The following is a 62461-nucleotide window of genomic DNA, read 5'->3' as shown; positions in this document are numbered from 1 at the left end:
AAGAATTCAATGAGAGGTCATAACTTAACTGAGCCATTGGAGTGGTGGCTCTGGTGTTTATGCTAAAAAAAGTAGCTACTGACAAGAACAGTGAGCGCTATTGTGTGGTTGGTCACCAATCCTATGGGTCCTTCCACTTCCCCCAGAGACCCCGCTCGTGCCCCACTGTGCCCCTGACCCAGCACTGACACCATGCTGATACGCCTGGTGCAAGAGGCATAGACGTCAAGGGATAAGGACCCTCCAAGAGTGAAACTAAGGAGGAAGTGATGCTTCATTTTCTCAAAACTGAAACCACACAGGCATGGTAAGAAGCTCGGGGCAAACTGGACAGTCAGGCAGTGGTCGTTTTCAGGGTCAGGCTCAGGGACTGAAAAGGCAAGTGCTTCGGTTACTTGGGGGAAGGACAGACAGCCTCAGGTGCTGACCGCCAGCTGCAGAAAGTAGAGGTAGAAAGCCCGAAGCTCTGAAACGCGAGGGGAATGGATCAGACACCCCCACACCTGCCCCAGTTTTCTTATGTCCTCCATTAGAAAGCACACCTCCCTGACCTTCCAATTGACCCCTTTAGAACCTCTGACACCCCCCTCCAGCCCACACTCTGTGAGCTGCCTCTGCTGGTCTCCAGTCTGACACTTGGCCATCCCCAGGTGGGGACCAAAGGTAGCATCTCCCCTGCTCTAAAGCCCGGCCACCTTTCTAAGGATCCCTCAGTAGCCTTCTGTGCTGTCTCAATCCTGCCTTCAGCTCAGATTGTCTTTTAACTAGCTACCCCTCCCCTCCCCGCTAGCTGTCATTTAAGGTTGGACCCTTAATTGAGGGGTACGCTGCTAAAAGAAGTGTTCCCTAAGCTCCCTCCTAGGGGTTCTAGAAAGTTGGATTAGTTCACTTTTTTAGGGGAGGTCTGGCTGAGGCCAGAGAGCTACCTTCAGCATGCCCAGGAGGCCAGAGCTCCGCGGGGGAGCTCTGACGGGGTGGGGCAGCCTGGGGTTAGCCAGGTGCTCCCCACCTCTGCTGCCGCAGGAGGCTCAAGTGCTGGGGGCCAGTGCGCTGCAGCTCCACCAGGGCTGGCCTCGTTTATTCCCGAAGATGCGGACACAAATCACCATCTAATCATCGTTTAGGATTGTTTACAGTGGTGTAATTAAAAACCCGAGTTCACTGAAGTCCACACAAGGGACACCGTGGAGGCGTCGGGGGGTGTCGATGGCCATCCAGCTCCTCTTTGCAAAAACCAAGTCCTGAACCTTAAGCCCCTTCTCCCCCGACCCGCCCACCTAAGTACAGGCTGCTTAGGGCTCCTGCTTCCTCGGGCACCCAAGAAACGACACTGGGCACTCTCAGAGCAAGGTCAGGGGACCCTCCTTGTCGGTGGCCTTCTGAGGACAGTGAAATCGAGCAGGTGTGTGGGAATCTGAGCGGAAAGGAAGCAGATGTGTGAAAAGGGCAGGAGGGGGAAACGGGGGCAACTAAGCCCCGCCCCGCTCCAGTGCAGAAACCATTAAATACAACAAACCAAAACCGCCATTGTCTCCCCTTCCTGGGCCACTAGGGTTTCGGATACCAGGTGAAGGCGGCAGCTCTGGTGTTTTCTAGCGAAGCCAGCGCTCTTTAAAGCAGGGTCGGGGGCGGGGCGCCCAGCATGCTCAAGACCACGCGGGGAGATGTCCAGAAACTGCTCTGCCACTGGGACGCCTGGCAGCCTCGGGACTCGGGACTCGTCCTTCACCGGCTCCCAAGCAGCCGCAGCAGCTTCCTTGCAATCGCTCCACCAGCAACAGGGAACAGGCATTTAACGACCTCATCTACCAGGAGCTAGCGGGGCGGGGCACGGGGGCGGGTCGCGCCGCCGCTCCCATTCATCACTCATAAAGCAAACCACCAAGGCACCCCGGGGGGTAGGCTGCTAGGCTTAACACCGTGTCACGTCCTCTGCGCGCACACACATGTATCCGAGGCCCCTGCCAAGTGCCATGTGGGCCTCACACATCTAAAGCCACCCTTCCCCACTGCCTTGACTCAGCTCAGCCTTAGTTCAGACAGTCCCATGTGCTCTATGCGCGATATTTTTAAAAATCAGCAAAAGAGGCTTAAGCACGTGCTTCTGGGGCCTATTTACAGTTCACAGGCTTGTGAGTTCACGCGTTACAGTAGTAGTAGCTCCATCAAAAACAGGCTCAGCTAAACATTCAAGTAACAAAAGCGCTGCGGGGCCAAGAGCCCCGGCTAGGTCAGGTCTGCCCACTGCCTGCAATGGGCAGTCCCACCAGGACGCCAAGGGGTTGCCCAGGGCCAGCGAGCCCCGGATCGGGACCGCTGGGGCCCCGGGAGTCAGTGCATGCGATGATGAAGCCTGGCGAGGCCATGCCAGCAAGTATCAACCCTTCCTCTTAGGCGGAGGCATGTCTGTGGTTTCGCCCCTCCCACGCCTCTCCCGGCTGGCTACACATGGGCCCAGGAGCCTCCGCATCCTGGCTCAGCCGTGGACTTCAGGGCCGTTGGGGGTCAGCTTGGCCTTCCTCTCCACGCATGGTCCCTTGGCCGAATACTGCACCAGCAGGAAGGGCTCCTTGGTCTCGCCATCCCCTACGATGCTCTCCTCGTCCTCCGACTGGCTGATGCGCTGGAGTCGCAGGTAGCACCAGCAGCCCAAGATCAGGGCCCCCAGGGCCGCGATGGCGATGAGGATGACGATGACCGTGACCACTCCCGTGGTGGGGCTGTGGTCCATAATAGACATGGTCAGTGCTTGTGGGGGCAGGGGCTGGCTCCGCAGGAAGGTCTCGCGTGGGGACGGCTCAGCAAGGCTGGACCCGAAAGCCCTGAAAGACAAAGCAAGACCATGGGACACTCTGCTGGGGACCCTGATGGTTCACAGGCTCTCGCTGGGTCTTCCACTGGGTCTATTTTTAATCAGTTCCTAAGCCTGACCGGGCCCGCCCTCATCTTAGTGAAAAACAGGCCGGTTGGCGTTTGCTGGTTTTTTTGGCTCATGATGCCATCGGCGTTGTTTGCTCACCCCAGCTGCTTCCACTTAATACCTTCAGTGCCTCTGCTACCAGCCAGCCAGTCCCTCAAGCAGGGAACCTGAGAGGCAGGAGAGGCGGCGCCCGAGACCTGTGACCCCACCATGGTGGAGGCTGAAAGAGCGTCTGTTCCAGGTGAATGACTGTTCTAGAAACCCAGCACCACTGGGTGTTTAGTAAGTGCACACAGATGAAAGGAGCCAGTGCTTTGAGACAGCCAGAGACGAGGGATTCGAAAGCAGGGAAATGACATCAGCCCCGACCGGGGAAGTATACAGCTCAGCAAGCCTTCCGGTACACCTGTGAGAGGGTGCAGCCGGTGACAGCCTTTGCTCCCAAAGGGGCTGTCACTGCCCTGGCTCGGGAATACTCTGAGGAGGGCACAGGGGAAGCAGGACAGACTGGCCTCTGCCCTCACCGGGCTCAGCGTCTAGTGCAAGAGCCAGACAGGTCAATATGCCACACACCTGTTGCTACAAATGCAGGAAAGTCACGCTGAGAACATAGGGGTCCAGGTGCCACCAGGCTAAACTGGGCAGGGCAGGCGACAGACACCTGGGAGGTGATGCTGGGACATGCAGGAAGGTCAACCCTTGGAGAAAAGCGTTCCTGGCAGCGGGACACCATCTGCTAAGGCTCTGAAGGCAGGAGGGTCCGCTAGCAAGTGTGAGGAGCTGAGGGGGTTTGATCCCTGAACTGGGAAGATTCCACATGCAGCCAGTGGAGATCAGCTGGCTTGGGTGGGGGAGAGGAGGGGGGAGACAAGGACAGCCCCCTGAGGTTGGAGGTGGTGGCTCCCCTGGGTCCCAGACCGAGCCCTTTTTAACGTCTGACCACACATGGAGCAAATAATAGTAACAGCCAGGTGGTCATGAGGGTGCAGGAGAGCCCAGGGCGCCTTGGGCACAGGGCCGGCGCAGTCGGTGCTCAGCTGTCTGAAGCTGCTGTTTTTGGAGAAGACTGACATCAGTGCAGGTAAACAGCGCTGGAAGGGGAAGGTGTCCCCTCCAAACAGGATGGAGTGCCGTCCTTGAGCAATGACAGCCTTAATTAGCAATGATTCTCCTCCACACCAAGGAGTTCCCCCCAATCCCACCCCAGGACCACGTTCTGGGCAGCAAAGTCAATGTCCCTGAGTCTGTCCAGGGACCAGGCCCTGAGAAAATTCCTGCCCTGCTCCCACCCCTACACTGGCAGAGGGGTCTGGGGATGGAGGGGGCGACACACCTGGAGTCTGTGCCCTTCTTACCACCTCCAGGGCCAGGCTGCTGTCATCACTCTCAACGGGCTCCCTGGTCCACCTGGACCACTGCAGCCAGTGCCCCGTCACTCAGCAGAAAGGCCCCAGGTCCTTACAGTGACCTTCAGGATCCGATACAAAGCAGCCCCAGTCCCTCCTCATCTCCCACTGACCCCACCTCCCTTCTACCTCCAGGCCTTTGCCCAGCCGGGTCCCTCTGCCCAAATGCTCTGCTCCCCTGGCTCAGTGGTTCTCAAGTGGGGACAGTCGTGCCCCCCAGGGGATATCTGGCAATGTCTGGAGACATTTTGGGTTATAACTGGTATGGGGGGGGTTGCTATTGGTACGAAGTGGGTAGAGACCAGGTGTGCTGCTAAACCTCCCCCACTGCTGGGGACGGCTCCCCAAACAAAGGTCCCAAACAAACATCATGTGGAGGCTGAGAATGCTGCCCTGGTTAGGTCCAGCCCAGGCAGGGAGCCTTCCTGACCCCTCAGTCCAGGAAGACCCCTTGGTCCTGCGGCTTGCACTCCCTCCCTCCCTCCCTTCAGGGCACCCATCTCAGTCTGCCACCCTGGCTTCAGTGTCAGCACCAGGCTGGCATTACCTGTTCCAGGGGTGACCCTACACACTTCTGTGCCACCATGAGGCCTGCCATCAGCTTCCACAGCTCTGCTCAGCCCGTTCTCCTCTCAGGCCTCCAGGTAGGACAGGTGACCCCTCCCCCCACCCCACCCCCACTAGAGCCTGCTGGCAGCACCAGGAAAACCCGTCCCAAGCCCCACGCTCTCTTCCCGCTTGGGAGCACACAGAGCTGCCAGTCCCTCTCCACCCGCCCTCCTGGGTGTCCAGCGCCTGCTGGGGTGCCTGCCCCCACCTTGGGTTCTTGGACGGGAAGGGAAGTCAGTATCAATTCGGAAGGGGAAGTCTGTGTGTTTGGAGACTGGGGGGTAGGGAGCGGGTTCGGGGACAGGAAGTCAGAAATCAAACAGTGGCAGCAAGAACTTGGGGATGGGGCCCCCCGGGGGCCAAACCAGCTGGGGAGCCCCGAAGTGCCCCCAGAGTCCTGGGGGAGAACCAGCGGCCCCAGGACGGATGAAAAAACGGACGCAGAGGCAGCCCCAGTTCCAAGGGACCCTCCGAGAGGGGCAGTGACCTCTAAACCCTGTCTGCTCCCCCCCCACCGGCCCCGGCACCCCAGGCCAGGAGGAGGGGGCGGAGCCAGGCCTGGGCATCTCCCTGAGAGAGAGCACAGAGCACGGTGACCAGGCCACAGTCACACCTGGCCGCAGTTCCCACCCCCACCCCCAAAGTGTGTGTTTATTACTTCACTCCCTCCCCAAGTACTTCCTGAGAACCCATCTTTTACAAAATTTGGTCACGTCATCTCCTGCTCAGAACCCTCCCCGGTACTGGCAGAGAATCCGAATTCCCCTGCCTCCCCAGCTTCTTCACACCCTCCTGCCTCCCACCTCCCTCCCCAAGGCCTCTGCACTTGCTGTTCCTTCTGCCTGCGGTGCTCTTCCCTGCACGTCCCATGACTGGCTGTTTCCCATCAGAGGGAACTTTTCTCAGGAGCCTCTCAGGGGGGTGGCCTCCCCAGACCTCCCAGGCTCCAGACGCACCCCACCCCCCCCCCACGGACCACTGGCCCCAATCTTGTCTTACTTCCTCTTATTTCCCGGTGCTCTTTGCCACCTGACATTCTCTTGGGTCAGGAAAGGTGCTTTCCTGGCTGCCTACTCCTTCCCACAGTGGACTCTGGGCCTGGAGGAGGGTGACATTCATCCTGCCCATTGCTGGAGCCCCAGCCCTGTTACCAGCACACAGACACAGCAGGTGCTCAATACTTGTCTGCTGGCCGACCACTCCAAGTTCCGGGGGGAGCAGCAGTCCTAGGCAGCTGGCCTAGGCAGCCCCTACCCCTAACACCCCAGAATCTCAAAGCTACCACGGAGGAAGGACAGGCTGCAGCCTGAGCGTGGAGGTGGGAGTCACGTGTGCAAGTGGGTCCCAGGCAGGCCTGACCTGAGCCCCCAGAAGGGCAGCTGTCCCCACAGGGGCTGTGGGGAAGGGAAGATGTCACCGAGATGCAGATCCCAGAGCAACCTGAGGCCAGCTGGTTTCCCTCCACAACCCTCATGGCCTGGGCTGGACCCTACCGATGGCTCCATCTCTTCTGGGCTTCCCTCCTGCTAAGCTGTGTCCTGCAAGTCAGTTGACCCCTCACCTTGAGCTACGAAAGGACACAGGGCAGGACAGGGAGGATAAACGCCCAGGCTGGGTAAATGCCCAGAATGGTACACGGGAAACCCGGACCCCTTCAGAACACTCATCCAAGTGGTTAATACTTTATTCCACACCACCGTCTGATCCTCCTAACAAGCTGGCAGCTAGCGCTGCTTAGGGTTCCCATCTGAGTTTCCCAGGTCGGGAAACTAAGGTGCGGGAAGCTTGAGCGGATTATCCAAGAGTGAACCTGGGCAGAAACATGGGGGATGGGACCCAAAAGTGGGGCCCAGAAGAACAAAGGGCAGAGGCTTCCAAGTGCAGGAGGAGAGGGGCAGGCCAGCCCGGGAGCCAGCGCACAGCTGAGGCACTCTAGGGGTGGGCGGCAGGCCATGCTCCCCCCAACCTCCGCAGCAGCTCCTTGCCAGCTCCCTTAGTCAGGAGGGAGGCTGGCGCTGGAAGCCCAAGGCCATTTGGATCCCCAAACACAGAGTGCCAATCCTCCGCCCTCCCTCCGCCCTCCCCTCCGCCTCCCTGGGATCTCACTCACTGCTCCTGGAAAAACAAGATGTAAATGCCCAATGCCTGCAGACACCACCCCTCTGAGCTTGCCACCCCGGCCCCCCATCGTCCCTGCCTCAGCCACCAGCAAGCCAGGCATCTCCCACTATCCTGCTGTCCTCAGAGGCCTACCGCTTAGGTCTTCCTCAATGTAAGGTTGGCTGTGTCACCTCTGCCTCTTTAGGGGACCCCAAAATGAGGCCTTAACCCCACTCTGCAGGTCCCTTCACACACCACAGGCCCAGTGGAGCCTCAACCTCCAACAGCAGATTCAATTCGAGTCCCCTTCTTCATCCCATTCCACCCCTCCACTCAATATCATGAGTTACTGTGACTCAGCCAAGCAAACTGCCCCGAATGGCCTCAGCTTCTCCGCCTGCAAAATGGGAACGAGACCCTGGCCTCCCCAGCCAGGCTGTGGGGAGGCTGAAATGATCAGAAATGTGACAAAAGGACTATGGAACCACCAGGTTTGTAGTCACCAGGCCCCACACCTTCCTGGGTGTCACAGGGAGGACAGCGAGACCCCAGGGTGGCCCCTCACAGCACCCCCTCTCGAAAGGACCTGCTCCCAGGAGGGTACAAAACCGGGTCCAGGCCCAGTGCCATAAATAGCACCTTCCTCAGGGGACATGCTGCCACCTTCTTCTCGCTTAACTGGGCACATCACGAGTGTCATCCGGCCCAGCTGGACACCAGTTAGCTACCCCCGCCCTGCGGCTGCTACCTTCTGGGACTGTCCTGCTTACAGGGGACCAACCACCTCCACACAGTTAAGCCATGCCCCTTCCCCCAGCAGAGCCGTCTGTCAGGTGTCCCAACAAACCCCGCTTGGTCTCTTCGGGGGACCCTGAAACTGGGGTCATTTCCTGCCCAGTTTCTGATGAGGAACACAGGACTGTTGGGGAGGGTGGGGCCCGTCAAGGGGGCAAGTGAAATATCTGCTCTGTGCCAGGCCTGGGCCGGAGTCCGGACCCAAGGGAGCATCACATAGGCCACTGCCCTCGACGAGTCAGGGCGAGAACAGTGGCGATGCGGATGAGAGATCAACTGCGCTGTGCCCAGCTCTGCGTCCAGTGTCACCTCACCTTCCACCACCCACCCATTACACCACGGTCCTCCCGAAGAGGAAATTCGCACCAGAACCCTCTAGGTTCCCCTGTGCAGAAGAGGAAGCTGGCCCAGGCAGAGCCCCAGGGACTGCCCCAAGGTCAGTCTCAGTCTGCTATGCCCGCGCCCTGTGAATCAGCCACTGGTCTTTCTCACAGGCTGCCCCGGGGTAGGCCCACTTGCCGGACAACTTTGGTAATAACAGTAGATGCCTGACAGAAGTTGGCAGTGATTACTCTGTGCCTGACACTGGGCTAAACACTTCACACAGATCATCACCTCTCAGCCTCAAGAGTCTGTGGCTCAGAGAAGTTAAGTCAATTGTCCAAGGTCACACAGCTGGAAAGTAACTGCGCAGGGATTCAAACCCACGCAGCCCTGGATCCAGAATCTGGGATTTCAACTCTGACACTCAAATGGCATATTATTTGACCCCCACCTCCCCCGCTCCCATGCCTGAGGGGCCAAGGGGTACAAGTGAAGCCCAGTCTGCCCCCATCAGAGCAGTCTGGGTGACTGGGGCCAAGAGCTCTATACTGGGGACACGGGGATGACAAGCGCCCGGGCAGCTCCCGCGTGCCAAGCGCGGGCGACGTGCAGGCGCTATGCCAGGCGCGCTCCACGCACCCTCTCATTTAACCCTGCCAGGCAACTCCGTCGTCTCCCCGCCTCTACCAAAGAGCTAAGAAGAGGCTGGAGAGAGGAAAGGACGTGGCCCGGGATGGGGGGACAGCTGGAGGGGGAACGACAGCTGGAGAGGCAATTCCAGTTGGCTTGACTGGGGGAGGAAGCTTGGGGGGGGGGGGGGGCGCGACCACGAGACCCAGTCATGCCCACGCCGCGTAGTCACCGCCGACGGAACCGGGCACCAAACCTCGCAGCCCGTCCTCAGTTTCCCCACCTGCGAAGTGGGCGCCAGACGTCGCCAGGACCTCCTCTCCTACCCCCCGGATTCCTCCTAACCACCCCGAAGGCTGCCAGGATCCCCGCCTCCTGTTAATTTTTGAAAATCTCTAAGTGTCCCGAGGAGCCCCGCGGCCGGCCTGGGGCGCCGAACTGCGGGCCGCGGTGAGGGGCACGCACTGCGTTGGTGGGGGGGGGGTACACTCGCTCCCTGCAAAGCAGCCGCCGCCGCCCCCCGCCGCCTCCTTTGTCCCGATCTCTCCGCAGCGCAGCGGACAAAGAACCCCCGCCCGCGGGCGCGGCCCCCCGGAACAGACCCTCCCCCCGAAACCGCGCCCCCCACCCAGGTGGCCCCTCCCCCGCCGCAGCGACCCCCAGCCCTCCACCGAGCCTCCCAGAGCGCGCCCCAACCCCAAGCGGGGCCGCCCCTTCCCCTTCTGCAGGGCCCCGCCGGGCCCAAGCACCCGGCACCCACACCCCCACGACCCTTCCCGTCTCCGCTCACCATGGCGCCGTCCGCAGCCCAGCCCGATCACCCCGCAGTAGCCCCGGGGGCCCGGCTCCGCCCGCCCGCCAGCCCGGTCCGGCCGCCGCGCACCGTCCGGACGCAGGAGCCCCGCTCTGCGGCGGGCGGGGCGTCTCCGGCTCCGCCCCCGGACGGGGGCGGGGGTCCTCCCTGAGTAGCCAATGGGAACCCGCGTTTGGACGACTGGGCGGGGCGGGCCGGGGCGGGGTCACGTGGGCGCGAGGCGGGCCGCCCAGGCGGGGCGGGGGCTGCGCGCTGCTGGCAGGACTGGGGGCGGGGGGCAGGCTCGGCCTCGGCGCACGGCGATTGGGCGCGGGTGGGTGCGGGGCCCCCGTGCCCGGAACCCCCGCCTCCAGCCCCCAGAGGCTTCCCTTACTCCCGCCAGCGAACAGAGGGGAGAACTGAGGCGCATAGCAGGTAAGCGTGTGGCAAGCTGCCCGGGCAGGACAAAAGACAGGCAGGACCCCTGAGTTACCTGTCCTCCCTTGGAGCGGGAGCTGGTCATTCACTCGTTTATTAATTAGTTCATTACTGCATCATCCATCCACTCATTCGACGTTTGTGGAACGCCAACCATGTACTCTGGGTGTACCAGCGGTCGCCGGAATAACCACGAACAGCACAAGCAAGGACCCTGACCTTAACAGAGCTCCCATTCTGCTGCGGGCTGAAACAGGATTTTTGCAGCCTTTTTGGCCTCTTTTAATCATGGTTATTGAACGTAATAGCCCCCGCGATTAGGCCTCACCCAGCGCTAGGCCCTGTGCTCGCCTCTTAACACACTTCATGGAGAAAACTGGGAAAGGAGGAGCTGCTCATTTTGCAGTTGATGTTCCAGAGAACTGAAGTACCACAGCCCACATATAATAAAGACAGAATTGGAGGCCAGGCCTGTTTGCCCTGGGAATGACTGCCAGTCAGTCCAGTTGTCCACCCAGGAAGGCGGTCAAAGAAGAGGACACTCCAACCCCCTGTGGCCAGCTGGCTGTAAGAGGGGCAAGGATGGGTCCTTCAAGGCCTCTGTGGCCCAAGTTCCCTGGACCACTGCCTCTGGCTTGCAAGGTAGGAGGGGGCAGGTGGAGCACCTCATCCTGGGAACTGGTAATCTTGTCTGGAGATGTCTTTTCCAGTCTCAAGTAGAGTCCTTGGAACTTCCCTGGTGGTCCAGAGGTTAAGAATCCACCAGCCAATGCAGGGGACAGTTCAATCCTGGTCCCGGAAGATTCCACATGCTGTGGGGCAATTAAGCCCCCTCACCACAAGTCCTGAGCCGATGGGTTGCAATTGCTGAGCCTGTGCGCCCTTGAGCCCATGTTCCACAACAAGAGAACCCACTGCATTGAGAAGCCCAAGCACAACTAGAGAGTCTCCCCCACTCCTTGCAACTAGAGAAAACCCTTGGGCAGCAACCATGACCCAGCACAGACAAAAATAAATTAAAAAAAAAAAAAAAAAGCAGAGCCCTCTGGGAGAAGATGGAGGGCCCCACTCTCAAGGCCATAGTCACCACACTCTTTCTGCTCCATCCACTCGGGGTTGGTGTCTTCCTGCTTCCAATGCACCGTGCTGTTTCCCATCTCTGGGCCTTTGCCTGTGCTGTTTCCTTGAGCTGAAATGTTCTTACACTCCATCTTTCAGAGGGCACTCCCTGATTTCCACCCAGTGCTGTGTGTTATGTTCTAGCTCGTGCACTGCAAAATTGTACATTTACGAGAGTATATGATACGTGCTTGTCTGAAGGAAGGAAGGAATGGGCAGACTGCAGACCTCCGGGTCTGACCCTGCTGCACCCTAGCCGAGAGGCTAGGCCCAAGAGGTGAGCTGGGGGTTCAGTGAGAGTGGGCGAAGAGGCAGGGGGCATTCAGCTCCAGGCCAGCTCCCCAGAGGCCAGAGCCAGACAGCTCAACACAGCTCCTACTTCTGAGTTGGCCCAGTGCCACCCTCAAAGGCTCCTGCCGGGTCAGACACACCTGGGAGCCCCGGTGAAAGGAATCAAGTTCTTCCCGCAGAGTCAGTTTCAGCGGCCTCTGTGGTCCCAGCCTCAAGTGGCCAAAGACCTCATTAGTGGTGAGCAGGTGGGAGGGGCAGGCCCAGAACCCCAGAGCCAGGGTTGGCAAAAAAGTGACAAGGACTCAGGGACACTTTGAGGGGAAAGATTCTGGGAGGAAAAATTAGTGATGGGGGTTTACAGCATAGCATGTATGATGAGCCTCAGACTGGGTGCAGCCTTTCCTGCAGGGTAGCTTGAGAAAAGCAGCCTGACCTCTCTGAACCTCAGTTTCATTGCCTGAAAAATGGGGTTGACAGCAAGGGCAGTTGTGAGCACCGCAAGGGTTTAGTACAGAGGAAACAATTCCATTCACTCTCTCTCTCTCTCTTTTTTAATACTTATTTTTTTGGCCATGCCACACAGCATGTGGGGTCTTAGTTCCCCAACCAGGGATCGAATTTGTGCCCCTTGCATTGGAAGCATGGGGTCTTAACCACTGAACTGCCAGGGAAGTCCTCCATTCACTCTTAACATTAGTAGTGGGGTTGGATGGGTGTGGGAGTGAACCTGGGCTTCCTCATTTGGATCTTGGGCAAATCACTGCCCAATCACATTTCTGTGAGTCTCAGGCTCTTGGTCTTCACAAGGACAACCCACCTCTGGGGTGCTGAAAGGTGGGGGGGACTGGGAATAGCCCAGCTATCTGTCTTGCTCAGAGTGAGTTGCTTCAACAATAGCAATAACAACGAATAAATAATAAGAGCAGCAAACCGTGTTCTAAGCACTACTGCATATACATGAACCCATTTTAATCCCCATTTTACAGATGGGACAATTGAGGCACAGAGCAGCGCATATGCATAGAAATTACCTGGGGGGAGGGGTCTTGTTAAATTGTAGATTCTGACTCAATAGGTTGGGACCAAAGTTTCTGCATTTCTCACAAGCCCCCAGGTGGTAGTGATGGTTTGGGTACCACGCTTTGAGCCGCAAGGGACTAGTGCATTTGCTAAAGGTCACAGGTGGTGCACACCAAGCCTTGATTCAAGCCCTCCCAGTAGACTGCCAAGTCGTGAACTTAACCGCCACCCTAACTGTCTGCCCCAACCCTAGCTTTCTCCCCTGCAAAGAGACAGGAAGTATAGCTCCCCTCCCCAAGCCCATTTCTTCTCTCCGGGAAGTGGGGGTGCTAATACCTCCTGCCGTTGGTGACATCTGGTCCATAGAACTGCCCTGCCCCCAGCATCCCAGGGGTCCTCCTGACGATGACAGGGAGGTTTTTAGATGCTCATTAGCCAGGAAGATAATTAAGGGCGAGGGCTGAGCTCTCACTGACTCCCTGGGGCTTGCTGGGGCCCAGCTGGGCCTGCCCTGTGTTAGCCTGGCCCTGTGCCCGCTTCCCTTGGGGCTCAGGAGGGGCTGGGACAAGGGAGGGGCTTGCCAGGGAATAGAGAGGCCTCGGCCAGCCTCTGGGGAGACTCCAGTGGGGCCTCCTGCCAGCCCACTGCTCCTCGGGTTCCAGGCCTAAACATGAAGAGAACTGCTGGGCCAGAGGGCAGTTCCACGGAGGGTGAGAGGCAAGTTCTGCAGGGCGAGGTTAGGTGGGACACAGACAGGGTGTCACCTAACTCTGAGTCACCCAGCAATCTGGGTCAAGGAGAGAAATCGGCCCTTGCTGGTCGGTGGGTATAACATCTCTCTGGCCTCTCTCTAGCACTGGCTTGGCCCCATTATAACCTTATAACCTCAGGCTGACAGTCTTGGGCAATCCACACTCCCATCTCGAATTGAACAACGTGTTGTTTTTCTGCAGTTTATGTTACTGTCTATTTTTGGCCCAGATATTGCTTTTCTGTTTATGATAGTGACATATCCATCCCTTTTTATGTATTTATTTATGTTGGCTGTGCTGCGAAGCTGGTGGGGTCTTAGGTTCCCAGCCAGGGACTAAAACCCACACCATAACAGTGAAAGCACCTTGTCCTAACCACTGGACCCACCAGGGAATTCCCCCCATTCCTTTTTTTTAAAAAAACTATTTAAAAAATTTGCTCTTGGTTTTTATTTTTGGCTGTGCTGGGTCTTCACTGATGTATGTGGGCTCCCTCCAGCTGTAGAACGGAGCAGGGGGTACTATCTAATTGCGGTGCACGGGCCCCTCACTACAACGGCCTCCCCTGCTGCGGAGCACGAACTCCAGGGCACACAGGCTTCACGAGTTGCCGTGCACGGGCGCAGCTGCCCCGTGGTATGTGGGATCTTCCCAGATGAGAAACCAAACCCACGTCCCCTGCATTGGCAGGCAGACATCCAACCACTGGACCACCAGCGAATTCCTTCCCCCACCCCTTCCATTCCTTTTTAAAGCAGTCTCTTCAGGGAGAAGAAAAAAAAAAAGTGGGTTAATTTAAAGCAAAGTGTAATAGAAATAACTAGAGATGGTTAGGGGAACTAGCAGCAGTGAAGATGGGGGCAGATGGAAGGCTGAAATGGGGTACGTGCCAGAGCTGAACCCCACAGCGGCTTGAAGCCCGGTGCTCTTAATTCAATGCCAGACAAGAGCCCCCGGCCGGGGCAGAGACATCCCATGGGCTCCTGTGTCTCCTGGAAAATTCCAGCTGGGTTGTCATGGGCTGAGAGGAACCTGGGTTGGTTCTGGTCTTCATTTCTGGGGTCTGTTATCAGCGTGATGAGGGGTAGTCTTGGGGAGTGGGGAGGGCATGGCTATCCGCACGTGCTCCCTGCCTGAAGCCTGTTCTGTATTTCCACGTGTGGTTCCCACCCCCCCACCCCAAACACACATGTACACCTGAGCACCGGAGCCCCTTAATCACCCATTAACCAAAGCCTTCCTTTATTCACTCAGTTTTTTTTCATTTATTTAGCCGATCTTTATGGAGAACTTCCTCTGTGCCAAGCACTGTGCTCCCTCCTGGGGAGACAGGCATGAATCAGATGGAAACCTCAGCCCTCCTGGCATTCACAGCCTCTCGGAGGGAAGACAGATGATAAACGCAGAAATGAGTACTTTGCAGGGTTTGTCAGACTGTGTATGCCCTGGGGAAGAAGGGAAAGACAGTAAGGGGAGAAGTGTGGGGGCTGGGAGGGGGCAAGGGAGAGGGGCACTCTGTCACAGACGTGGAAGAAGGCAGTGGTGCAGGAATCCCTTTTATTTTGGTTTTAAGTAATTTTTTGTTGTTGTTGATTTTAAGTCATTTTATTAGCAAACTTCAGGTGCAGAGAATGATGGACTGATCATAACCCAGATCATGGTGTATTCTCTTTGGTCCTTGCATGACCTGATTTTCTTAAAAATTTCCACAGTTATTTTAATCATGTGATTAACACCACGTAACCCATTCATCAAAAGCTAGGACCTTAACAATGGCCAATGTCCAGCCTTGAAGTTTCCCCATTCCGTCCCCCTTGTCATCCCCATCGCCTTGGGTCCTGTCTTCATTGCTCCCGACTTTCTTTCTTGGATTGTTTTATCCTCCAAGTCTATTTTTATGTTGTTGTTGTTCAGTTGCTAAGTCATGTCCGACTCTTTGGGACCCCCATGGACTGTAGCGTGCCAGGCTCCTATCTCCTGGAGTTTGCTCAGATTCATGTCTGTTGAGTCAGTGATGCTATCTAACCATCTCATCCTCTGCCGCCCCGCTTCTCCTTTTATGTTTTTTTTTTTTAATGTTAGCTGCTTCTTACTAACTTTATTGAAAGGGTGTATTAGCTTCCCAGGGCTGCTGGAAGAAATTCCCACAAACTGGATGGCTTAATACAGTAGAAATTTATTCTCTCACAACTCTGTAAGCTAGAAGTTCAAGATCAAGGTGCTGGCAGAGCCACGTCCCCTTTGAAGGCTCTAGGGAAGGACGTGTTCCATGCTTCTCTCCTGGCTTCTGGTGGTTGCCAGCAATCCTTAGCAATCCGAGGCTTGTAGATGCATCACCCTAATCCCTGCCTCTGTCTTCACATGCCTGCTCCTCTATGTGTCGTCACCTCTCCGTTTTCTCCCCCAGCTTTATTGAGGAATAATTGGCAAATGTAATTGTATAATTTAAAGTGCACCGTGTGAAACTTCAATTAACACATACACATTATGGAATGATTACCCAGATCAAGATAATGAACGTGTTCATCACCTCACATGGTTAACTCTGTGTGTGTGTGTGTGTGTGTGTGTGTGTGTGTGTGTGTGTGTGTATGCACCTACGTGCATGGGGTGAGAATGTTTAATACCTACTCTGCAACTTTCTGGAGAAGGATTAATGGCATCCCACTCCAGTGTTCTTGCCTGGAGAATCCCAGGGACGGGGGAGCCTGGTGGGCTGCTGTCTATGGGGTCGCACAGAGTCAGACACGACTGAAGCGACTTAGCAGCAGCAGGAGCTGCAACTTTCAAGTTACGGTAACAAATTGTTAACTATAGTCGGAACGCTGTACGTTAGACCCTCAGAACTGATTCTTGTAACTGAAAGTTTGTACCCTTTGACCTTTTTATCTCCTTGTCTCTTCCTCCCCCACAGCCCTTGTTCTATAGAACCACTGTTCTATTTTCTGTTTCTGTGAAATTGGCTTGCTTTCCTTCCCTCTCTTTGATTCTCGGTCTCTTTCCCACTTCCTTTCTTCTCCACATGTAAGTGATAACCATATGGTATTTGTCTTTGTCTGGCTTATTTCACTTAACAGATGGTGGAATAATATTATATTGTGTGTGTATATGTATATGCGTATGTGGCCAGTCACTCAGTCATGTCTGATTCTTTGCAACTAGTCTGCCAGGCTCCTCTGTCCACAGGATTTTCCAGGCAAGAATACTGGAGTGGGTTGCCATTTCCTCCAATGTGTGTGTGTGTGTGTGTGTGTGTGTGTGTGTGTGTGTGTATTATATTACATATATTATATGATATATTACATATATGTGTGTGTATATATATATGCCACATTTTCTTTATGCATTCATTCATTGAAGGACATTTAGTTTTTTTCCCTATGTCTTGGCTATCATGAAGAATGCTGCAATAAACGGGAGTTCAGATATCTCTTCAAGATACTGATTTCATTTCATTTGGATATATACCCGGGAGTGATTGACGGATCACATGACAGTTCTATTTTTCATTTTCTGAGAAATTTCCATACTGATTTCCATAGTATCTGCCCAATTTGCATTGCCACCAGTGTGCACAAAGGTTCCCTTTTGTGTGAAGTGGTATTGTGTTTTCGATTCGCTTTTCCCCAGTTATTAGTGATGTTGAACATCTTTCCGTGTACCTATTGGCCATCTGAATGTTTTCTTTGGAAAAATGTCTATTTGGGTCCTTTGCCCGTTTTAAAAATAGCAAATTCTTTTTCACTATTGAGTTGAGTTCTTTGTATATTTTGGATATTAACTGCTTGTCAGATGTATGGTTTGCAAACATTTTCTCCCATTCTGTAGGTTGCCTTTTCATTTTGTTGATTGTTTCCCTTGCTTTACACAAACTCTTTAGTTTGATATAGTCCCACTTGCTTATTTTAGTTTTTACTGCCCGTGCTTTTGGTGTCTTATCCAAGAAGTCATGGCCAAGTCCAATATCAAAGGGCTTTTTCCTGATATTTTCTTCTAGCAGTTTTATGGTTTCAGATCTTACATTTAAGTCTTTGATCCATTTTGAGTGGTCTAAGACAAGAATTCCATTTCATTGTTTGCCATGTGACTGTCCAGTTTCCCCAGCATCATTTATTGAAGGGACTGTCCTTTCTCCATTGCGTGTTCTTGTCGCCTTGTCAAAAATCACTAGGCTGTATTTGTGTAGGTTTAACGTCTAGGCTCACTGTTGATTTTCACTGGTCTTGGTGCCTTTTTTATGCCAGTATCTTTTTATCAAATTTATTAATTTGACTGCGCAGGCTCTTAGTTGCAGCACTCAGGATGTTCAGTCTTTGTTGGGGCATGTGGGATCTAGTTCCCTAACCAGTGATAGAACCGGGGCCCCCTGCATTGGGAGTGCCGGGCCTTAGCCACTGGACCACCAGGGAAGTCCTGATGCCAGTATGTTTTATTAAAGCAATGTAATATAGCTTGAAATCAGGAAGTTGTGATTCCTCCAGCTTTGTTCTTTCTCAAGATGGCTTTGATTATTTGGAGTCTTTTGTGGTCCCATACAAATTTTAGGGTACTTTTTTATTTCTGTGAAAAATACCATTGGAATTTTGATAGGAACTGCGTTGATTCTATAGATCACTTTGTATAGTATGAACATTTTCACAATATTAATTCTTCCAATCCGAGAACACAAGAGAGCATTCCATTTATTTGTGTCTTCAGTTTCTTTCATCAGTATCTTACAGGTTTTTCTTTTTTTTTTTTGGCTTCGTGTTTTGTCTTATAGTTGTCAGTGTACAGGTCTTTCACCTCCTTGGTTAAATTTATTCCTAAGGATTTTGTTGTTTTTAATGCTATTGTGAACGTGATTACTTCCTTAATTTCACTTTCAGATAGTTCACTGATAATGGATAGAAACACAAGTGATTTTTGTATGTTGATTTCTATATCCTGCAACATTACTGAATTCATTTATTAGTCCTAATAGCTTTTTTAAAAAGTTTTTTTGGCCACATTGCATGGCACGTGGGATCTTAGATCCCTGCCCAGGGATGGAATCTGCTTCCTTTGCAGTGGAAGCACAGAGTCTTAACCACTGGAACACCAGGGAAGTCCTCTAATAGCTTTTTGATGGAATCTTTAGGATTTTCTGTACATAAGATCATGTCATCTGCAAACAGATAATTTTACTAGTTCCTTTTCAACTTGGATGCTTTTTACTTCTTTTGTTTGTCTAATTGTTACTGGGACTTCTTCCCCTTCTTATAAGGAGACCAGTCACTGGATTTAGAGCCTACTCTAACTCATGTGACCTCATCTAAACCTAAATAATACCACTTCCCTGGTGGTCCAGTGGTTAAGAATCCGCCTTCCAATGCAAGGGACACTGGTTCAATTCCTGATTGGGAAGATCCCATATGCCATGGGGCAGCTAAGCCTGCACGCCATATCTCCGGAGGCCATGTGCCTAGAGCCCGTGCTCTGCAACAAGAGAAGCCACTGCAATGAGAAGCCCACGCGCCACAACTAGAGAAAACCCATGTGCAGCAACCAAGACCCAGCACAGCCATAAAAAAATAAATAAAAACTGTAATCACATCAGTAAAGGCCCTATATGAGTTCAAATAAGGTTACATGTACCAGAGATTAAGACTCCAGTGTATCTCTTCAGTGACACAATTCAGTCCATCAACAAAGGGAAGCCAGATAACCAAAAAAAGTATTCTCATATGTGTATCTTATGAGACTTCATTTCATCATTTAATAGTCTACATATAGCTAAGATTGGCCCATACTGGGATTTGCTTATTTTAACTGTTGTGTCATATTCTCCTAGGTCAACGTATCATGACTGACCAGTCTGGTTTCCTGTGGACGGCCTCTTGAATGGTGTCCAGGTGTCTGCTAATTTCCAGTGCTGTCTGAGCATTTTTTTTTTTTTAATGTTTTTTTACTTGGGGCTTAGTTGTGGCACATGAGGTGTTTGTTACGGTACACAGGCTTCTCTCTAGTTGTGGCCTGTGGGCTCCAGAGTGCACAGGCTCAGTAGTTGAGGTGCTTGAGCTTGGTTGTCTTGCAGCATGTGGGATCTCAGTTCCCCGACCAAGATCAAACCTTCGTCTCCTGCATTGGAAGGCAGATTCTTAACCACTGGACCACCAGGGAAATCCTTAGGCATTCTTATAAGTGGCTCTTGATTGTGCATGCAAGAGTTTCTCTGGAGTGTTTACCCGGAAATGGAATCACCGGGATTTTGAATATATGAATATTCAATTGTGAGAGATGACAGCAAGGTACTTTATGAAGTGGTTGCCCTAATTACACTCCACCAGCAACATGTACGATCCACATCCTCTCCAGCACTTGGTATGATTCGATTTAAAAGTGTTTTCCAGTTGACTGTGAAATTGTTCCCAGGCAAGATCTTGATTTGCGTTTCTTGATTGCTAATGATGCTGAACATCTTTGTTAATGCTGAGGTCTAAAATATATTCACCTATATTTCCTGCTAAGGTTTCTGAAGCTTTGTTTTTGACATTTAAGTCTATAATCTATCATCTTTGCATCATTAAGTTCGAAAGGATTATTCCTCTCATTGCTGCTGAAAATTTTTTAAGGTGGGTTTTTTGTTTGTTTTTGGTATTTAAGTCCTTAATCTGGAGTCGATTTTTGTGTAAAGAAGGATGGATTATGTAAACTGAGGCGCTTTTGTAGGGTAACAAGTGTAGGACAGCGGGGCAGGATGTTCCACTAGGACTCTTGAGTGTACTGGAAGTTGTTCACTGGTTATTGAGCTCAAATTCTGCTCCTCTCATGGACTGCTTTGTGATCTTCTACTTAATCTCTGTGATCCTTGGTTTCCTCATCTGTAAAATGAGAATTATAGCAAATACTGTCCTTGGGTGCCACAAGGAGTACATGAGACAAAGTATGCAGAAGAGCTTCCCACATTGTGGGTAAGCAACCTAACGAGCATTTATTGAGTATTTACTATGTGTCAGGTGAGGCCAAGCACTTTTAATGTGTTATTTACTCATTTAACCCCTGACCGCTCCACGAAGTCGATGGTATCTTCCACACTTTACAGGTGAGGAAACCGAGTCTCAGATAGGATGAGTGAGCCCCCTAAGGCACAATGCTGGCATGAGTCGGAGGACCTGAACCCTGGCAGCTGAACCACAGAGTCCTCATCCCTCAGCCATCATGCCATTGTGCTCAATCGTGTCCAGCTCTTTGCGACCCCATGGGCTGTAGCCCACCAGGCTCCTCTGTCCATGGGATTTTCCAGGTAAGGATACTGGAGTGGGTTGCCATGTCCTTCCCCAGGGGATCTTCCCACCCCAGGGATTGAACCCAGGACTTCTGCATTGGCAAGCGGATTCTTTACCACTGAGTCACCTGGGAAGACCATCCAACTGCATCACATTTCAAAGCCATTCCTTCTCTCCCTCACCCTCCGGAATCTAGTCCCTGGGCCTTGCTTCTCCCAGGCGGAAGGGTCTAGAAGTGGAGATGGGGGAGTAATAGGCAGTGGGGTTGACCCCTGATTCTCCTGTGGCCCCTGCCTTTGACTCTGAGGCTGAGGAGAGGCTGGGGAAGGAGTGGGGAGCCTGAGCCTCTTGCGGGGAAGTCCATCCATCCTCCCCTCCCCACACCAGAGGCAGTTGACCATCGCAGTGAAGATGAATCACCAGCCACAGAGTTCTCCCCAGTGTCATCCATTATTCACAGCTGCCATCCCAGGCATGGGGTGGCTTTGGGGTCAGGCAGGAATTATTCTCAAGGCCCAGCTCTTAGGGGCTTTTATCTACAGCTGAGCCTGACCACAAGCAACCTTATCCTCTCAATCTGACGGCTGGGGACTTTCCCCCCAGAGGGGCCTGAGACTCCAGCACAAGCTAAAAGGCCTGCGACCTGCTGACTGACAGGGCACTTGGGGCTGTGTTTGAGCCCAGCTCTGCCACTTTCCAGTTATCTTCTTGAGCCTCAGTTTCCTTATCTGTAAAATGGGAATAACTAGCCCCACTTTGTTAATAGATTTAGAAATTATTACAGCTAGAGGCATGGGTACTAGAGTTGACCACCAGAGTTGCTATTGTGACATTTGCCCTTTCAATGATTGTCTCTCAGGCCTTTCTGGGGACGCACAGATGATGTGACCCTTTAAAGTTCACCTCATAATTTTTTAAAAATTTTACTTAAATATAATTGATTTATAATGTGTTAATTCCTGCTGTACAGCCAAGTGATTCAGTGGTATCACTGATATCAAAGTGATTCAGCGAAGATAGATATGTGTATACATATGTGTTCTTTTCATATTCTTTTCCATTCTGGTTTATCACAGGATATTGAACCTAGTTCCATGCACTATACAGCAGGACCTTGTTGTTTATCCATTCTATATATAATAGTTTGCATCTGCTAATCCCAAACTCCCAATCCTTCCCTCCCGAACCCACTTCCACCTTGGCAACCACAAGTCTGAGCCTCATATCTGTGAGCCTGTTCCTGTCTTGTAGATATGTTCATTTGTGTTGTATTTTAGATTCTACATATAAGTGGTATAATATGATGCTGTTTTTCTCTTTCTGACTTCTTTCACTTAGTATGATAATCTCTAGGTCTGTCCATGTTGCTGCAAATGACATTATTTCATTCTCTTTTATGGCTAGTAGTATTCATATATATATATGTATGTATGTATACACACCATATCTTCTTTATCTATTCATCTGTCGGTAGATGTTTAGGTCGTTTCCGTGTCCTGGCTGTTGTGAATAACGCTGCTGTGGACATAGGGATACATGCATCTTTTCAAATTAGAGTTTTGTCTAGATATGTACACAGGCATGGGATTGCTGGATCACATGACAACTCTATTTTTACTTTTTCACCAACTAATTCTTATTTGTAGCCAAGGTTGAAACCATTGTCTTCACCTTGGAATTCTTAAGAGTGATCTCTCAGCAGATAAAGTTCAATGAAGAAATAAAAAATTTGGGAGGGGGTGCCTATAATGCTGTAATTCTCAACCTGTGGCTCCTCAGTGTCATCTGGGAACTTGTTAGAAATGCTTGTCCTTCCCCGCCCAAGCCTGCTGGGTCAGGAACTCTGGGGGTGGAGCCTAGTGGGTTGTCTTTCAACAGCTACTCCAGGCAGGTCTGGTGCATGCACAAGTGTGAAGCCCATCGCTCCCTCTCCCATTTGCTTGCTTTGTTGACACAAGTTGCCATGTCGTGAGCTTCCACGTTGGAGGGCCCCTGTAACAAGGAACGGAGTGCTGCCAACATGTACTGAGGGAACTTGGGAGCTGGTCCTTCCCCAGTTATGCCTGCAGGTGAGACCACAGCCCCACCGACACTTAGATTGCAGTGAGAAACGCTGAGCTGGAAGAATTCTCATTCAGATTCCTGCCCAACAAAAACTATGGGATAGTAAATATTTGTTGTTTTAAGCTGCTCTGTTTTGTGGAAATTCATTTTGCAGCAAATAGGTAACAAATGTGGTGAATATTGGCAAGAAGGAGAGAGTGGGTGGGTGGGAGGAATAGAAGGATATACTGGAGTAATCTAAAGCCTACATGAAAGGGGTTTAAGGGACTTCCCTGGAGGCTCAGTGGTTAAGAATCCACCTTCCAATGCAGGGGATGTGGATTTGATCCCTGGTTGGGCAACTACGATCCCACACACCAACTAAGCTGAAATGCCACAGCTATTGAATCCGTGTGCCATAATGAAGGCCCAGCAGCACAGCCAAAAAATAAAAATAATAAAAAAAATTTTTAAAGGGTTAAGGACCTACTGTATAGCACAGGGAACTCTGCTTGATATTCTGTAATAACCTCAATATGAAAATAACTTCAAAAAGAGTAGATACATATATATATACAACTGAATCACTTTGCTGTACACCCAAAACCAATGCAACATTGTTCCTCAACTATATTACAATATAAAGCTAAAAAAAATTTTTAAGGATTTAAGAGACATGTAAGCTTATTTCAATGTGCAGACCTTGTTTGGATCCTGACTGGACATATTAACTGTCTTGTTTTACGCTGATATTTGGGGAATGCGAACACCAAGGGAATCCTGGATGATATTAAGCTGTTATTGTTCATTTTATTGGGTGTGATAGTGGTTCAGTGCTTATGTTTTCAAAACGAGGCTCTGTCTCTGAGAGAAACATGTTGAACTAGTTACAGATGAAGTGATCCTCTGTTGAGCAATTGCTTTAAAATAATCAGGGTGGGGAGGGGGTAGATGTGAAAGAAAAGGAACCGATGGTTGTTGAGGGGAGGGGGCAGTGCGTGGAGGTTCCTTTTAGTCTTCTCTGTGTTTTGTATATGTTTGAAATTTTTCACAGTAAAAAGTTAAAAAGAAATGACATGAGTCCAATGTGCCCACTGTACAGATGGACAGAAGAAACCCCAGAAGCAGGAGGAGGATTGGAGGGAATGGGGGAGTAGGGACTCTCTGGTTGTTGACAATGGGGGTCTGTCCCTGGGCCTGGCCTCCCGCCTTGGTGCTTGTGTAGGAGACCCGAGCCTGGGGCGTGGAGAGGACTCTCCCCCATCATCCGAGACTTGCCTTTCTGGCAGTTTGTAGCTGACATACTAAGCCATCTGAGTCCATACCTGTGAGAGGCATCTTTTATTGTTTGCTTGGCCACCCTCCGCAGCTTCTGGAATCTTAGTTCTCCAACCAAGGATTGAACTGGGGCCACTGCGGTGAAAGAGCAGAGTCCTAACCACTGGACCATGAAGTTCCTGAGGGCTGTCTTTCAAGTGTATAAGGGTGATGATTTTTTCTCTTAATATATTAAGTCGTCACAGAGGAAGTGTTTCATTGTGTTTTATTCATTTATTTTTGTATTTTATTTTAGATTTCTCTCCTTTTGTAAAAGAAGATACTTGTTCATTGTAGACTCAGAGGGAATACAATGCAAAGACAGTACCCTTCCTCTTGTCTTCCAGTCACCTCCCAAAGACAACTATTTAAATAATTTTTCAACAGATACATACTTTTAAAATTTAATTTTGGTCACACCCACAGCATGTGGGATCTTAGTGCCCCAATCAGGGATTGAACCCACACTGCCTGCATTGGAAGCACAGAGTCTTAACCACTGGACCACCTATTCAACAGATATATATTTATGACGCACCTACTATAAGCCAGAAAGGCACTGTGTCAGGCACTAATGAGAGCTGCATGTGAAATTTAAAATTTTCCAAGAGTCCCATTTAAAAAGTAAAAAGAAACAGGTGAAATTAATTTTAATAATACATTTCTTTAACCCAGTATATCCAAAGCCATTATATGGAATCAATGCAAAAATTATTAATGAAGTTTTAATGACCTTTTCATAGTGTATTAGTTAGCTCAGGCTGCAGTAACAAAATACCACAGGTAGGGTGGCTTAAATTTATTTTCTCACGGTTCTGGAGGCTGTAAGTCCAAGATCAAGGTGCTGGCAGGGTTGGTTTCTTCTGAGGCTTCTCTCCTTGGCTTGTGGATAGCCACCTCTGAGCCTCAGTTTCTCCATCTGTAGCATGGGCTTGGTGAGATCTGATTGAAAGGGAGGCAGGTGTAAGAAAACAAGATTGTTTCTGAGCAGAGGTGATGCCTCCCAGGGCTCCCTGGTCCCCAGTGCTCTGAAGAAAATCCTCCCACACTGCCCTGGGCTCCTGCCAGGCCCTGACCTTGCTGCTCTGGCCCCAGAGAAAAGGGGTTGGAGCCTGTGAGCAGGTCTCTGGCAGGTCCTGACCTGTCCTGGCGGGGAGACCGGAGGGGAGTGAGGCAGGAAGGCAGCTCTGAGTCCTGAGCCCCTCCATCTGCCCTTGTATCCTCTGCCCCCGCCTCCCGCAGGGATACTCAGCCACCACAGTTCCCTGACCCTTCCTGTCTCAGGGCCTTTGCACAGGCTGTTCGCACTACTGGCATTCCCTCCTGCCTCTTTTCAGACTTCTACTTACTGTTCAAATCCTGAGAAGCTCTTCCTGAAGTCCTGCTCTGTGGTCGCTGCCCAGCCCGGGTCTCACTGTAGTGTGTGGTCCCCAACAGGCTAAGCCCCCTGAGGTCTAGGATCAGATCTCTGCCAACTTGGTAGCCCAGTGACAGTGGATTCCCAGCAAATGGTTGTTGAGAACAAGTGCATGAAGGCACAAGCATGTCTCTGCTCCATTCAGACTTTGATACTCCACACGCGGTGCTAGGAGGGGCCGGTAAGAGAAGGTTCCCACCCCCAACGCTGCTCAGTCTAAGGGGAGGCAGACATGAAACAGATAATTATATAGTCACTCCGAGCAGTCCCTGGAGGCAAATATAGAGCCAATGAGTATGTAGAGGGAGATGCCACCTTGACAGGGACCTGAGGTTTCCTGGAAGACATGATGTTTGAGACTTGATCTGAAAGCTGAGCAAATAATTAATCCGACAAAGAGAGGCAGAAAGATCTTTCCAGGCAGAGGGGACCACATATGCAAAGGCCCAGTGGTCAAGAAACACCTAGAGGGGAGTATGTGAGAGATGCCATGGGTTGAGGTTGGGGTGGGAAGGTCAGGTCACATGGAGGGTGGCTGAACTTGATCCGCAGAGCAGTGTGAGGACACGAAAGGGTTTTGTCATCCCTGGGAAGATGGGACCCAAATTAAATTGGAAAGAGCTAGCTGTTTCTACCACATGAAAAACAAATCAGAGGGGCCAGGAAGGCAGGGAGGAGACCCCTGCAGTTCTTGAAGGACTTGGACTAAGGCAGGGATAGATAGATGTGGACAGGCGTGGAGGATTTTTAGCAAAGAGCCAGACTACAGGCCCAGCCACGGGGGCAGTCTGCAGAGAGAGCAAAGTGGGGATTCGGAGGGAGGGGTGGTGTCCTGCCCTAAGCAGGACCTGGCCTGCTGGGAGCAGCCTGTTCTCAGGAGGAGGGTCTGATGAGCCTCTGGGGCCCTGGCCACCAACCAGCCAAGAATCCCCTGGCCAAAGACACGGGCCTGGGGACAGGAGGGATGCTAATCCTGTCTCCAGGGATGACACATTCCAGCAGACAAGTCTTCTACATCCTTTGGGCCCCGCCCTGCCCTGGAGTTGCTGTGTGACCATCTCTGGGCCTTGCCTGCCCTCCTGCTGAGAGCCAGAGGCTCATCTACTTCCTTGGGGGTCAAAGACTCCCGGTGGTCCCCTCCCAGGAAGCCTCCACCCAGGTTCAGCCAAACCCCACCCCTGGGAATGTTCATTAGACCAGTGGTCCTCAGCCTGTTTGGGACCAGACACCAGTTTTGTGGAAGACAATTTTTCCATAGTGGGGTGTGTGTGTGTGTGTGTGTCCATAGTGGGTGTGTGTGTGTGTGTGTGTGTTCCATAGTGGGGTGTGTGTGTGTGTGTGTGTTCCATAGTGGGGTGTGTGTGTGTGTGTGTGTGTGTGTGTGTGTGTGTGTGGTTTCTTGATGATTTGAGAGCATGACATGTATTGTGCACTTTATTTCTTTTATTATTACGTCAGCTCCACCTCGGATCATCAGGCATTGGGTCCCAGAGGTTGGGGACCCCTGCATTAGACCACTCAGGATGCACATGCCAAGTCCTGGGGACAGAGTATGAACAAGGGGACAAGATGCCTGCCCACGGGGGGCTGACCGTCTAGAGGGGGAGGAGGGAAACACGAAGACACATTGATAAGTACGTTATGAAATATAATTTTAGAGCCAGATAAATGCTCTAGGGAGTGATGTGATGGAGACTAATGGAAGGGTGGGCTAGGGTTTGTGTGAGAGAGGAGGTCAGGGCAGCACATGCTCTGAGGATGCAGAGAAGCCTGTCAAGGAAAAGCATTGTAGGCGGGGGAACAGTCAAGGCAAAGGTGTGAGGTGGGATGGCAGAGAACAGGGAGGTGGGGAGGGGAAGATGTGGTGAAGGAGGGGCCCAAGGGGTGGACCAGGGGTGGGCGGCCCTGCGGAGCACATCACCTGGGGAGGCCTGGCCGGGGTGAGACCGGGCGATGGGCTTCGTTCCCCAGCAGAATCTCCCTTCTCGCTCAGCTGGAAACCCCCTCCCCCGGAGTTCCCTATTTTAGCCCTTTCTAGCCTCTCTGCCTCCTTCACCCCCATGACAGTTACTCCCTGGGCTGGAATTTCCCCAAGATGTGCAGTCAGGGAGGGGAAATAACACCCATCGTTGTCAAGGCCATTAGTGCTGGGACCTCCTAACCGAGCGCCCTGGCCCCAGGCCCCTACTGGGTGCGCCGTGACCTGGCCCCACAGCTGCTCACAAAGGGACCCTTCAGGTTTTACAGGCCCCATTCTACAGACCAGGAGACCCAGACGCAGTGTGACTCGCTCTCGGCCATGCCGCCCGAAGGCAGGAGCCAAGATTTGAACTCAGCTCAGTCTCATCCTGAAAGTGTTAGTCGCTCAGTCGTGTCCGACTCACTGTGAGCCGGGTGGACCTGTTGCCCACCAGGCTCCTCTGTCCATGCGGATTCTCCAGGGCAGAATACTGGAGTGGGTGCTTGTTCCTTTCTCCAGGGGCTCTTCTTAACCCAGGGATCGAACCCCGGCCTCCTCCATAGAGGGCAGACTCTTTATCATCTGAGCCACTAGGGACGCCCCAGTCTCATCCCGAAGGTTGGGCAGAGCCTACTCAAGTCTCGCGAGAGTTTCAGGATCACAGGAGATCCAGATTCCTCCGCCAGTTTCCCTACCTGCTTCGCTTCACTGCCGCCATGTGGGTAAGTGTTGCCGCCAGTTTCCCAGTTGCTGAAGCAGACACCCCAGAGTCATTCTGAGCCCCTGGCTGCCCTTCTCTGCCAAGGGCTGGTCACGAAATGCCCTTTATGGGCTCTGTTGCAGCTTTAACACCCAGCATATCTGACTAGTGGTTCTCTTTCCCTGAGACAAGAAAAAAAAAAAAGAGGAAATTAAATTGTGGCCGGTTATCATTGATCTAGAGAAAGCCGCACAAAGGTCTGTGGTCACCTTTTTCTAAAGATACACTTCACACGATTGCGCTAAGTGCAGTGGGTAGGCGACCAGGCCAGCCGGCTGATCTCTGGTGTCCCTAAAATATACTTCAGGGCCCCGCGGCTGACTGCGCCCACCCCAGAGGGGCTCTGGGGAGGTGGGGGCGTCCACAGCCCACCCCTTCTGCCGGAGGAGAAGTCATAGACGGCTCCGGGCCACTGCTGCCCCTCCTTGAAGCCGTGTCCTCTTTGGGGGCAACAATCTGAAACTGATTGTGGTGATGGGTGCATAACCTAATGAAGACACAAAACCACTGAACGGTACTCTTTAATGGGGAATCGCATAGTATGTGAATTACAACTCAATGTATCTAGTTAAAAAAAGAAAAAATAACAACAAACACAGGTATTCTGTGTCGGCCCAGAGTGGGTTCAGGTCTGCTCAGACAAATGAAATGTGGAAAAAAAAATCATGAGAACATTCAAGTTTTATCTGAAAGCAACAGAGCTAACACTTCTTTTAAAAAAAAAAAAATTATTTATTACTTTGCTGCACCAGGTCGTAGTTGAGGCATGTGGGATCTTCCATCCTTCTTGCAGCACTTGGGATCTGTAGTTTCGGCGCTGGAACTCTTGGTTGCGGCATGTGGGATCTAGATCCCCCACCGGGGATCAAACCCAGGCCCCCTGCATTGGGAGCATGGAGTCTTAGCCGCTGGACCACCAGGGAAGTCCTCAGAGCTAGCGTTTCTTTAGTGCGGGTGATATGCTGGTTAACTCCTCTGACTGTCACCACAATTCTATCAGGAAGACTTTATTACACTGCCACCTTTGACAGTTGGAACTGAGGCACACAGTGGGACTGTGACTGGCCAAGCTCACACACAAAGAAGTGTCCGAGCAAAGTTTGAACCCCACAGTCTAGCTCCAGTACTCTTACATCTGCTTCTGATACAGACGAGTAAAGAGGACAATGGTATAACCATCAAGTGTCCCCCAGCTCAGGAGTTGCCCCTCGAGTTCTTACCAGCACTAGTTAAACCACAGGCTAGTCTGGTTCCAGACACCCTGTGATACTGTGAAGACTATCTTTTTTAAAAAAATGCCTAATTGAAGTGTAGTTGATTTACAACGGTATGTTAGTTTGAGGTGTACAGCAAAGTGATTTAGTTAGACATACATGTGTATCTATTTTTTAAAGATTATTTTCCCATGTGAAAGTGAAAGTGAGGTTGTGTCCAACTCTTTTGCGACCCCGTGGACTGTAGCTCGCCAGGCTCCTCTGTCCATGGGATTTTCCAGGCAAATGTACTGAAGTGGGTTGCTGTTTCCTTCTCCCATATAGATTAATATAAAATACTGAGTATAGTTCCCTGTGCTATACATTAGATCCTTGTTTATCTGCATGCATGGGTGCTAAGTCGCTTCAGTCATGTCCTACTTTTTGTGACCCTGTTGGTTGTAGCATACCAGGCTCCTCTGTCCATGGGATTCTCCAGGCAAGAATACTGGAGTAGGTTGCTATGCCCTCCTCCAGGGGCTCTTCCCGACCCAGGGATCAAACCCACATCTCTTATATGTGGTAAGGAAGTTTCCTTACCACTAGTGCCACACCATCAGTATATATATGTTCATGAAAGTGAATGTGTTAGTCACTCAGTCATGTCTGACTCTTTGTGACCCCATGGACTGTAACCTGCTAGGCTCCTCTGTCCATAGAATTCTCCAGGCAGGAATACTGGATCGGGTTGCCATTTCCTTCTCCAAGGGATATTCCCATCCTAAGGATAAAACCAGGGTCTCCTGCATCGCAGGCAGATTCTTTACCATCTGAGCCTCCAGGGAAGCCTGTATATGTTAATACCAAACTTTTAATTTATCTCTCTTTTTCTCTTTTGGGAACAGTAAGTTTGTTTTCTATGTGTGTGGGTCTATTTCTGTTTCTGCATTTAAGTTCATCTGTATCAGATTTTTTTTGATTCCACACATAAGCAACATCATATGATATTTGTCTTTGACTTAGTATAATAATCTCTATGTCCATCTATGTTGCTGCAGATGGTATATTTCATTCTTTTTAATGGCCAAATGGTATTCCATCATGTATATGTACCACATCTTTATCCATTCATCTGTCAATGGACCCTTAGGGTGCTTCCATGTCTTGGGTATTGTCTGCAGTGAACATTGGGGTGAATGTATCTTTTTGAATTACACTTGGGAAGCTCTTGTCATCATAGTGTTTCTCTGGATGTATGCCCAGGAGTGGGATTGCAGGATCTTCAGTTAGCACTATCTGAGAATGAGATGGTTGGATGGCATCACTGACTCAAAGGACATGAGTTTGGGCAGGCTCCGGGAGTTGGTGATGGAGAGGGGGGCCTGGCGTGCTGCAGTCCATGGGGTTGCAAAGAGTCAGACATGACTGTATGACTGAACTGATACTGATACTGATTTTTAGTTTTTTAAAGGAACCTCCATATCATTTGAGAAAAGTGCAACTTCCACTACATCATCTTGTTTCAGCCCTATCCGCCCCCCACCCCACTCACTTCCCCGCCTGCCTCCTGCTGGGTTCTTTTATCATGAATCATATTGTCATTTCATTCATAAAGTTCTTTAGAATGTACCTCTGTGATAGGAACTGTCTCAAATAACCACATTTTCATTTAATTGCCACTTTCACACCTATAAGAAGTTCACAATTGTGTGATATCCTCTCAAATCCCATCTCCACCTGCTGCCCCCTGTTGTTTCCTAAATGTGTTTAAGGGCTAGTTGGTTCAAATCCAGAGGCAAAATCTGTACATTGCATTTGGCTGGTGTTTCTCTTAAATCCCTTGTAAGCTATAACAATTCTCTCTTTTGTATTTCCTTGCCTTTTAGTTGTTGCAGAAAGTGTGAGATCCTTCCTCTTAAGCATTGATTTGCTGCCTCTTAAATGGCCTCCAGCAGAAATTCGAGGGCTGGGGGGTAGGGGGTGAAGGGGACAGGAGATGGTGGGGGCTTGGCCCAGCCTCCAGGCCTTGTGCAGAGCCTGTATTTCCATCTTACAGGTTATCTGAAATGAAATAAAATCAGGCCTGGGTAGAAAAGGGAGGCTCATTGATGTTGGCAGCAACTGTGCTAAGTCACTTCAGTCATGTCTGATTCTTTGTGACCCTAAAGACTGTAGCCCGCCAGGCTCCTCTGTCCATGGGATTCTCTAGGCAAGAATACTGGAGTGGGTGCCTCCTTTGGGGGATCCCGACCTAGAAGATTGAACCTGCATCTCTTATGTCTTCTGCATTGGCAAGCGGGTTCTTTACCACTAGTGCCACCTGGGAAGCCCTGACAGCAACTAAATATGTTCATTTGTCACAAATGGTGTCCATCCCACCTTCAAAGCATAAATGGAACATGCCCTTTCTCTCTTGCAGTGGATTGGAGGAGGTGAGGGGGGAAGCAGGGCTGGGGTGCTGGGAGGCTCCCACAGTCCAGGTGAGAGCTGATGATGTCCTGGGCCAGGGTCGTGGCTTAAGTGAAGAGGGGACAGATTCCAGGAGTATTCTGGAGGTCTAGTTGGTCTGGCGCAGTGACCACGAAGGGCAGGAGGTGTCCAGGGTGCTTTATTTATCTTTAAATTTTTTGGCCTCACCCTGAGGCATGTGGCATTTTAGTTCCCCAACCAGGAATCAAACCTGCACCCCGTGAATTAGAAGGCAAAGTCTCAACCACTGGACCACCAGGGAAGTTCCCGGAGTGCTTTGGACAGCAGACTCCTTTCTCTCTAGGGGAAAGCAGCCTTCCTGCCTCGGGCTCATGTGCACCGACCCCCTCCTCCCAGCTCCCAGCTGCAGCTGGGGAGATGAAACACACCGAAATGAGGGTGACTCATTGCTCAGGAAGGACCACCCGCACCCCACGCTCAGCCTTCCGAAGAGAAGGAGCCAATAGCGGAAAGAGAGGGGGTGGGACAAGGGCATGGATGCCAGAATCAGCTGCTTCCATTGCCGTGAGCTTGGACAGCTCAATACCTCTCTGAGCCTCAGTTTCCCCATCTGGGCAATGGGATGCCCATTCCTACCTGGGTGTTGGAGAAATTTAACGGTGAGCTGCTCTTAAGTGGTGATCTTGAGGAAGAGAGCCCAGGTGGCCCCAGGAGAGACAGGAGGATGTGAGGACGGACTGGTGGGGAGGCTAAGCATGTTGGGAGCACGGTCTGCAGCTGATGAGGGTATGAGGCCAGACACCTCCCAACTGGTCCTTGAGGCCCACTAGGGTCAGCCTCTGAGCACCCTGGTTATAGGCAAAGCAGAACTAATGAGGGGGAAGTGATTGGGGTGCCATTTGTGGTTCTGCCAAGCTTTGGGCCGTTTCCTTTAAATATATATATATATTTTTTTTAACGTGGACCATTTTTTCAAAGTCATTTTGTTGTTTAGTTGCTAAGCCGTGTCCGACTCTGTGATCCCATGGACTGTAGCCCACCAGGCTCCTCTGTTCATGGGATTTCCTAGGCAAGAATACTGGAGTGGGTTGCCATTTCCTTCTCCAGGGGAATCTTTCTGACCCAGGGATTGAACCCAGGTCTCCCGCACTGCAGGCAGCTTATTCCCCACTGAATCACCAGGGAAGCTCTTGGTGTGTTTTAATCTCTCACAACACCCAGCCAGGCGGAAATGGGCATCCCCATTGCCCACATGGGGAAACTGAGGCTCGGAGAGATACTGAGCTGTTCAAGCTCACGATGCTTATTGAATTTGTTACATCATCGCTTCTGTTTCTGTTTGTGCTTCTGTTTCTCCATAGTCTTTGAGAGTTTTTTTATTTCTGGAAGACATGTCCCAGATCCGTCTTATACCCTTTCTGCTTGGAACAGCTATTTCTCAGAGGGGCCCTGCTCCTCTTGGTGATCAATGGGAGCAAGGGGTCACAGTGTAGCTGTTAAGGTGCTTATTCCCGTTGGGCTGTCATTGCGTCCAGGTGCGACGCTGGAGATGCTGATCCTCCTCATTCACATTGGAGACAGTAAGGTTTTCATTTAACTTCTTTGACTTTGTCTATCTCTCCTTTTTAAATTTTTTCACGCAGAAAATCTTGGTTCCTAACAACATTAGCACGCATTTCACGCATTTCTTATCATCTGTATCCTATATTATAAAGCTGACCTAATAATACCAGTATCATCACTACCTATAAGATGACCGAGTGCTGTTGATGATTTTGTTGTGCTTCTGTTTCTTTGTGGTCCTAGATAAAGACCACTGGGGATGTATCATCAAACTGCTGTTTTAAAGTCACTTCCAGTGATCCTTCTCAGTGTGGTTGCCAAGTTGACAGGTTTATTCATTTCTGCTGGGTATTTTTATTTTAAGGTGGTTTTTTTTTTTGTCTTTGCTTCATAATTTTATAGACTCTTTGCATTTACAAAATAAAAACTGAAACCAGATATACTCAGAGAAATCTAGCTTCCACATCTGTTTCCTTTCACTAATTACCTCTCTGCCCTTAGGTAACAGTTTTGTTAGCTTCTGATTTATCTTTCCATTGCCTCTTCCTTCCTTCTTCTTCTTTTTTTATTTAACAATTCTGTCCCAGAAAGGAGCAGTAATATATAAATATATGAAGAAGTTGAAGTGTTAATCCCCGTGTCATCTCCGACTCTTTGTGACCCCATGAACTGTAGCCCAGCAGGCTCATCTGTCCATGGAATTCTCCAGGCAAGAATACTGGAGCAGGTTGCCATTCCCTTCCCCGGGGGATCTTCCTGACCCAGGGATTGAACCCGGGTTTCCCACATTGCAGACAGATTCTTTACCATCTGGGCCATCTGTATATATATGTATGTATATTTGATATTTATTTATTTGGCTGTGCTGGGTCTTAGTTGTGACTTGTGAACTCTTAGTTGTGGCATGTGGGATCTAGTTCCCAGACCAGGGATCGAACCCAAGCCCCATGCATGGGGAGTGCAAAGTCTTAGCCACTGAACCACCAGGGAAGTCCCCTCCATTGTCTCTTTCTGAAAATATAAGCAGATGTATACACATCTCCCACACATTCAGAAGCTAGAATATATATCGTGCACACACAATTCTGCTCCTTAGATTTTGTTTTTGCTATTTTCTCGTAAACTTGTATCCTGGAGATCAATCCCTGGCGGTATTAGGAGAGCATCTTCATTTCTTTTCACAACCGTTGAGCGCTCTCCTATGTGGACATCCAGTTTATTCAACCAGTTTCCCCTTGGCGGATGTTTGTACTGTGTCCAGTCTTTGCTGGTTCTTTTAGCGCTGCAACAACAACAACAACAAACAAGCTTTGTACATGAATTTGTACTTTGGGGGCAGACTCTTACATACTCTAACCAGATTGGTTTTTTTTTTTTAAGAAAAAATCCTTAAGATTTTTAACATTTTAGAGCAGTTTTAGGTTCACAGAAAAACTGCGAGGACCTCGTGGGAATTTATAACTGTGATTCGCGTTACCCAGGAGTTGATGGTGCAATGGGCATGCGTAGCAGCTGTGCTCATGTGTGGGTGGAGGTGCCACTTGCTGAGGCAGGCAGCAGGGAGGGGCTGTTTCTAACCACTGTGCCTGTGGTTAACAAGTCAGCTGGTGGTGGAGGGAGCAGGAGTCAGGGTGTGGGAACCCAGGCTGAGGTATGCAGGAACGTGCAGAAGGCAGCAAAGTCCAATTTTAGCTGATTGGGAGGCTGCAGGCAGTTCTTGGAGAAGGGAGCAGAGTGGGTCTGGCTCACCTGGCTCTCCCAACCCCAGCTCCTTCTGAAGGGACCTCATTTCCCAGGCAGGAAGCAGGTAGGGGAGGGGACCGATGTACACCACTGCTGACTGCAGCCTCCTCTGAGCCCCGGCTGGGGTAAGTGACACCCCCTCCCCCCGCAGGCCAGGAGAGGGCAGCCTGAACCTGGCCCAGACCTGGGAGACAGACTGACCTGGGTTCAAACCCCAGCTCTGCTCTGTGGCCTTGGGCAAGCTGCTTAACTTTCTGAGCCTTAGACTTTTCTGTCCAAAGGGGATGAGGCGGGACCTGCCTCACTCTGGGGAGGACACTGTGGGCGTGTTGAATGGGAAGTGCCTGACACACAGTAGGTGCTCCCCACTGAGGACCAGCCATTCCTGCTGTGCTGTGAAGGGGCTGGGGCTCAACCATTGGGAGTACTGGTTCCTGCCTTTTCTGAGCTGGAGCAGCTAGAGAAACCCACTCACTGGTGGTGATGGAACCCATGGGTGTGAGAGTCAGACAGTGAGTGAAAGTCACTCTTTGTGACCCTCCCATGGACTGTAGCCCGCCAGGCTCCTCCGTCCATGGGATTTCCCAGGTGGGAATACTGGAGAGGGTTGCCATTTCCTCCTCCAAGGGATCTTCCCAACCCAGGGATCGAACCCGGGTCTCCCACGCTGCGGGCACATTCTTAACCATCTGAGCCACAAGGAAAGCTGAGAGAGACAGTGGAGGTTCAAATCCTGGCCTTGCCGCTTCCTCTCTAGCTCATGTTTTCTACTCTCTGTTCCTCAGTTTCCCCGTCTGTCAAATGGGGATGATGAAACCACCCACCTCACAGCAGTGTTGGGAAGAGGAATTGAGCTCAAATGTTTAAAGTGCTCAGTCCACAGCCGGGCATGCAGTAAGTGCTGACTAAATGTCACAGAGAACCACGACAGGGGACTGTTGTCTGTGGTCAGCTGCTCAGGTCGGAGCCTGAGGGGCAGGGGGCAGGGGGTGTGCAGGCTTTGTAGCCTCTGAGCGGGCAGGCACGTGGTCACCGCTAAAAAGATCAAGAAAGGAAAATGTATACACATCTCTCACACATTCAGAAGCTAGAATATATATCGTGCACACACAATTCTGCTCCTTAGATTTTGTTTTTGCTATTTTCTCGTAAACTTGTATCCTGGAGATCACTCCCGGGCGGTATTAGGAGAGCATCTTCATTTCTTTTCACAACCGTTGAGCGCTCTCCTATGTGGACGTCCAGTTTGTTCAACCAGTTTCCCCTTGGCGGATGTTTGTACTGTGTCCAGTCTTTGCTGGTTCTTTTAGCGCCGCAACAACAACAACAACAACAACAACAACAACAACAACAAGCTTTGTGTGTACATGAATCTGTACTTTGGGGACAGATTCTTACATACTCTTCAAGAAGGGAAAGTCAGGGGGCTTCCGTGGTGGCTCAGTGGTAAAGAGTCCGCCGGCCACTGCTGTCTGATCCCTGGTGCAGGAAGATCCCACACGCGGTGGAGCATCTGAGCTCCTGTGCCACAGCTATTGAGCCTGAGCTCTGGAGCCTGGGGTGGAGCCCCATACTAAGGTCACAGGAGAGAAATCTCTGGAACTGGCCGGTCCACACCCGGAAGCCCCAACTGTTAAGCCCAGGTGCTACAACTGCTGAAGCCCATGCTACACAAGAGACGTCCCTGAGATGAGAGCCCATGCACCGCAACTAGGAGTGGTTCCCCACTCACCGCAACTAGAGAAAACCCTAGTGCGGCGACGAAGACCCAACACGGCCCCAAATAAGTAAATGAAATTATATGTTCAAAAAGCAGGGGAACTCAGAACTCTCCTACAAATATAAAATCTTTGAACATATGTCAAAGATTTTTGACTCACAAGTTTATGAGGGAGCTAGTAAGATGTTACAGCCAATTCAAAGGAGGATTTAAAAAGCCCAGACACAAGGCAGGCAATGCGAGTGCTGAAATGAATTTGCAAACAGGTGCGAAACTGGTCAGTGTGCAAAGGGCAGACATCAATTGTGTCTCTACCGGATGCGGGTCATTTGCATTTCTTTGGAGGAGACTCATTTGCATCACAATCGGTTTGCTACCTCATAAGAAATACCTTGAAGACTGTGCAAGGCCAAGATGACCCAGGAGGGTGCACTAGGCAAGATACCCCGCCATCTTTTTGCCCATTTCAAAGCCTTGCATAATTTTACACACACAGACACACACAGAGTCACAATCACTAACAAAGGCAGTCATTTACACACAGCCACATCACACACACAGGCCTCCCTCTGTGTGTGTCTGGGTGTCTCTCTGGCTCTCCTTTTGCAGTGAGAGTGATTCAGGCTCCCACCTCCAGCCTTTGCTCCCCCTGCTCAGCACACATCTCCATCAGCCCTCTGCCCACCCACATCTTGCTCATCTCTCAAAGCTTCCAAGCAATGCCTCTTAGCCGGAATCTCTCCTTCCCCTGCACCCCACTCTGTCCCTACTTCCATCTGTCTTCCACGAGCTTCCACGCGGACACCCATGTAGGGTAGAAGGAGCCTGGACTCCAGAATCGTTCAGTCTGAGTCCCAGATGTGGCACTTGCCCATCATGTGACCGTGGGCAAGTCACAGCTCTGAACCTCCGTCTCCCTGCTTCGTCAAGTGGGATGATAACAGAACCAGCCTCATGGGTGGTTCCTGTTTTGTTTTGAAGATTAAATTAGCAGAGGCAAAGAATGCCTGTTTGGCAGAGGGTCTGATACACAGGAGAAGAGGGCGACAGAGGATGAGATGATTGGATGGCATTGCTGATTCAATGGACATGAACTAGGGCAAACTCTGAGACATGGTGAGGGACAGGGAGGCCTGGCATGCTGCAGTCCATGGGGTCGTAAAGACTTGGGCACAACTTGGCGGTTTGCCAAGTGGCACACAGGAAGTGCTCAGTACAGGTCAGCTGCTGTGAAGACGGGGCTCCTAATCCCCTTTGAATGGGTGGCCTGCTGAAGGGCTCAGTCAGCAGGTCAGTGGGGGAGGGGTCACCTTCCAACAGCTGGAATGGAGGGTCTCCTTGGCCCCCCCCCCCCACCTGCCCCCCAGACCCGCCCCCACCCAGCTGCTGTCATCCTCAGAGCTGGGATTAAGCAGAGGCTGCCAGGAACCCCAGCTCCTGGAGGGGTGCAGGGACTGATGGCTGCAGCTGGGCTGAAGTCACCCGGGCTGCGGTGATGGATGGGGGGCTGGTTGGTGGAGGAAGTGGCCGCTCTGGACAACAGCTGGCCAGGCACTGATGGATATCACAGGGGAGCAGGGATGGCAGGCGGATTGCAGAGTGTAAGAGGCTGAGGGAGGCTAAAGCCCAGCCTCTGGAAAAGCCTGCCTGGGGCTCAGCTAGAAGAGTTAGGGCCAGGGGTGGGGGTGTGGGCATTGGAGACCTTGGGCACTGTGTGTCCTGGATACTTCCTCCTAGAAACACTGTTGTGAGGCCAACACCTAAAGGGCCCATGAACTTCAACATCAGACTCTTGTGGTTGAGGCTAGTAGCATCAATAGCAATGTGATCCTAGTCAATCCTTATAACCACTCGGGTAATGATTTACTATTTTCCCAAGTTTGCCTATGGAGACACTGAAGCCTAGATGGGGTCAAAGGAGCCAAGATCTCTCAGAGCAAAGCCTTTGCTACCTCCCAGGAAGCCAAGGGGTCCTCTGAGTAACTCAGGAGCTCTTCCTTGTGATCACCACCTCTGAGTTGCTTGTTCAGATCTTTCATTCATTCATTCATGTATTCATTCATCTGTCCACCAAACCCCAGCTGACTTCTTCCTCCATACTGGGCCCTGGCTAGGTGCCAGAGATACCTAGCCAGTACTCAGACACAGCCTCCGACCTCACAGAGCTCAGTCCCCAGGAAGAAATAGACCAAAGGCACGCTATCCCAACTCTGGACCTTGCGGGTATGGAGTGGTCAGGGATGGCTTCCTGGAGGAGGTGGACCCTGAGCAGACAACTGAAGGACAAGGGAAAGGAAGAACCCATTCTTCTCTGGGCAGGGCAGTGAGTGGGAAGGAAGGAAGACTTTTCAGTGGTGGAGACAGTTGAGCTGTATCCTGAATGACAAATAGTAAACAGATACAGGCAAGGTTTTCCAGCAGCAAGAAGAATACACACAAAGGCCCAGATGCAGGAATTACCATAGGGTGAGGGGGTGCAGAAGGTCCCAGTGGATGGTTAGCAGGAGCCTGGGATGGGAAAAGAAGTGGTAGGTGACTGGATCAGAGGCAAGACAAGGTCCAGGTCTAAAAGGCTTTTTTTTTTTTGGTGATACAGTTGACATAAAATGTATAGCTTCAGGTATGCAACAATGATTTGATATGTGTATATACTGTAAAATGACATCACAAGTTAACATTCATTACCTTGCAGTTTTTTTTTTGTTGTGATGAGAACCTTAAAGATCTCCCCTCTTAGCAACTTTCAAATACATAATAGTATATTACTGTTAACTGTATACTGTTACTGTTAACTGTAACATTATATTCACAGGACTTATTTATCTCATGACCAGAACTTTGTGGCGTTTGACCCCCTTCCCCCATTTTATGCCTTCCCATCCCTACCCCCTGGCCTCTGGCAGTCACCAATCTGTTTTCTGTATCATTTGGCCTTTTTAGATTGCACATATAAAGTGAGATCATACCATTTTTTCCCTTTCTTGTCTGACTTGTTTTGCTTAGCATAATGTCCTCAAGGTCCATCCATATTGTAATAAATGACAGGGTTTCATATGACTGAATAATATTCCATTGTATATATATACCACATTTTCTCCATCCATTCATCCATCAGTGGACACTTAGGTTGTTTGCATATCGCTATTATAAGTAACTCTGCAATGAACGTGCAGATATCTGTTTAAGATAGTGGTTTAATTTCCATAGGATCCATACCCAGGAGTGGAATTGGTGGATCCTATGGTATTTCTAATATTTTGAGGCACCTCCATGCTGTTCTCCATAGTGGCTGGACCAAGTTGTATTCCCACACTACGCACCAGAGTTCCCTTTCCTCCACACCCTCGCCAGCGCTCGTTCGGTTGCTCAGTGTCCGACTCTGCGACCCCATGGACTGCAGCACGCCAGGCTTCCCCGTCCTTCACCAGCACTTGTTATCTCTTGTCTTTTTGTTAACAGCCATTCTGACAGGTGTGAGGGAGGAGGTTTTGAATACCGTGAAGGGTGTGAGTTTATCCTGATGCTGACAGAGGTTCACTGACTATGGCAAGCAGGAGAGTGACTCATGAGATCTGTATTTTTAGAAAGAGAACCCGGGCTTCCATTGGGAGGGTGGATTAAGGTGGAGCCTGGGAGGCCACAGGGAGGCCTGAGCAGTGATTCAGGAGAGACGCTGAGGGTCCAGCCGGGGCAGGGATGGGTGGTGGACATTCAGCACTGAGGATGCAGAGTGGACCAGGCTGGAGCAAATAATTTCCTGGGCAAATGTTACCACAGAGAGACATAGATGTCCTCCTCACCTGTTTATATGCCTTTTATAAATGACAAAGCATTGGGTTAAGTTTTGACGGGTTCAGTGGCACATTGAGTCTCCATTAGCAGGTAGTAGAGCCGCGATGGGAAACCCCGGAGTGCCCGTTTAGAAACCTAATTCTGGTCTTCTGAGTGGCTTTCAAGCGAGTTGCCCTTCCATGAATGATCTGCAGGGGGAGACAGAGAGCACGGGACGTGCCCCCGAGGCCGAGAGGCACCCAGCCAGAAGGGGGCGCTGCGGTCACGGGCGACCGGGCCACCAGCATCCGGTTGCAGGCGGAGGACTGAGCCTCCTGGGCGTGGGGGGAGTCAGCTCTTACCCGCGGTGTACGAAGGAGGACCCCCACGGCCAGAGAGCAAGAAAGGGTCTCCCAAGGGGTGAATCAGCGTCTCAGGATACCACCTAGTCCACTGCTCCCGCTTGGAAACCTGAACTACGTTTCCCAGATCTGAGAGCACCAGAGGAAGCTTGGAGGTCAAGTGTGGGGTCCGGGACCCCCAGACTTTCCCTTAGAAGTAGGAACCCCCGGTTTCACCGACACCCAGTCGAGTCCCGCTAGCAGGCTGGGGAGTGATGGAGACGAGCCTCCGGATGTGGTCCACGGAGTGAGCCAAGACTCCCTGAAAGAAACATCCAGGCTTCTCCCAGTGAGTGGGCGCCCACCAGGCCTTGTATAGAAAGGGCGGTGAGGGAGGGGCCACACCAGGTGGCAGGCACCCTTCAAGCCCGGGCATCCTGTGGTTCATCTCCCCCTTTTCCGCTTTCTAACTCAGCGGCAGAGCTGAAGGTCCTTGCCTGGCCTGTCTCTCGCTGGTGTGTGGGGCCCAGGGTAGAGGAAAGGGATCAAGACTGGTGTAAGTGCCCGCTCTGTGGCCTGGGTTTCTTCCTGCTGGTCAGCAGTTAGCTTTAGCGAGCCCAGCGCAGGGGTGGGAAGGGAGGTGAGAAGCCGGTGGGTTCAAACCCTGCAGATGCCACTCAGCAGTGTGTGACCCGGGGCTCCATGCCCCTCTCTCAGCCTCGTCTGTAAACTGGGGAGACTGAACCCCATTTTGTGAGAAAGCTGCCTCTTGTGTGACAATTTCCCCACACAGGCCTGGCACACAGAGGGGGCTCTGTCTCTCTCTGGCAAATCCTTTGGGCCAGTTACAGTATGCAGTGGTGAAGCCAGGATCAGGGCCCTGGGTAGAGGAAGACAACAGAATGGGAAAGATGAGATCTCTTCAGGAAAACGAGAGATAACAAGGGAACATTTCAGGCAAAGATGAACACAGTAAAGGACAGAAATGGTATAGACCCAACAGAAGCAGAGGATGTTAAGAAGAGGTGTCAGGAATACACAGAAGAACTGTACAAAAAAGCTTTTAATGACCCGGACAACCATGATGGGGGGATCACTTACCTAGAGCCAGACATCCTGGAATGCGAAGTCAGGTGGGCCTTAGGAAGCATCACTACGAACAAAGCTAGTGGATGTGATGGAATTCCAATTGAACTATTTCAAATCCTAAAAGATGATGTTGTTAAGTGCTGTACTTAATATGCCAGCAAATTTGGAAAACTCAACAGTGGCCACAGGACTGAAAAAGGTCAGTTTTCATTCCAATCCCTAAGAAAGGCAATGCCAAAGAATGCTTAGACTACCCCACAATTGCACTCATCTCACATGCTCAAAATCCTTCAAGCCAGCCTTCAACAGTATGTAAACCTAGAACTTCCAGATGTATAAGTTGGATTTAGAAAAGGCAGAGGAACCAGAGATCAAATTGCCAACATCAGTTGGATCATAGAAAAAACAAAGAGAATTTCAGAAAAACATCTACTTCTGCTTCATTGACTATGCCAAAGCCTTTGACTATAGATCATAACAAACTGGAAAATTCTTAGAGATGGGAATACCAGACCACCTTACTTGCCTCCTGAGAAAGCTGTATGCAGGTCAAGAAGCAACAGTTAGAATGGGACATGGAACAATGGACGGGTTCAAAATTGGGAAAAGAGTATGTCAAGGCTGTGTGTTGTCATCCTGTTTATTTAACTTATATGCAGAGTGCATCATGTGAAATGCCAGGCTGGTTGAAGTTCAAGCTGGAATCAATTGGGAGATATTTCTGGGAGAAATATCAATAACCTCAGATATGCAGATGACACCATCCTTATGGCAGAAAGCAAAGAACTAAAGAGCCTCTTGATGAAAGTGAAAAAGGAGAGTGAAAAAGCTGGCTTAAAACTCAACAGTCAGAAAATGAAGATTATGGCATCCGGTCCCATCACTTCCTGGCAAATAAATGGGGGAAAAGGGAAACAGTGACAGACTTTATTTTCTCGGCCTCCAAAATCACTGCAGACAGTGACTGCATCCATGAAATTAAAAGATGCTTGCTCCTTGGAAGAAAAGCTATGACCATCCTAGACAGCGTATTAAAAAGTAGAGATATCATTTTGGAACAAAGGTCTATCTAGTCAAAGCTATGGTTTTTCCAGTAGTCATGTATAGATGTGAGAGTTGGAATATAAAAGAGGGCTGAGCACTGAAGAACTGATACTTTGGAACTGTGGTGCTGGAGAAGACTCTTGGATAGCACGGAGATCAAACCAGTCAGTACTAAAGGAAATCAACCCTGAAGGTTCATTGACAGGACTGATGGTGAAGTTGAAGCTCCAGTACTTTGGCCACCTGATACAGAGAACTGACTCACTGGAAAAGACTCCGATGCTGGGAAAGATTGAAGGCAGGAGGAGAAGGGGATGACAGAGGATGAGATGGTTGGATGGCATCACCAATTCGATGGACATGAATTTGAGCAAACTCTGGGAGATAGTGAAGGACAGGGAAGCCTGGCATGCTGAAGTTCATGGGGTTGCAAAGAGTTAGACAGGACTGAGTGACTGAACAACAACAAAATATCAGAGAGATGAATTTCCCACACAAAAGAATTTCAGATAATTCACTTCCGTCAGCCTGGTATTCAAGGTCACCACCAACAGTGATATGTCATCTTGAGGGCTTGTACCCTTGATATGATTGTTGACAATGCCCTTTGACCTCTATGGTCTTCATCCCAAAACACAGACTGCATTCTTCTTTTTTTTGGAGGTGGGGCATGGGGCTTGCAGGATCTTAGTTCCCCAGCCAGGGATCAAAGCTGTGCCCCCTGCAGTGGAAGCAGGGAATCTTAACTACTGAGTGGACAGAGAAGTCCTGAGGAGACAATCAGACACACCCCGGCTGAGGGGCTTGACAATTATTTCTGGGAAGAATCAAGGTGATCAAAACCTCAGGAAAGTCTGAAGAATTGTCATAGCCCAGAGCAACCTACATGTAATGTGATATCCCAGATGGGCTTCTGGAACAGAAAAAGACTTTAAACTAAGGAAATTAGAATAAAGCACAAAATTTAGTAAATAAAAATGTATTAATGTTAATAACAGGGGAAGCTGAATATGAGTTCCCTGTGCCACTTTCACAATTTTTCTCTGAGTTCAAAACTAAAATTTCAAGTTGATTTTAAAAATTTAAGGATGGGCATGAGTTGGCTGTTTTTTTCTTTTTCTTTTGCCACATGGACCTGGTGGCCTAGGGAACTTTCCCAATCGAGGATCGGACCCATGTCCCCCTGCCATAGAAGCACAAAATCTTAAATTAACCACTGGACCACCAAGGAAGCCAAGATAGCTAATTTTTTATTTTTATTAATGAAGACATTAAAAATCTCACAACCACTTCCACTCCCCCATTGTTTCATGAAAGAAAAGAAGACCTTCATCTCCGAATGGACAAGAGTTGAGACGGAGTAAGTCCAGATTAATAAAGAATTCAGACTCTGTTTATTTCTTGTTTTGCCAAGGACCCATGAGAAGTTGAGCCTGGAGAATGAGGGTAAAGTGAGAAATGGTAAAAGAAAACCACAGCTAAGAATACGAGATGCTGGACAAAAAACTGGAATGTGACTTGTAGTGTAAGGTGCTGGGGGGTGGGCAGTAATGCGTGGCAGGGCTGGCAGGCGATGGGGCTTCTGGGCCAGTAGGGTGACCAGCTGTCCCGCCCAGCTGGGACCAAGGGGTTTCCCAGGCCCTGTACCTTCAGCTTTAAAGCTGAGACTGTGTGTGCTCAGTGGCTCGGTTGCGTCTAACTCTCTTGTGGCCCCATGGACTATAGCCCACCAGGCTTCTCTGTCCATGGGATTCTCCAGGCAAGAATACTGGAGTGGGTTACCTCTCCAGTGGATCTTCCCAACCCAGGGATTGGCAGGCAGATTCTTTACCGGCCTTTAAAGTCCTTTACCAGCCTTCACCAGTGCAATCTGGTCCTGGTGTTTAAAAAGTTGTACTTTTGTTTTAGTTTTGAAAGATTTGTTAGCCAAAGAAACCACTCCACTCATGACACACAATTTCAATTCCTTACAGAAGATTTTTTACTTGATTTCAATATACACTCATTAAAAGAAAAGAAATAAAATGATAGAGGTAACTGCACATACATCGTAAAATTGGGCCCAGGAGCATCCAGAATTAAACAGCACTGTCTCTTGTTAACAGTAATCTGGAGTACCAATTGGGAAAGGGTCCTGGGCAATGCATCCACTCCATGCATGAGACTTCAAATTTCCAGGGGCTTCCACTTATAATTCCAGGTTACAAACTCATATCATTATCAGTTTGTGAGCAAAAATGCAGCTCTGGTTTTATTTTAAACTTCTTACTGCACTGTTTGTTTCACCTTGTGTGTTAATAAAGCAGAAGTAGATGTTTTTCTGGAACTCTCTTGGTTTTTCGATGATCCAACGGATGTTGGCAATTTGATCTCTGGTTCCTCTGCCTTTCTAAACCCAGCTTGAACATCTGGTAGTTCTTGGTTCACATATGTTGAAGTCTGGCTTGGAGAATTTTGAGCATTACTTTGCTGATATGTGAGATGAGTGCATTTGTGCAATAGTTTGAACATTCTTTGGCATTGTCTTTCTTTGGGATTGGTATGAAAATTGACCTTTACCAGTTCTGTGACCATTGCTGAGCTTTCCAAATTTGCTGGCTTATTGAGTGCAGCACTTTCACAGCATCATCTTTTAGGATTTGAAACAGCTCAGCTGGAATTCCATCACATCCACTAGCTTTGTTTGTAGTGATGCTTCCTAAGGCCCACTTGACTTCGCATTCCAGGATGTCTGGCTGTAGGTGAGTGATCACATCATCATGGTTGTCCGCGTCATTAAGAGCTTTTTTGTATAGTTCTGTGTATTCCTGCCACCTCTTAGTATCTTCGGCTGCTGTTAAGTCCATACCATTTTTGTCCTTTATTGTGCTCATATTTGCATGAAATATTCCCTTGTTATCTCTCATTTTCTTGAAGAGATCTCTAGTCTTTCCCATTCTATTGTTTTCCTCTATTTCTTTGCACCGATCACTGAGGAAAGCTTTCTTATATCTCCTCGCTATTCTTTGGAACTCTGTATTCAGATGGGTATATCTTTCCTTCTCTCCTTTGTCTTTCGCTTCTCTTCTTTTCACAGCTATTTATAAGGCCTCCTCAGAAAACCATTTTGCCTTTTTGCATTTCTTTTTCTTCGGGATGGTCTTGATCGCTGCCTCCTGTACAACGTCATGAACCTCTGTGTATAGTTCTTCAGGCAATCTGTGTATCAGCTCTAATGCCTCGAATCTATTTGTCACTTCCACTGTATAATTGTAAGGGATTTGATTTAGGTCATAACTGAATGGCCTAGTGGTTTTCCCTACTTTCTTCAGTTTAAGTCTGAATTTTGCAATAAGGAGTTCATGATCTGAGCCATAGTCAGCTCCCGGTCTTGTTTTTGCTGACTGTATAGAGCTTCTCCATCTTTGGAATCTGATTTCAGTATTGACCATCTGGTGATGTCCATGTATAGAGTCTTCTCTTGTGTTCTTGGAAGAGGGTGTTTGCTATGATCAGTGTGTTCTCTTGGCAAAACTCTGTTAGCCTTTGCCTGCTTCATTTTGTACTCCAAGGCCAAACTTGCCTGTTACTCCAGGTATCTCTTGACTTCCTACTTTTGCATTCCAGTCCCCTATGATGAAAAGGACATATTTTTTTGGTGTTAGTTCTAGAAAGTCTTGTAGGCCTTCATAGAACCATTCAGCTTCTTTGGCATTAGTGGTTGGGACATAGACTTGGATTACTGTGATATTGAATGGATTGCCTCGGAAATAAACAGAGATCATTCTGTTGTTTTTAATTGCACCCAAGTACTGCATTTCGGACTCTTTTGTTGACTCTGAGGGCTACTCCATTTCTTCTAAGGGATTCCTGCTCACAGTAGTAGATATAATGGTCATCTGAGTTAAATTCACCCATTCCAGTCCATTTAGTCTGCTGATTCCTAGAATGTCGACATTCACTCTTGCCGTCTCCTGTTTGATCACTTCCAATTTGCCTTGATTCATGGACCTAACAACCTATGCAATTGTTCTTTACAGCATCAGACTTTTCTTCCCTCACCAGTCACATCCACAGCTGGGTGTTATTTTCACTTTGGCTCCATCTCCTCATTCTTTCTGGAGTTATTTCTCCCTCTTCTCCAGTAGCATATTGGGCACCTACCAACCTGGGGGGGTTCATCTTTCAGTGTCCTATCTTTTTGCCTTTTCATACTGTTCATGGGGTTCTCAAGGCAAGAATACTGAAGTGGTTTGTCATTCCCTTCTCCAGTAGACCACGTTTTGTCAGAACTCTCCACTGTGACCCTTCTGTCTTGGGTGGCCCTACACAGCATGGCTCATAGTTTCATGGAGTTAGACAAAGCTGTGGTCCATGTGATCAGTTGGTTAGTTTTCTGTGATTGTGGTTTGCATTATATCTACCCTCTGATGGATAAGGATAAGAGGCTTATGGAAGCTTCCTGATGGGAAACTGACTGTGGGGGCAACTGGGTCTTGTTCTGATGCGCGGGGCCATGCTCTTTTCAGTTCAGTCCAGTTCAGTTGCTCAGTCGTGTCCGACTCTTTGCAACCCCATGGATTGCAGCACGCCAGGCTTCCCTATCCATCATCAACTCCTGGAGCTTGCTCAAACTCATGTCCATCGAGTCGGTGATGCCATCCAACTATCTTATCCTCTGTCATCCCCTTCTCCTCCTGTCTTCAATCTTTCCCAGCATCAGGGTCTTTTCCAGTTAGTCAGTTGTTTGCATCAGGTGGCCAAAGTATTGGAGCTTTAGCTTCAGGATCAGTCTTTCCAGTGAATATTCAGGACTGATTTCCTTTAGGATTGACTGGTTTGATCTTGCAGTCCAAGGGACTCTCAAGAGTCTTCTCCAACAACACAGTTCTAAAGCATCAATTCTTCGGTGCTCAGCTTTCTTTATGGTTCAGCTCTCACATGCGTACATGACTACTGGAAAAACCATAGCTGTGACTAGACAGACCTTTGTTGGCAAAGCAATGTCTCTGTTTTTTAATATGCTGTCTAGGTTTGTCATAGTTTTTCTTCCAAGGAGCAAGTGACTTTTAATTTCATGGCTGTAGTTCCTTGGTGGCTCAGATAGTAAAGTGTCTGCCTGTTATGCAGGAGACCTGGGTTTTATCTCTGGGTCAGGAAGATCCCCTGGAGAAGGGAATGGCAACCCACTCCAGTATTCTTGCCTGGAAAATTCCATGGATGGAGGAGCCTGGTGGGCTACATTCTATGGGGTTGTAAAGAGTTGGACATGACTGAGCAACTTTATTTTCATTTTCACTTTCACTTTGCAGTCACCATCTGCAGTGATTTTGGAGTCCAAGAAAATTAAGTCTGTCACTGTTTCCATTGTTTCCCCATCTATTTGCCCTGAAGTGATGGAACCGCATGCCATGATCTTCGTTTTTTGAATGTTGAGCTTTAAGCCAACTTTTTCACTCTCCTCTTTCACTTTCCTCAAGAGGCTCTTTGGTTCCTCTTCACTCTCTGCTATAAGGGTGGTGTCATTTGCATACCTGAGGTTACTGATATTTTCATGCTCAGTAAATCTTTAATCCAATTTTCTGTTGATGGACAGGGCTGTGTTCCCTCCCTGTTGTTTGACCTGAGACCAGACTTTGGTTGGGGTAATGAAGATAACGGCCACCTTCCTCAAAAGATCTTGTGCACACACTGTTCTATTCAATGCCTCTGACCCTGCAGCAGGCCACTGTTGGCCCACACCTCCACTGGAGACTCCTGGACACTCACAGTCAAGTCTGGGTCAGTCTCTTGTGGGGTCACTGCTCCTTCCTCCTGAGTTCTGGTGCACACAAGGTTTTGTTTCTGCCCTCCAAGAGTCTGTTTCCCCAGTCCTGTGTAAGTTCTGTAATGAGGACCCAGCACAGTCCAAAAAGAAAAAAGCCTCATCCAGGGAACTTCCCTGATGGTCCAGTGGCTAAGACTCTGTGCTCCCAATGCAGGGGGCCTTGGTTCAATCCCTGATCAGGGAACCAGACCCCACATGCTGCAACTAACAATCCTGTGTACATCAACTAAAAAAAAAAAATCCTGTGTGCTGCAGCTAAGACCCGGTGCAACCAAGTAAATAAGTGTTTTTTAAACAGTTTCACCCAGGAAGGGTGCAGCCAGGCCTGAGGGGTCTCAGTGCTCCTCCCTGGTGAGGCGCTTGTCCCTTGGGGTCAACTCAGGAAGGGAGAGGAAGCCACAGCCCCAAGTCCTCGGGGTGTGACTCCAGGTGGCCTTGCTCTGTTCTGTCTACCATTTTATCACCCATCAGAAATCTTGTTCTGGTCTAGTGTTAAGAGCAGGGTCTCGGGAGCCAGCCAGAGTTGTGCCTCAGTTTCTTTGTGCCATTGAGATAATACTAGCGCCTCATGAGTCGATTGTTGTGAAGCTTCGGTGAGTGACTGTAGAACAGGGTCTGGCATGCAAGAAGCCTGTGTGAGAAGTCCTGGGATTATTCTTAGAGTTTCTTGCCCATGTGTTTATCAGGGATCTTCGAATATGAATGAAGACCCCAAGGTTCTTTCCCATATGACCCAACACTTCTGCTCCTAGGTGTGGACCCCAAAGAAGCAGAAACGCACAGAAATTTGAACAGGGATGTTCACAGCGGATTATTCATCGTACCAAACGGAAGGACCAACCCAGATGTCTGTCAGCTGGATGAGTTGACAAACAAAATATGGGGTATCTGTACCATGAAGTGCTACCAGTCCATAAAAAGAAAGTATTTTTTTTATTGAAGTATAGCTGATTTACAGTGTTTCAGGTGAACAGCCAAGTGAGTCAGCTATACATATATGTGTCTGTTCTTTTGCAGTTTCTTTTGCATTGTAGGTTATTACAAAATATTGAGTACAGTTCCCAGTGCTATACAGTAGACCCCTGTTGGTTATCTATTTTATATATAGTGGTGTGTATATGTTAATCCCAAACTCCCAATTTATCCCCCTCCCCAAGGAATGAAATACTGATATTGGAACTGATCGGTGTCATTTCAGGGGGGCTCTGAATAGCTCTGGTACCCCAGTTCTTTATGTCTCACTGCAGAGAAGAACTCAGCGAGAGCAAAGTGGCAGATAAGAAGTGATTTATTAGAATAGCTTGCGAGGCTTACAAGCGGGTGGGCGAGAAGTGCCGCGCCCTGAGAACTTACTGGGTTACAGTTTTATAATCAAAGGAAAAGTGGGGAGGGGGAGAAGACCTTCTTTGTCTTTCTAGAGTAAACATGCTTCCATCATCAACTCTTCCTCCATGTCAGACAAAGGAGTTTTCTTGTCCCTACATGGTCAAGCTGGGTCCATAAAGTATTATTTTCTAATGTGTGTGCAGAGAGCATGTCCCAGGGATCATTAAATTACTGAGCTCACTGCCCAGGATGTGGGTCTCATGCCACCATTGTTTTATTGTTTGGGTGCTTGTCTTGTGCTTCTGTTGCATGGTTTTGTTGCTAAGCAAGCCTGCTTGGTTTTGTGGTTAAGCAAACCTGTTTTCTCGAGTAATCATTAACTTTACAGGGGTCTCCCATATTTTTCTACTTACAGTCACCTAGTGGGATTAACTAATTAATCACCTATTTTGTCCCTTCAGGTCCTTGCTGGTTATCTATTTTATATATGGTGGTGTGTATATGTTAATTCTAAACTCCTAATTTATCCCCCTCCCCAAGAACTGAAGTACTGATATGTGCTACAATGTAGGTGAACCTTGACACCCTGATCCTAAAGATACAAGAGGCCCTAATATACAAGATACCATTCATGGGAAACGTCCAAAATAGGCAAATCTCTAGAGACTGAAAGATTAGTGGTTTCCCTTGGACTGCAAGGAGTTCAAACCAGTCAATTTTAAAGGAAATCAATCCTGAGTATTCATTGGAAGGACTGATGCTGAAGCTGAAACTCCAATCCTTTGGCCACCTGATGCAAAGAACTAACTCATTGGAAAAGACCCTTCATGCTGAGAAAGATTGAAGGCAGGAGGAGAAGGGGACGACAGAGGATGAGATGGTTGCATAGCATCACCGATTGGATGAACATGAGTTTGAGGAAACTCTGGGAGTTGATGATGGACAGGGAGGCCTGGTGTGCTGCAGTCCATGGGGTTGCAAAGAGTTGGACACGACTGAGCGACTGAACTGAATGGAACTGAGGCTGTGGGGAGCAGAATGAGGAACAGGAAAGTGATAATAAAAGGTACAGAGTTTCATTTTGAGCTGATGAAAATATTCTAAAATTGACTGTGTGATGGTTGCACAACTTTGAATATACTAAAAATTATTGAAATGTTCACTTTAAATGGGTAAACTATGGTATGTGAATTTAAAAAAAAAATTGGCCTCATCGTGGGATCTTAGTTCCCTAACCAGGGATCAAAGCCCTGCCCCCTGCAGTGGAAGCATGGAGTGTTAACCACTGGACCACGGGGGAATTCCCGGGTATGTGAATTACATCTTCATAAAGCTGTTGGGTGCGGGGGAGGGGGGAAGGATTCTAAAACTTTCAGCTGAGCCAGATTTCAGAGTATTTCTTTAAAGGTCACACACTTGACCTCCAGGGGGCCGTGTTAAGCTGGTGAGAAGAGGCATTTTTCTTTCTCTTCTGGTCCACAGTTAACTCAGATTTCTCTGTCTGCCTTGCTCACATCAGACATCAGCATTTCACATGTACATTGCCTGCTTTCTCATGCTCGCCTGGCTGTCTGGGTCCCTTGGCTGTGTCCCTGCCTGCCTCCAGGCTGGCTGTCCGTCTGCCCATCCCTCAGCCTCAGTCCTTCATTCCAGCTCTCCCGATTACTCTTTCAAAGGGGCTTCTGGGGATGGGGGATCAGGCAGGGCCATGGCAGGGGGTCGTGCATGAGAACAGAGTGACCAGGTACACAGGTGCTGGGGGAGCCAGAGGCCTGGGAAGGCAGGGGCGTGGCTGCAGCTCCATGTCCTTGATCAGCCCGCCTGCTCCTGCCCAGCTGTGTGGAGGCCAGGAGGTGAGGATGAAGGAGGCAGGCAGGTGGAGAGCGAAGCCCATGGGACCTGAAGGTGCTTGGGTTCAAATCCCACTCCTGCCAGCTGTGGACTCTGGGTAAATGGTCTCCTTTATACAAGCCTCAGTTTGCTCCTCTGTAAAAGGGGGCGAATAGCACATAGCTTGTGAGTTTCTTGTAAAAACAAAAAAGGCAGCAACGTGTTTCTTGGCGTGGGCTGGCGTGTTTCTTGGTGTGGGCTGTGTGGACTGGGATCAGCTGGAATGCTGCAGGGGAGGCCTAGGAGTTCCAGCCCCCGGGTAATTCTGGCTGGCTGTGTGACCCTGGGCAAAGCCCTCAACCTCTCTGAGCCCTGCTCAAAGATAACAGTTCTGCCCATTTCATGAGGGTGAGATGGAGATAACAGTTCTGCCCATTTCATGTGGGTGCAGGTGAGGACTCAGGACAATAGGCGCCTCATGGGCCTGGGTATCAAGACCTGGTTCTCTCCCTCCACGTGGGACATCGGTCAGGCTGCCCACACCAAGCTGGGTCCCTCCTCTCTAGGCTTGCTTCTTCCTTCCTCCTCAGCAGTATCTTCCCCGTGAGCCAATGTGAATACAGCCAAGCTCGGTGGATTGGAGCAACGGGCCGGGATGAGCTTGGGATGGACGTCATGGATCATGCTTGTCAGTGACGCCATTCCACCCCCTGGGTATGACTCAGCCGTTAGGATATGATTTCCCATCCCATGGAGGGTCCTTGTACCCTCCCAGTGGGACTATCCTGACCCCCCTATCCCACCACTGGATGAAAAGACCTTTCAGCTGGCCCCTACCCCAGTGCTCAGGGGGGACTGTAGTCGTGATGAAGGGCAATGATTTGTGGAACCTCCAGTCACCTGTGTCGTCAGGGCTGGTGGCACATCGGAGAGGAAGTCATCCAGAGCTCTGTCTGCATGCATGTGGCCCGTTTGTCCTCATGAAATATTTCATAGTAATAACCCCAATCTGGCTCCGCCACCCACAGTGTATCTGACCTGTGATGTCACCGCATGTCCCCTTCAGTTTCCCAGGCTGTAGAACAAGTGCCGGAAGAGATCCATTTTTTTCCTTCACTGATTCCCGCATTTGGTCATTCCACAAACGCGTGTTGAAGCACCTGCCAGGTGTACCTGCCGGGAAACCCAGCTGTGGACGCCTGGTGAGGTCCTGGCCCTCACAGCTGGGCCATTCCAGTGGGGGGACAGTCAACAGACAAGCAGGTACAAAGTGATAAACTGCAGGGGCCCATAGTGGGGAGAACTCCCTGCTGGGACCGGGGGCGGGGGAAGGAGACGGATGGGTGCGGGCAGGAGCAGGTGGGTGACCAAAGCTGGGGCTCCTGAGACAGCCCAAGGAGTTTGTGCTTCATGCTCAGGTTCCTGGGGATCGCACCACAGGACCTCTAGCTAGGGAGGGGCCTGATCGAATCCGCCCAGGAAACCATCTCTGACCTCCCAGACATCTGCGGTCCTGTCCACTGTGCTGGGCTCTGGATGCAGATGCTCATTATGATAGTTAAATAGCGTTGAGCTCTTACTGTTTGCCAGGGCCATGGTACTCCCTGATACATGTATGTTAAAATATATATGTGTGTGTGTGTTGATGGAAAAAAAAAAAATCACTTTGGGAGCTCCCTGGTGGCCTAGTGGTTAAGATTTGGGCTTTCACTGCCATGGCCCAAGTTCAGTCCCCGGTCCAGGAACTGAGATCCCACAAGCCATTCGATGTGGCCAAAATAAATAAATAAAAACTAAAGCTAAAAAAATCACGTTGGGGACTTCCCCGGTGATCCAGTGGCTAAGACTCTTTGCTCCCAAAGCAGGGGGCCCCAGTTCCATCCCTGGTCAGAGGACTAGATCCCACATGCCACAGCTAAGCCTTGGTGCAGCCAAAAATAAAAATTAAAAAAAAATCACTTTGATCTCAAATGATTCTATGAGATAGGCCTATCATTATCCCCATTTTACAGATGGGGAAACTGAGGCATAGAGAGGCCAAGTGACTTGCACCATGTGATGCAAGTTGGTAGTGAGGGGAGGGGTTGGAGAGAAAGCAGCTGACGTCAGAGACGCTTAGGACTGCGGAGGAAGCACTGGCTGCCAGACTGGGGCGTCTGGCTGGGTGACTGGTGGGTGGTGACTCCCTGAGGATGTGGGGCACCTGAGAGAGGAGCAGCGCTCCTGGGCAGAAGCGCTGGTGAGTGGTGTGGCACCTTCCCTGGTAGGCACTGGTTTATTGAAGTGGAGCACTTGGGTTTCTGGCGCTTCATCAAAGAGGCAGCGCAGGGTGGTTGTCGAGCATATGGGTCCTGAGCTGTGTGACTTTGGACCACTCACTTAACCTCTCTGTCCTTTCGTCTTATCATCGAATTAGGAAACATAATGACAGCTCCTCCCTGAAGGGCGCCCAGGGATGAAAGGAGATGAGCTTTGTCTGGTGCCGGCACCTGGAATGTGCTCAAAATATGTTAACAAGGACGAGAAGGACTCAACCCTGGAGAGGTGAGCAGTACGAGAGAGCCAGTCCAGCAAGGACCTCACTAAGTTGCTGACGATAGTGACAGGTGGGCCAGCCTGGCCCCACCTCCCGGGTACCCCCCGGCCCGGGCTGCCTTTGGGGTAGGTGTCCAGAGGGCATGGACCCTGACGTAGCTAGATGCCACGCTCTGGCGGAGGACGGAGCCGCTGTCTACTCCGGCAGACTCCTCTCCAGGTCTCTTTACTCTGGAGCAGGGCCCAGAGTGACCAAACCTCATGCCTGCCCCAGTCAGGGCTGGTGCCACCGCCTACACAGAAGTGTCAGGTGACGGTCACGTGGGGCCTCATGTTTTTCTGCTGACTGTCTTATTGGGGCAGAGTCATCTGGAAACAGGAAAGTCCTGGTCAGAAACCACGTGATTCTCAAAGGAGGGGGGGGCAGGGATCCAGCTGGGACACCCCAGTTCCTGGGAACTCTTGTGGGGTCCAGGAGCCCCTTCCAAAATTATGTTTTGTATTGAATTTACTTCTGGATTTATTTCTGTTGACTTAAGACCTGATATTTCTTCTAAAAATATTTTTATTATATAAAGATTTTATTTTACTTCCAAATGTCTTAAACACTAATTTGACATCATTATTTCCCAGAGGTATGAACCACAAGAAAAATGGAAAAAGCAGGTACTCTGCCAAAGATAAGCAAAGGGAAACAATTACGCCCTTCGTGGCATATCCATGTCTAGTCAGCCAGTGAATTTTTTTTTTTTCTGGTGTATATCCATGTCTAGTTGGCCAGTGAAAGAAAAAAGTAATTCTAGAAGCATAAGAGAAATGCATGTGTCTTGGTAAAGTCAGAATTTTCTAAGTGGGCACTTCCGACTTAACCAGCAGAAACATAACTAATGTAGTCGCATATGTCTTCTTAATTTTCTTGTAGCTGCACTTTTAAAAAAGTAAAAAGAAGCAGGGGAAATCAGTTTTAGCTCTATTTTATTTAATTCAATATATCCAAAGTATTGACATTTCAACATGTAATCAGTATTTTTAAATATTCCAGAGCTATTTTCCATCCTCTCTCTCCCCCCCCACCTTTTTTTTCTGATACGAAGTCTTCAAAATCAGGTATATATTTTACAGCACATCTCGGATCTGACCAGCCGTATTTCAACCGCTCAGTGCCACAGGCGGCCTGTGGGCATCACATTGGCAATACAGCCTAGACACTGAACTTTCCTTCTAGGGAAAATGTGATTTTCCCCCCTTTATGTGCAGTTACTGAAGACTTGCATTGTGTGTCTGCGTTTTACGCCTCTTTCTTTCTGTATGGCTGCGCTAGGCCTTCGTTGCTCTGTGCAGCCTTCCTCTAGCTGCGGGGAGCCGGGGCTATTCTTAGTCGCTCTGCTCGGGCTTCTCTTTGCAGTGGGTTCTCCTGCTGCAGGGCACAGGCTGTGCAGTGCGGGCTCAGTAGTTGAGGCTCCGTAGTTGCTCCGCAGCATGTAGAATCTTCCAGACCCATGATCAAACCTGTGTCCCCTCTTTTGGCAGGTGGATTCTTATCCACTGTACTACCAGCACCAGGAAAGTCCTTACACTTCTTTTGTCCATTTTCTTCCCTATATAATTTGACGTTGATAAAAGGACTCAATGATAAACATGAGCTTTAAGATGTATCTTTCTTTGCTCAGACTTTGAATGTCTTTGTCTTTCTCAGGTTCATCCTTTTCTCTCTTTTAGAAATCTTTCCCCCAACATTTTATTGTGAAAATATTCGAACATATAGAAAAGTTGAAAGATTGGTGCAGAGAATACCCCATACTGATCACCCAGATAACCTTTTGTTATATCCATCCATTCATCCCTTGATCCATTCATTCCTTCATCCCTTTCTCCATCTCTTCATCTATCTCTCCATCCATTTATAACTCTATATAGCCATTTTTTTGAATAAATTTCAAAATAACTTGCAAACATCCTAACATCGGTCTTCTCAGGTGATGTAATGGTAAAGAATCCACCTGCCAATGCAGGAGACGCAAGAGATGTGGGTTCAATCCCTGGGTCAGGAAGATTCCCTGGAGCAGGAAATGGCAACTTGCCCCAGTATTCTTGCTTGGGAAATTCCATGGACAGAGGAGACTGTTGGGGTATAGCCCATGGGGCCACAGAGAGTCAGACATGACTGATCACATCCACAAACATTCAGAAGAGTCTTTTCCAATGCAACCCCCGCCCCCCCGCCCCGCCAGGTTACAAAAGAAGCCAGCTGTGTCATATATATATGTGACAGTCTTGGGATATGAAAATATTTGTGGCTCTTCTTGGTGATGAAGTCATAGGTCCATGGATGTTGCTACATCAGGAATTGAAGACAGACACTAAATTTCAGTTACAGGCTAGTGAAAACAAAACCGTAATTTTTCTCCTGTCTCAGTCTGTGGGTACTCTGAATTTGAGGACTGCTACTAAGTTCTTATTTCATAAAACCCAAATAAATCCTGCTGTTACCATGTTAAGGCAAACGCTCCCCATGGCAAATTCTTCCTGAGCTCTTGTTATATGCATTGTCTCATTTCATCCTTACAGTACTCTCATAAAGATAAAACTATCTACTTGTAACACTTCCGATACCAAATATGTGAATATTTTTTCCTCCACACCAGCCAGTTCTACAATTCTCTGGACACCAATTGGGTATCCTATAATTTAATTTGATTCTGACACTACTTAACTTGGAGTTGGGTATCAAATCCCACAGTACGGGCTCAGTCCCACAGACTGCTGGGAGTCCTGATCCCACACCCTGGGCAGGGCAAGGTGTTAGGTCAGACAGACAGAAACCAGTCTGTATGCCTGTGTGTCTTTGCATGTGAGGTTTTGTTTGGGGTTGTATGTCTCTCTAAAGAAGGCTGAGTGTCAAAGAATTGATGCTTTCGAACTGTGGTGCTGGAGAAGACTCTTGAGAGTCCCTTGGACTGCAAGGAGATGAAAGCAGTCAATCCTAAAGGAAATCAATCCTGAATATTCGCTAGGAGGACTGATGCTGAAGCTGAAGCTCCAATACTTTGTCCACCTGATGTGAAGAGCCGACTCATTGGAAAATGCCCTGATGCTGGGAAAGATTGAAGGTGGGAGGAGAAGGGGGTGGCAGAGTGTGAGATGGTTGGATGGCATCACCGACTTGATGGACACGAATTTGAGCAAGCTCTGGGAGTCGGTGATGGACAGGGAGACCTGGCATGCTGCAGTGCATGGGGTTGCAAAGAGTCAGACACAACTTAGCAACTGAACAACAACCCTTCGCCTCCTCGGAGCAGTCTCTCAGAGCTGTCTGAACTGCTGTCTGCCGGGCTGCAGTCCTCATTTTGGCCCAAATAAAACTTAACTGGCAACTCTTACATTGTGCATTTAAAAAAGAATCAACGTATTGTAATCAGCAGACATCTGTATGGTCCTTCCCCAGAATGGGTTTCTGAGTGCTTACATGTTCCATGAGTTAGTCTTTCCAATAGCCCTTTGAAGGACATTCCTGGTGGCCCAGTGGTTAAGACTCCATGCTTCCAATGCAGGTACCACGGGTTTAATCCCTGGTTGGACACCAGAGCACCGTGGCCTCCCCCACCGCCCCAAAGAAACAGCCCTTTGCACTGGGAATGAATAGTATCTCAATAATCAGATGAGGAAGCAGATTTAGAGGGGTTGAGTGACTTGCCCGAGGTCGCAGTGGTGGGCTTTGAACCCAGGCTTGGTGTACTTGAGGTCAGCGCCCAGGCTACACCAGCTCCTGTGCTCCCAGTCCCGGGTTCCCCTTGTCCATAAGGATGGATGCCCTCTGGGAACGTGGCATCCTCTTGTGTCCCATCTCAGCATCCGGGAGGGGCGTGCCTGCGCCTCTGCTTGTGTGGTCAGGCACATGTGTGGGGATGTCTGTGGTTCCTGTGTGTGTGTGGAGCAGGGCGTGGAGAGGGATACACAACTGCTATGCGCGTATGCACGTGTGACGTGGGCTGACAGCTGGCTGTGGCGGCCCCATGAGGGTTTATTCTGGCTCCGTCCTTTCCTGTCTAAGAGTGAATCTCCAGGAATGGGATTCTCAGAGACTGCCCTGGGCCTCCCTGCCCTCTAGCCCCAGACCCCAGAGAGCCTTTATTTCCTTCACTGGGGACCCAGGGTGGGAGGGCCGCTGTGGGAATTCCTGCAGAATTCTAGGCATTCAGGCTTTGTGGGGAGGGCGGGGGAGGTGCATGGAAAACTCTGACCCCCAGTGTGGTCACTCGGGTGGGCGGTGGAGGGGGGCCGGACTCTGTGACCTTGAGGGAGCAGAACTGGTGGCCTCATCCCCCAGGCCGGCCCAAGGGACCCCACACGCCTGGATGCTGGGCCAAGAAGGTCCAGAGAGGTGGATGGGGATGTGAGAGGCTCCAGGGGCCACGGGGTCAGGCGTGGCTGTCTGTCCCGAGTGGGACCTCCATGGTGCTGCAACCTCCCTGGCTGTTTCCTCCTCTGTAAATGGGGTTTCCAGCAGGGAGTGAAGCCTGATGGCCCCTTTGTCCCTGCTGATCTCTGAGCCTCCCCACCTCCTCCCCTCCCTGGGCAGGCCATCCTCTTCATCTTTCTCAGCCCCATGGAGTCGGGGCAGCTGATGGCTTATTTTTGCTCTCACTGCACTGCTAGTGGGTTGATAGTAATTCCCCTAAAGATGTGTCCTAACCGTGGCACCTGCGAATGTGACCTTATTTGAAAAGAGGGTCTTTGCAGGTGTCATCAAATTGGAGATCTTGAGATGAGACCATCCTGGATTTAGGATGGGCCCTAAATCCAGTGAACCCATTCCTAGTATTCTTGCCTGAAGAATCTCATGGACAGAGGAGCCTGGTGGGCTACAGCCTGTGGGGTCGCAGAGAGTCGGACACGACTGAAGGGACATAGCATGCACACGCAGGCACTACAGGCTGGGCTCCGGGTGGAGGGGCCCCTAATACGTGATCATGTTTCAGCTACCCTCATCCTGGGAGCTGGGCACCTCTGCAGCTCCAGATGGGTGCCTGAGGCATCCAGGAACCAGGATTCATCCCAGCTGTGCCAGCCCGCAAAGCTCTGGGCTCTCAACCACTGAGCTGTGCCATCACCAGTGAACCCCCATCCCTGCCAGCTGTAGCCGTTGGTGAGTCTCTTCCCTGAAAGCAGGTGGGTGGTCCCGAGGAGGAAGGAAGGGGCTGCCCAGATCCTCTGTGCCAGCCGCTGGGAGCGTTGGTGGCTAGTGACTCACAGCTGTCACCCCCACCCTGTTACCCGCTGCTCCACACACAGCCCAGAGGGACTGACACCACCCCCCTTCTGAGAGCCTCCCCCTCAAAAAGCCGCCTGCACCCAAATCCCCATCTCAGTCTCTGTTTCTAGGGAACCTAACCTAAAATGAGGTTGTGTATGATTTCCCCAACTTAGAATCTTCCCATACTCCCTCAGTCCTTCCAGAAAGAGTCTTGCCCCTTCGGCTCAGCCAGAGGGTCCTCCTCTGCCCCCTGCTGACCTCGCTCCTTGATTCTCAAAAGTGAAAGTGTTAGTCGTTCACACTTTGCGACCCCATGGACTGTAACCTGCCAGGCTCCTCTGTCCTTGGAATTCTCCAGGCAAGAACACTGGAGTGGGTTGCCATGCCCTCCTCCAGGGGATCGTCCCGACCCAGTATTGAACCTGCACCTCTTGTGTCTCCTGCATTGGCAGGCGTGTTCTTTACCAGCTTAGCTGGCCCAGCACTTGGTAAGAAGAGGCAAGAACAGCTTCTTTGGGCACTTTCTATAGAGGCGAGATTTCCAAAGTCCTCTTGTGCATGGCAAGTATCTATTGGGTGTTGATTTGGCTGGGCATTTGGTACAATGTTTTCTTGGTGCTCTAGAAAACTCCAGCTCCCAGGACTCTGAGCTGGAGGTGAAAGGTGCAGTGACACAGTCTTTTCAGAGGAACATGGGAAATCTAGGGAGCCTTAGAGACCTGTGCAGCCACACCAACCTCAAGGCTGCTTAGGGCTGGGATGAGCAATGACTGTCAGGCAGGATAACCTGCTGGAGAAATGAACCAGAGCTTATTTTAGCTATTGAGTCATTACAGAAGAATGAGAAATATTTCCCCTCCCTTCACCCCGCCTCAAGGAGCCTCAAGGTCTTTGCTTTCTAAAGGGCGGTGTTTGCCCTGGACAATCAAAAAGAGAATCAAAAAGCCTTGTTTTTTTTTTTTTTTTTTAAGTCTACTACATAGTCAGGCTTCATCTAGCTGCAGATTACAGACTCTGATTGAAATTAACTTACACTGAAGCAGAACATATTATTTTGTGTCGCTGGAAATTCAGGAGAGCAGCAGCTTCAGGCACGGCTTGATCCAGGGGCTTGGGCAGGTGGTTGGGGATCTCTCTGTGTCTCTTGACCATGCTTGCCTAATTCTTCAGTGGACTGTCTCCATTGACTGGCAAAGATGGTGCATCACAGCCCCAGGGTTTCATCTCACCAGCCTAATGAAGACTTCCTCTTAGGCTGGAGTCTTCTTGGCTCAGCTTAAGTCACATGCTCATTACTGAAGCAAGCACTGTGGCCAGCCTTGCTCAGTACTCAGGAACCTGGGGTGTGGCTAGGAAGGGAAGATTTGGCAGTAAAAGGAAGAGATATTGTGTACACCTGGGGCCTTAGGGGGATGGAACCAGGCTATCCGGGAGAGGCTTGTGGGGACTGTTTGCAGAAACAATCTTCAGAATGGCAAAAGCCTGCCCCTTGGCAAAGGGAATCAGATCTCAATTTCATCAGACTTAGAAAAGCAAACTAATGAGATTTTTCTCACAAGAACTGACTCATACCATTTGGGGGAGTAAATCCTAAATTCTTGTTTATGTAGTCACTAAATTGTGTCTGACTCTGTGACCCCACGGACTGTAGCCCCCCAGGCTCGTCTGTCCGTGAATTCTCCAGGCAAGAATACTGGAGTGTATTGCCATTTCCTTCTCCAGGGGATCTTCCCCACTCAGGGATCGAACCTGCGCCTCCTACCTTGGCAGGCAGATTCTTTACTGCTGAGCCACCAGGGAAGCCTCGAGTCCTAAATTCTGGGACTTTCCTTAATCAGCCCAGTCTCTAGAACTTCTGAGGAAGTGGCTTAGAACATGGGTATGGAGTTGACCCCTGGGCTTGAACCCTGGCTCTGCTACTGATTAGCTGTGTGACCTTGGGTAAATTACTCAACCTCTCTGTGCCTCCGTTTCCTCATCTGAAAAATAAGGACCATGACATTTCCTGCCTCACAGGACATAGTGACGATTAAATGAAGCTCTGAAAGAGTGGGTGATGTGCCCATATTTCGGACTCCAGTTTGTACCAGCTCGAATGACCCCAAGTTCTGCACTCTACTGTCTCCAGTGCTTGAACGTAGCAGAAGCCTGTTGACTGTTTGTTGAATGAATGAATGAAAGGTTTAAAGGAAAGGTTTCTTTCTTTCTGCTCAGAGCTCTGTCATTGGGTTCCTTCAGCACACAACACAGGGCACTTGGGCCTCCCAAGAGGCCTTAGACTTGGTTCCTCCAAAAGCAGACTCTGAAGCAAGGATTTGGATGAAAGTACAGGCATCTCTCAGCAATATTGTGGGTTTGGTTTCAGATCAAATGGCAATAAAGCAAACACCACAATAAAGCAAGGACTCTTGAGAGTTCCTTGGGCTGCAAGAGATCAAATCAGTCCATCCTGAAGGAAATCAGTCCTGAATATTCATTGGAAGGACTGATGCTGAAACTGAAACTCCAATCCTTTGGCCACCTGATGCGAAGAACTGACTCATTAGAAAAGACCCTGATACTGGGAAAGATTGAAGGCAGGAGGAGAAGGGGACGACAGAAGATGAGATGGTTGGATGGCATCACTGACTCAATGGACACGAGTTTGAGCAAGCTCCGGGAGTTGGTGATGGACAGGGAGGCCTGGCATGCTGCAGTCCATGGGGCTACAAAGAGCTGGACACGACTGAGCGACTGAACTGAACTCTGAATTTTAAAATTTCCCAGTGTATTTCAAAGTTATGTTTACATCATACTGTAGTCTATTAAGTGTGCATTAAAATAGCATTATGTTAAAAAAAACAATATAGATACCTTAGTTTTAAAATAGTTACTG

At 49.8% G+C, this 62461-nt stretch overlaps 1 protein-coding gene and 2 long non-coding RNA genes across 4 annotated transcripts in view; 1 reads left to right on the top strand and 2 right to left on the bottom strand.

The window, feature by feature from the left end:
• Positions 1–2095: 2095 nt before the first annotated feature.
• On the bottom strand, positions 2096–9730 carry SNN (stannin). Its single transcript, XM_020883813.2, has 2 exons — positions 9575–9730; positions 2096–2822 (listed from the first exon to the last, which is right to left on the bottom strand). The coding sequence occupies exon 2, from the start codon at positions 2738–2740 to the stop codon at positions 2477–2479; it is 264 nt and encodes an 87-aa protein (XP_020739472.1). The 5' UTR covers positions 2741–2822; positions 9575–9730; the 3' UTR covers positions 2096–2476.
• A 14706-nt stretch (positions 9731–24436) lies between these two features.
• On the bottom strand, positions 24437–28088 carry LOC139032786 (uncharacterized). The gene is made up of 2 exons (XR_011485389.1): positions 27877–28088; positions 24437–24746 (listed from the first exon to the last, which is right to left on the bottom strand). It is a non-coding gene; the product is annotated as an uncharacterized lncRNA (long non-coding RNA).
• Positions 28089–54248: 26160 nt separating this feature from the next.
• Positions 54249–62461, top strand: part of LOC139032785 (uncharacterized) — an 11171-nt gene continuing 2958 nt past the window's right edge. For both annotated transcript variants that reach the window (XR_011485388.1, XR_011485387.1), the window contains exon 1: positions 54249–62461. This exon is cut by the window's right edge and continues 1667 nt beyond it. This is a non-coding gene — a long non-coding RNA (uncharacterized lncRNA).

Source organism: Odocoileus virginianus, chromosome 33 (assembly GCF_023699985.2).
Source record: "Odocoileus virginianus isolate 20LAN1187 ecotype Illinois chromosome 33, Ovbor_1.2, whole genome shotgun sequence".
Classification (NCBI taxonomy): domain Eukaryota; kingdom Metazoa; phylum Chordata; class Mammalia; order Artiodactyla; family Cervidae; genus Odocoileus; species Odocoileus virginianus.
This window is presented reverse-complemented; position numbering and strand designations above follow the sequence as displayed.

Bases quoted from the DNA above. Each gene is read 5' to 3' on its own strand.
- SNN (XM_020883813.2), bottom strand. From the start codon at position 2,740: ATGTCTATTATGGACCACAGCCCCACCACGGGAGTGGTCACGGTCATC.